At 52.5% G+C, this 70,381-nt stretch overlaps 3 protein-coding genes and 1 pseudogene across 4 annotated transcripts; all 4 read left to right on the top strand.

Moving 5' to 3' along the window:
* The first annotated feature begins 3,814 nt into the window (after nt 1-3,814).
* On the top strand, nt 3,815-5,406 carry LOC140204448 (uncharacterized). Its single transcript, XM_072271175.1, has 2 exons — nt 3,815-4,896; nt 5,242-5,406. The coding sequence occupies exon 1, from the start codon at nt 3,823-3,825 to the stop codon at nt 4,627-4,629; it is 807 nt and encodes a 268-aa protein (XP_072127276.1). The 5' UTR covers nt 3,815-3,822; the 3' UTR covers nt 4,630-4,896; nt 5,242-5,406.
* Nucleotides 5,407-12,257: 6,851 nt separating this feature from the next.
* Nucleotides 12,258-12,681, top strand: clec11a (C-type lectin domain containing 11A). Its single transcript, XM_072269599.1, is given in 3 exon segments — nt 12,258-12,542; nt 12,544-12,609; nt 12,611-12,681. Coding segments are annotated over 3 exon segments (399 nt in total). The 3' UTR covers nt 12,659-12,681.
* Nucleotides 12,682-16,665: 3,984 nt separating this feature from the next.
* On the top strand, nt 16,666-59,729 carry pnkp (polynucleotide kinase 3'-phosphatase). Of its 2 annotated transcripts, none has more exons than XM_072270005.1 (16): nt 16,666-17,022; nt 18,796-18,842; nt 19,398-19,760; nt 26,230-26,309; nt 27,457-27,514; nt 32,655-32,762; nt 32,964-33,035; nt 33,255-33,303; nt 34,510-34,580; nt 35,080-35,172; nt 37,210-37,306; nt 39,720-39,781; nt 39,961-40,070; nt 40,555-40,642; nt 59,011-59,078; nt 59,422-59,729. In XM_072270005.1, the coding sequence occupies exons 1-16, from the start codon at nt 16,896-16,898 to the stop codon at nt 59,540-59,542; spliced, it is 1,614 nt and encodes a 537-aa protein (XP_072126106.1). In that variant the 5' UTR covers nt 16,666-16,895; the 3' UTR covers nt 59,543-59,729. The 2 variants fall into 2 exon arrangements, with proteins under 2 accessions (XP_072126106.1, XP_072126107.1); XM_072270006.1 differs by lacking the exon at nt 59,422-59,729 and adding an exon at nt 43,535-43,654 and having other exon boundaries at nt 59,011-59,066.
* A 373-nt stretch (nt 59,730-60,102) lies between these two features.
* On the top strand, nt 60,103-60,234 carry LOC140204620 (U2 spliceosomal RNA; annotated as a pseudogene).
* Nucleotides 60,235-70,381: the final 10,147 nt, after the last annotated feature.

Genomic DNA, 70,381 nt, shown 5'->3' with positions numbered 1-70,381 from the left:
CCTGACTCTCTCCCCTCCTCCTCAATCTCTCCCTGACTCACCTCCCCTTCAATCTCTCCCTGACTCCCTCCCCTCCTCCTCAATCTCTCCCTGACTCCCTCCCCTCCCCCCTCACTCTCTCCTTGACTCCCTCCCTCCTCCTCAATCTCTCCCTGACTCTCTCCCCTCCTCCTCAATCTCTCCCTGACTCACCTCCCCCTTCAATCTCTCCCTGACTCCCTCCCCGCTCCTCAATCTCTCCCTGACTCCCTCCCCTGCTCCTCAATCTCTCCCTGACTCCCTCCCCTGCTCCTCAATCTCTCCCTGACTCACCTCCCCCTTCAATCTCTCCCTGACTCCTTCCCCCTCCAACCTCTCCCTGACTCCCTCCCCTCCCCCCTCAGTCTCTCCCTGACTTCCTCCCCTCCTCCTCAATCTCTCCCCGACTCCCCTGCCCCCAATCTCTCCCTGACTCCCTCCCCCCTCTCAATCTCTCCCTGACTCCCTCCTCCTCCAACCTCTCCCTGACTCCCTCCCCTCCCTCAATCTCTCCCTGATTCCATCCCCTTCCCCTCAATCTCTCCTCAACTACCTTCCCCTCCCCCCTCAATCTCCCCTGACTCCCCTCCCCTCCCTCCTCAATCTCTCCCCGACTCCCCTCCCCTCCCCCCTCAACCTTCCCCGACTCCCCTCCCCTCCCCCTCAATCTCCCCCGACTCCTCTCCCCTCAATCTCTCCCTGACTCCCCCTCCCCTCCTCACTCTCTCCCTGACTCCCTCCCCTCCCCTCACTCTCTCCCTGACTCCCTCCCCCTCCTCGATCTCTCCCTGACTCCCACCCCTCCCCCTCACTCTCTCCCTGACTCCCTCCCCTCCTCCTCAATCTCTCCCTGACTCCCTCCCCTCCCCCCTCACTCTCTCCTTGACTCCCTCCCTCCTCCTCAATCTCTCCCTGACTCTCTCCCCTCCCCCCTCACTCTCTCCTTGACTCCCTCCCTCCTCCTCAATCTCTCCCTGACTCTCTCCCCTCCTCCTCAATCTCTCCCTGACTCACCTCCCCCTTCAATCTCTCCCTGACTCCTTCCCCCTCCAACCTCTCCCTGACTCCCTCCCCTCCCCCTCAGTCTCTCCCTGACTTCCTCCCCTCCTCCTTACTCTCTCTCTCCCTCCCCTCCTCCTCAATCTCTCCCTGACTCCCTCCCCTCCCCCCTCACTCTCTCCCTGACTCCCTCCCCTCCTCCTCAATCTCTCCCTGACTCCCTCCCCTGCTCCTCAATCTCTCCCTGACTCCCTCCCCTGCTCCTCAATCTCTCCCTGACTCACCTCCCCCTTCAATCTCTCCCTGACTCCTTCCCCCTCCAACCTCTCCCTGACTCCCTCCCCTCCCCCTCAGTCTCTCCCTGACTCCCTCCCCTGCTCCTCAATCTCTCCCTGACTCCCTCCCCTGCTCCTCAATCTCTCCCTGACTCACCTCCCCCTTCAATCTCTCCCTGACTCCTTCCCCCTCCAACCTCTCCCTGACTCCCTCCCCTCCCCCCTCAGTCTCTCCCTGACTTCCTCCCCTCCTCCTCAATCTCTCCCCGACTCCCCTGCCCCCAATCTCTCCGACTCCCTCCCCCCTCTCAATCTCTCCCTGACTCCCTCCCCCTCCAACCTCTCCCTGACTCCCTCCCCTCCCTCAATCTCTCCCTGATTCCATCCCCTTCCCCTCAATCTCTCCCCAACTCCCCTCCCCTCCCCCTCACTCTCTCCCTGACTCCCTCCCCACTAATCTTTCCTCATCTCCCTCTCCTCTCTCCCTCTCCCTGTCAATCTTTCTCTGACTCCCTCCCCTTCCCCTCAATCTTTCCCCATCTCCCTCCCCCTCTCCCACTCCCCCTCAATATCTCTGTGACTCCCTCCACCTCCGCCTCAATTTCTCCCTATCCCCTTCTCCTCCTCCCTCTCCTGCACCCCCTCAACATCACTCCATCTTCCTCTCGCCTCCCCCCAATCTCACCCAGTCTCCCTCTCCCACTCAATCACACCATCTCCCTCTCACTCAATTTCTCTCCCTCTCACTCCATCTCTCCTCCCCTACTCCCTGACCCATCACCCCCTCTCTCCCGTGTCCTCCCCCCCATGTCCCTCCGTCATCAGAGAGGAGGTACAGGAGCCACTCAACACCAGGGACGACTGCTTCCCCTCTGCCAATGGATTTCCCAGCCGTCCATCAACACCCCGCTACTTTGCTCAGTTTCTTTGTTTTTTTAAATATATTTTTACTGTAGCACCGTAATTTTTTTAGTATTGCACTGTACTGCAACACAAAACACATCTTACAACATTGATCAGTGATAATCAACCTGATTCCGATCTCTCTCCCCTCTCTGCCCTCTCCCCACTGTCTCCCATCTGTCTCTGTTTCCCCCTGCCCTCTCCCCACACTCTCTCTGCCCACTCCCCACACTGTCTCCCCCTCTCCCCACGCTCTCTGTCTCTCCTGCCCTCCCCCACACTCTCTCTGCCTGCTCTCCACACTGTTTCCCCCCTCTCTCTCTGTCTCCCCCTGCCCTCCCCCACACTCTCTCTGCCTGCTCTCCACAGTTTCCCCCCCTCTCTCTGTCTCCCCCTGCCTCTTCCCTTGCTTCACCTCCTTCATGCCCTCCTTCCTTTGCTTCCAACCCCTCCATTTCTCTCCTCGTCTCTCTCTCCCCCTCCCTCTTTTCTCTGACCCCATCTATTTCTCTCCCCCTCTTCTCCGTTTCCCCTCTCTTTCTTTCATGGTCTGATTCCTGCTTCCTGCAAATCTGTCCCCATTCCACCCCGGGGACGTGGGTGTCACTGGACCTGTGGGTGGTGGTGTCGTTCCCCGACAATCAGCCTCCCTGTGCCCAGTACCCTCGGTGTGGGAGGGATGAGGGAAAAGAGTGAGGGAGTGAGAGAGTGGGTGTGGGAGAGAGAGAGGGATGGAAAGTGTGTGTGTGTGTGTGTGTAAGTGAGAGAGAGAGAGACAGACAGACAGGCAGAGTTAGTGTGACTGAGAGAGGGACAGACTAACAGGACTGAAAAAGGCAGCAACAGAGAGAGAGAGAGAGGAAGAGAATGGGGAGGAGGTGAAAGCAAACTAGTGTAACAGTAGACAGAGACAGCAGGAAGGAAGCTGAGGGGTGGGGGAAAACAGAGAGGACTGAAAGAGAGGCAGAGATGGGAAGGAGAGCCTGAGACAAGAGGCCAGTACCACCTGGGTGGGCCGAACCATCCACCCCGGTGGTGGTGGGGGGATGTAGATGTCCCAGGACCCAAATATTTTTCCTCCGGATCTGACTCAGGGCTGGGGGTGGGGGGGGGGGGGGGAGGGAAGGAGGAAGGCGATGTTATTGCCTGGAATGTTTGCCCGCCTGTGTGTGCGTGCTTGTGTGTGTTGGCTCTTTCCTCGCTCCCTTCCTCCTTCGCCTGGTTATTTTCTTTGGAAGGGCCAGGGCTGTGGGGCTGGAGTTCCTGCGGGGAAGGGCGGGGACAGCAGGTATATCAGTGCAGCGCAAGGCAGAGCCGGCAGCAGTCACAGGCATGAAGATCTACAAGCAGCTGCTGCTCTTGGCCCTGCTGGTGTCGGCCGCCCTCTCCGGGCCCGTCCGACGCCAGGACTCCGAGGAGGAAGAGGAGTCCGAGGAGTCCGAGGAGGAGGAGGAGGAGGAGGAGGAGGAGGAAGAGGGGGGCGAAGGCGGCGAGCAGGAGGCTGAAGGCGGCAAGCAGGAAGGCGAAGGCGGCGAGCAGGAAGGCGAAGGCGGCGAGCAGGGGGGCGAAGGTGGTGAGCAGGAAGGTGAAGGTGGCGAGCAGGGGGGCGAGGGGGGACAGGAGGAGAATGGCAACGGTACCCATCCTTCCCCCGGCGAAGCTGAGCCTGCGGAGACCCCAGCTGCTCAACCAGAGGAGCCGTCACCACCTGCCGGCCAATCAGAAGCCGCCGCACCTGCTGCCAGCCAACCACGGCCACCCACCCTCTGCCGTTAACCCACCAGGGATCTCAGTAGCTGTCGCCGTCCAACCAGACATCGCCGCGCCTGCCAGCTGTCCAATCAGGAGTCTCTGCGCCCACCGGCGTCCAACCAGAGGTCTCCGAGCCCATTGCCAGACTATCAGAAGTCTCCGCTCCTGCCGCTGTCCAATCAGGGGTCTCCGCTCCCACCGGCGTCCAACCAGAGGTCTCTGTGCCCGTTGCCAAACAATCAGAGGTCTCCGCTCCTGCTGCTGTCCAATCAGGGGTCTCCGCTGTTGCCGCAGTCCAATCAGGGATCCCGAGTCCCGCTGTGCCTGCCATCAGCCAACCAGTGGTCTCTGCACCCACAGTCAGCAAATTAGAGGCTGGCGCACCAGCAGTCAGTTTAGCTGCCCATCAGTCACCCAATGGCCTCCATGCCTGCAGCCAGCAAATCAGAGGATGCTACCCCATCAGCTGTCCAATCAAGGATCACCGCAGCAGCAGCCAGCAAACCAGAGGTTTCGGTGCCTACAGGTGACCAATCAGAGGTTCCTGCACAGGCACTGGCGAATCAAAAGCTGCTGCCCCATTGGCTGGCCAATCGATGGTCTCCGTGCCAGCAACCGGCGAATCAAGAGCTGCGCCACACTCAGCTGGCCAATCAGGGATCTCCGCTCTCACAGACGGTGAATTGAAAGCCCCAGCGGCGATGGCTGGACATCTGTCCAGACTCCCCCCAGCGGCTAGACAGCCAGACGCTGCCGGGCTCCTCGCCAGACAGTCGCTCGCCTCCGTCTCACTGGCCAAACACGAGGATGCCGCACCACCACTGGCCAAGCAGCCAGACGCCCTGGTGAGCCCGGCCAGACTGCCAGCCGTCCCAGTTTGCCCTGACGACACGACCAGACGAGGCGGCCGGGCTGAGGCAGCAGGTGGAGACAGCACTGAATGAGATAGGTATGTGGGAAGGGCGAGGGAAGGAGAGTGGGGGGGGGTGAGGGAGGGAATGCGGAGGGGGAAAGAGAAGGACAGAGAGAAAGCAAGAGGGGAGAGGAGGAGGAAAGAAGGGGCAGAGAGAAGAGAGAGGTGGAGGAGAGGAGGGAGCAGAGAGAAGGGGAGGGGAGGAGAGGTGGCAGAGAGGGGTTTGAGGGGAGCGAGGGGAGGAGGGGGGCAGAGAGAAGGGGAGGAAGAGAGGGGTGAGGGGAGGTAACTTCCCCGGGTCCCTCCTTGTGTCTGTGAACACCCCCCCCCCCCCCCCACTCACACCGGTGCTTAATGCTCCAATTCCTTCTCCCTGCGCAGAGCTGCAGGTGACCCAGGAACTGGCTGCAGTTCAGCGTCTGGCCCTCCGTCTAGACACTGTGGAGGCCACCCTGTCTAGCCACACCAGCCGGTTTCAGCGTCTGGATGCCACGCTGGCTGAGTTTCAAGACGCCATCAGTAATATCTCGGACTCTACGTACACCAACCGCAAGGGCATCGGGAGCTGAAGGGTGAGTGAGCAGGTGGCCGGAGAGATAGTCCAGGGTCATCCGACCCCCTTCTATTTCAGTCACAGACGTTTCTCCCCACCCCGCCATCTCACCCCATCTCCCTCTCTCCATCTGACCCCCATCTCCCTCTGTCTCCATCAGACCCCCATCTCCCTCTATCTCCATCAGACCCCCATCTCCCTCCATCTCCAACTGACCCCCATCTCCCTTTATCTCCATCAGACCCGTCTCTCTCACCCCCCATCTCACCCCTATCTCCCTCCATCAGACCCCCATCTCCCTCTATCTCTATCAGACCCCATCTCCCTCTATCTCCATCTGACCCCATCTCCCTCTATCTCCATCTGACCCCCATCTCCCTCTGTCTCCATCTGACCCCGATCTCTCTCTGTCTCCATTAGACCCCTATCTCCCTCCATCTCCATCAGACCCATCTCCCTCTGTCTCCATTAGACCCCCATCTCCCTCTGTCTCCATCAGACCCCCATCTCCCTCTATCTCCATCAGACCCCCATCTCCCTCTATCTCCATCAGACCCGTCTCTCTCACCCCCCATCTCACCCCTATCTCCCTCCATCAGACCCCATCTCCCTCTATCTCCATCTGACCCCATCTCCCTCTATCTCCATCTGACCCCATCTCCCTCTATCTCCATCTGACCCCCATCTCCCTCTGTCTTCATCAGAACCCCATCTCCCTGTCTCCATTAGACCCCCATCTCCCTCCATCTCCATCAGACCCATCTCTCTCACCCCCATCTCACCCCTATCTCCCTCCATCAGACCCCCATCTCCCTCTGTCTCCATCAGACCCTCATCTCCCTCTATCTCCATCAGACTCCATCTCCCTCTATCTCCATCTGACCCCATCTCCCTCTATCTCCATCTGACCCCCATCTCCCTCTGTCTCCATTAGACCCCCATCTCCCTCTGTCTCCATTAGACCCCCATCTCCCTCCATCTCCATCAGACCCATCTCTCTCACCCCCATCTCACCCCTATCTCCCTCCATCAGACCCCCATCTCCCTCTATCTCCATCAGACCCTATCTCCCTCTATCTCCATCTGACCCCCATCTCCCTCTGTTTCCATCTCACCCCCATCTCCCTCTGTCTCCATTAGACCCCCATCTCCCTCTGTCTCCATTAGACCCCCATCTCCCTCTATCTCCATCAGACCCCCATCTCCCTCCATCTCCATCAGACCCATCTCCCTCTGTCTCCATTAGACCCCCATCTCCCTCTATCTCCATCAGACCCCCATCTCCCTCTATCTCCATCAGACCCGTCTCTCTCACCCCCCATCTCACCCCTATCTCCCTCCATCAGACCCCCATCTCCCTCTATCTCCATCAGACCTCATCTCCCTCTATCTCCATCTGAACCCCATCTCCCTCTATCTCCATCTGACCCTCATCTCCCTCTGTCTCCATCAGAACCCCATCTCCCTCTGTCTCCATCAGAACCCCATCTCCCTCCATCTCCAACTGACCCCCATCTCCCTCTATCTCCATCAGACCCCATCTCCCTCTATCTCCATCAGACCCCATCTCCCTCTATCTCCAACTGACCCCATCTCCCACTATCTCCATCTGACCCCCATCTTCCTCTGTCTCCATTAGACCCCCATCTCCCTCCATCTCCATCAGACCCATCTCCCTCTGTCTCCATTAGACACCCATCTCCCTCTATCTCCATCAGACCCATCTCTCTCACCCCCCTCTCACCCCTATCTCCCTCCATCAGACCCCCATCTCCCTCTATCTCCATCAGACCCCCATCTCCCTCTATCTCCATCAGACCCCATCTCCCTCTATCTCTATCTGACCCCCATCTCCCTCTGTTTCCATCTCACCCTCATCTCCCTCTGTCTCCATTAGACCCCCATCTCCCTTTATCTCCATCAGACCCCCATCTCCCTCCATCTCCATCATACCCATCTCCCTCTATCTCCATTAGACCCCCATCTCCCTCTATCTCCATCTGACCCCCATCTCCCTTTGTCTCCATTAGACCCCCATCTCCCTCTATCTCCATCAGACCCCCATCTCCCTCCATCTCCATCAGATCTGTCTCCCTCTATCTCCATCAGACCCCAATCTCCCTCTGTCTCCATCAGACCCCCATCTCCCTCTATCTCCATCAGACCCATCTCTCTCACCCCCCATCTCACCCCTATCTCCCTCCATCAGAACCCCATCTCCCTCTATCTCCATCAGACCCCATCTCCCTCTATCTCCATCTGACCCCCATCTCCCTGTTTCCATCTCACCCCCATCTCCCTCTGTCTCCATTAGACCCCCATCTCCCTCTGTCTCCATTAGACCCCCATCTCCCTCTATCACCATCAGACCCCCATCTCCCTCCATCTCCATCATACCCATCTCCCTCTGTCTCCATTAGACCCCCATCTCCCTCTATCTCCATCAGACCCCCATCTCCCTCTACCTCCATCAGACTCCATCTCCCTCTATCTCCATCTGACCCCCATCTCCCTCTGTCTCCATTAGACCCCCATCTCTCTCTATCTCCATCAGACCCCCATCTCCCTCCATCTTCATCAGATCTGTCTCCCTCTATCTCCATCAGACCCCAATCTCCCTCTGTCTCCATCAGACCCCCATCTCCCTCTATCTCCATCAGACCCGTCTCTCTCACCCCCATCTCACCTCTATCTCCCTCCATCAGACCCCCATCTCCCTCTATCTCCATCAGACTCCATCTCCCTCTATCTCCATCTGACCCCCATCTCCCTCTGTCTCCATTAGACCCCCATCTCCCTCCATCTCCATCAGACCCATCTCCCTTGTCTCCATTAGACCCCCATCTCCCTCCATCTCCATCAGACCCATCTCCCTCTGTCTCCATCAGACCCCCATCTCCCTCTATCTCATCAGACCCCATCTCCCTCTATCTCCATCTGACCCCCATCTCCCTCTGTTTCCATCTCACCCCCATCTCCCTCTGTCTCCATTAGACCCCCATCTCCCTCTATCTCCATCAGACCCCCATCTCCTTCCATCTCCATCATACCCATCTCCCTCTGTCTCCATTACACCCCCATCTCCCTCTATCTCCATCAGACCCCCATCTCCCTCTATCTCCATCAGACTCCATCTCCCTCTATCTCCATCTGACCCCCATCTCCCTCTATCTCCATCTGACCCCCATCTCCCTCTGTCTCCATTAGACCCCCATCTCCCTCCATCTCCATCAGACCCATCTCCCTTGTCTCCATTAGACCCCCATCTCCCTCCATCTCCATCAGACCCATCTCCCTCTGTCTCCATCAGACCCCCATCTCCCTCTATCTCCATCAGACCCCATCTCCCTCTATCTCCATCTGACCCCCATCTCCCTCTGTTTCCATCTCACCCCCATCTCCCTCTGTCTCCATTAGACCCCCATCTCCCTCTATCTCCATCAGACCCCCATCTCCTTCCATCTCCATCATACCCATCTCCCTCTGTCTCCATTAGACCCCCATCTCCCTCTATCTCCATCAGACCCCCATCTCCCTCTATCTCCATCAGACCCCATCTCCCTCTATCTCCAACAGACCCCCATCTCCCTCCATCTCCATCAGACCCCATCTCCCTCTATCTCCATCAGACCCCCATCTCCCTCCATCTCCATCAGATCAGTCTCCCTCTATCTCCATCAGACCCCAATCTCCCTCTGTCTCCATCAGACCCCCATCTCCCTCTATCTCCATCAGGCCCGTCTCTCTCACCCCTATCTCCCTCCATCAGACCCCCATCTCCCTCTATCTCCATCAGACCCCCATCTCCCTCTATCTCCATCAGACCCCATCTCCCTCTATCTCCATCTGACCCCATCTCCCTCTATCTCCATCTGACCCCCATCTCCCTCTGTCTCCATTAGACCCCCATCTCCCTCCATCTCCATCAGACCCGTCTCTCTCACCCCCATCTCACCTCTATCTCCCTCCATCAGACCCCCATCTCCCTCTATCTCCATCAGACCCCATCTCCCTCAATCTCCATCTGACCCCCATCTCCCTCTGTCTCCATTAGACCCCCATCTCCCTCTATCTCCATCAGACCCCCATCTCCCTCTATCTCCATCAGACCCCATCTCCCTCTATCTCCAACAGACCCCCATCTCCCTCCATCTCCATCAGACCCCATCTCCCTCTATCTCCATCAGACCCCCATCTCCCTCCATCTCCATCAGACCCCATCTCCCTCCATCTCCATCAGACCCCATCTCCCTCTATCTCCATCAGACCCCAATCTCCCTCTGTCTCCATCAGACCCCCATCTCCCTCTATCTCCATCAGGCCCGTCTCTCTCACCCCTATCTCCCTCCATCAGACCCCCATCTCCCTCTATCTCCATCAGACCCCCATCTCCCTCTATCTCCATCAGACCCCATCTCCCTCTATCTCCATCTGACCCCATCTCCCTCTATCTCCATCTGACCCCCATCTCCCTCTGTCTCCATTAGACCCCCATCTCCCTCCATCTCCATCAGACCCGTCTCTCTCACCCCCATCTCACCTCTATCTCCCTCCATCAGACCCCCATCTCCCTCTATCTCCATCAGACCCCATCTCCCTCAATCTCCATCTGACCCCCATCTCCCTCTGTCTCCATCTGACCCCCATCTCCCTCTGTCTCCATTAGACCCCCACCTCCTCTATCTACATCAGACCTGTCTCCCTGTCTCCATCAGACCCATCTCTCTCTCCCCCCATCTGATCCCTATCTCTCTCTCCAACTGACCCCCATCTCCCTCTATCTCCATTAAACCCCCATCTCCCTCTATCTCCATCAGACCCCCATTTCCCTCTGTCTCCATCAGACCCCCATTTCCCTCTGTCTCCATCAGACCCTCATCTCCCTCTGTCTCCATCAGACCCAGCTCCCTCTATCTCCATCAGACCCCCATCTCCCTCTATCTCCATCAGACCTGTCTCCCTCTGTCTCCATCAGACCCCCATCACCCTCTATCTCCATCAGACCTGTCTCCCTGTCTCCATCAGACCCCCATCTCCCTCTATCTCCATCAGACCCCCATCTCCCTCTATCTCCATCTGACCCCCATCTCCCTCTATCTCCATCTGACCCCCATCTCCCTCTCTCTCCTCAGACCCATCTCTCTCTCTCTCTCTCTCTCTCTCTCTCCCCCCATCTGGCCCCAATCTCTCTCTCTCCATCTGATCTCCATCTCCATCTCCATCAGACCCATCTCTCTCTCTCCATCTGGCTCCCATCTCCATCAGACCCATCTCCCTCTATCTCCAACAGACCCATCTCTCTCTCTCTCCATCTGACCTGTATCCCTCTATCTCCATCAGACCCATCTCTCTCTCTCTCCCTCCATCTGACCCATCTCTCTCTCTCCATCTGACCCCATTTCTCTTTCTCTCTCCATCTGACCTGCATCTCCCTCTATCTCTGTTTGCCTGATCCCATCTCCTCTACTCTCCCATCTGACCTTGTCTCTCTCTCTCTCTCTGACCTGCTTCTCCCTCTATCTCTGTCCCTGACCCCCATCTCCTTTTCCCTATCTCCCATCTGAGCTCCCCTCTCTCTCAATCTGAATCTCTCTCTCTCACCCTCTGTCTGACCTTTCTCACTCTCTCCATCTAATCCTATCTCTCTCTCCATCTGACTCCCATCTCCCTCTGTCTCTGACTGTCTCACCCCGTCTCCTTTTCCCTCTAACACTCTGACACTCTCTCTCTCTGCCGAACTCATCTCACTCCCTATCTAATTATCTCCCTCTCTCTCTCTCAGACCCTCATCTCCATCTGCCTGACCCATCTCCTGTTCGTTTCTCCCTCTGATCTCATCTCTCTCTCCATCCAACCCATTTCTCTCTCAGCATCTGATTCTGCCTCTCTCTCCCATCTGACCTCATCTCTCTCTCTTTAGTTCAGTCTCTCTCTGTCTGACTCACCTCACTCCCTCCATCTAATCCTTTCTCTCTCTCTGTTCATATCTCTCTCTCTGACCCATTCCACTCCTCAGTCTAATCTAGTCTTTCTCTCTGTCTGATCCCATCTCCCTGTCTCTTTTTCCACTGACCTTAACATCTCCCCCCCCTCTCCATCTGTCTCCTTCCTTGTCTGATCCAGTCTCTATTTTGTTCTGATCCCACCTCCCCCTCACTCTGTCTGACCTATTTCTCTCTCCCTCTAACTGCTGACCCCATCTCTCTATCTGATCTGTTTCTCTCACTCCATCCAACCCATTTCTTGCTCATTCTCTCTCCATCTGACCTTCTCTCTCTCACTCTATCTATCCGTCCAATTCCACCTCTCTCTCTTCTGACCTATTTCTCTCCATCTGCACCCTCCCCCCTTCAGTCTGACTCGAGCACTGTCACAGAAAAGTAGTTTTCACTCGTGTTCTCTTCCCGCCGCTGCCGTCAAGTAGAAAGGACAGGAGCCTCAGGACTCGCACAACCAGATTCAAGGACAGTTATCACCCCTCAACCACCAGAGGGGACAACTTCACTTGCCCCATCATTGAAATGCTCCCGCAACCTATGGACTCATTTTCAAGGACTCTTCATCCCATGTTCTCAATACCTATAGTCCATACTCAATACTCAATGCGCATTATTACTTTCTTTCTCAACAAAATATTTGCAGAGTTCATTGGCTTTTGCACATCGGTTGTTCGCTCACCACTGGGTGCCGTCTTTCATGGTTCTTGGATTTATTGAGTATGCCCGCAGGAAAATGAGTCTCAGGGTTGTATATGGTGACAAATATGTACTTTGATAATAAATTTACTTTGAAATTTGGACCTTGATGCCTCCGTCTCTCTCTCTCCCTGCCCTGCCCCCACAGGATGCTCCGGGGTGTCCGCCACAACGCCAAGTGCTTCCTGGGCTTCCGATCCTTCCAGACGTTTGAGGAGAGCACGGGCCGGTGCGGTTCCAGCGGGGGGCGCCTGGCCTCGCCGCGCGACCGGGCCGAGAACGAGGCCTTGGCTGCCTACACCCGCCAGTTCTTCGCCCCCGGCAACTGGCCGGCCTGGATCGGGGCCACCGACGAGCGGAGCGAGGGGGCCTTTCAGTACCGGGACGGGCAGCTGGCCGGGCTGTGGGACCCCTGTATCGTGACCACCGGCTGGGTCAGCCAACGGCGGGCGGCGGGAGAACTGTGTGGCTCTCTCCACTGACGACGGCAGGTGGTGGGACAAGGGACTGTCAGAGGAGAATGTACTACATTTGCGAGTACGACTACTGAGGGGCTTTCAAACCCTGCCCCCTCATCCACGGAATGGGGCCGATGTGGGGGGGGGGGGAGCTGGCACGCCCAGGGAAAACTGATGGGTGTGGGGGGGGCTCAGAGGGAACCTACATCGCCATGGGAATGCTGGGCTTCCCATTGGCTCCTTGGCCATCACCAACCCTCCAACTGGGCCCCCGACTCTCCATTGGGTCTTTAACCTTGCAAATGGCTCCTCACCTTCGGGTTGGATTTTAACCATTCAGAGGGTGCTTCATATTCCAAATGAACCCACCAACCCCTCCCCCACCAATTGGATCACAACCCTCCAACTGGACACCCGAACCCTCCAATCAGATGCCCAAACCCTCCAATTTGACCTCCTCACCCTCCAATTGGATGCTTCGAATTTCCAGTTGGACTCCAACCCTCCAACTGGGGTGCCCAAGCCCTCCAATTTGACCCCAACCCTCTAATTGGATGCTTCAAATTTCCAATTGGACCCCAACCCTCCAAATGGAATTTTAACCCCACCAATTGAACCCCCCCAACCATCCAATTGGACATCCAACTCTCCAATTGGTTCTTAATCTGCCAGTTCGGTCCTCAACTCACCAAATGGATTCTTAAACTTTCAGCTGGTGGACTCCAACTTTCTGAGAGGATCCACATCCTCCCAAACGCCCTCCTGAGAGCCCCATAGGGCAAGAACCTAGTCCAGTCCCCGAGAATCCGTTTCCCCAAACCCCCCCCCCAAGGATGGGATGTCCTCTCATTGAGTTGGCACTGCCCCCCCCCACCCCTGCCCAACTTTCCCATGTTTCCCTCAGGGTGGCCAGGATCCAACAGAGGGGTGGGGCTGTGTCAGGGTAAGGGAAGGAGAAGAAGGCCAATCACAAGCCACGATATGGAGAGGCAGGATGCGGGGATGGGGCAGAGGAAATGGGCCAATTGCAAACATGTTACTAAGATGCTTAATGACCAGCCAACTGCCAGACTTTTTGCTATGGTGCATTAGAAGTAGCAATCAGTGACGATCATACTGAGGCACATTAGACACAACCGAGTTTGGTCAACGGCCCCTGTACTACCACGACCTGTTCTGGAGCAGGGTCCAATCAATAAAAGCGATGCTGAATCCCACGCAAGGATTGTCAGCTAATCACTATGCCAGTGTCCCGATGCCGAATACATTTAGGCCAATGGGTGGCCAGGATGCTGAGAGGGCCGGACAGCTGGGCCAATTGGTGGACTGCGCACTGAGATGAACTGGGTGGAAGGATCAATCAGGAATCAGGAAACCGAGGGGCCCCTGGAGGAGGCCAATGCCCATGGACCATCTTCCATTCTATATCAGCCCCTCACTGGGCTCCATTTGCCTGCACTGATCCCAGAACATCCAGAAATCCACCTGCCTTGGGACTCAGGGACAATCCATACAGGCGTTAACCTGCATGGTTGAAGATTGCACAGGGCGAGGCCAGTTCCCCTCGATTCGGGGATGCGGCAAAGTGTCCCACAGCTCGAACTGCGATGGGGGAAGAGCGTCAGGGCAGGAAGGGGTGAGGTCACAGAGACGCAGGGGAGGGGAAAGGCTCCTTGGCTGGACTGGGTGGGGAGGGTGAGTCAGTAACGGGATAAATTTGACTCAGGTCTCTCTCCCTCGGGATCTGCAGCCTCCGGCTGATTCTGTATCTGTGGTTTCAATAAACTCAAAGCCTGCCACCCATTCCTGGTGTGAATCACTTGTCTCTCCGGTTGCGAGGGGTGGGCCGAGTGGAAGTATTCGAACCTCCGCCGCGGAATTCACCCGGGATTCTGCTCTCTGCTCGTGGGCTGGGGTCCAGATTCCTTGGCGAGGTGGAACCACGATGGGAGGACAGAGGGAGGGAGGGAGGGAGGGAGGAAGTGGACGAGCCCAGGATCCAATCGCAAGGATCTTGCGAAGAGCAGCCAGGAGAAGATGCGTCGCGAAGGAGAGCAGGAACTGGATGCACAGCGGCTGGGCTGGGGAGGGCGATGGAGTGCGGGACGCAAGGGGAGATGGAGGGGGATGTGATGAGAGGGTGGGGACGGAGTGGAATGGGGATGGGGGCAATGATCGACCACAAGACATTGGAGAGAAATGAGGCCATTTGGCCCATCGAGTCTGCTCCTCCAAGCAAAGAATTGTAAAAGAGAGAGTGAGAGGGATGGAGGAGGGAAAGAGTGAGAGATGATGGAGGGGAAGTGGGAGGAATGGGTCATGGAAAACGAGGAGGTTGAAATGATTAATAAGTGAGGGGTTTAATATGTTCTGAGAGATTGGATATACAAGTATCTGACAGCCAAGGGCTGATTAAGGATAGTCAGCATGGCTTTGTGCATGGTAGATCGTGTTCAACGAATCTTGTAGAGTTTTTCGAAGGGGTTACCAAAAAAATAGACGAAGGAAAGGCTGTGGAAGTTTGTCTACATGGACTTTAGTAAGGCCTTTGACAAGGTCCCACATGGGAGGTTAGCTCAGAAGGTTCAGACATGGAGAGGTTGTAAACTGGATTCAAAATTGGCTGTGTGGGAGAAGACAGAGAGTGGTAGTGGATGATTGCTTCTCAGACTGAGGCCTGTGACTAGTGGTGTGCCTCAGGGATCTGTGCTGGGACCATTGTTGTTTGTTGTCTACATCAATGATCTAGATAATAATGTGGTAAATTGGATCAGCAAGTTGCTGATGACACTAAGATTGGAGGTGTTGTGGACAGCGAGGAAGGCTTTCAAAGCTTGCAGACGGATATGGACCAACTGGAAAAAATGGGCCAGAAAATGGCAGATGAATTTAATGCAGGTGTGAGGTGTTGCATTTTTGGAAGAACACATCAAGGTAGGACATACACAGTAAATGGTAGGGCACTGAGGAGTGCGCAGGAACAAAGAGATCTTGGAGTTCAGATACATAATTCCCTGAAAGTAGCGTCACAGGTAGACAGGGTTGTAAATAAGGCTTTTGGCATCTTGGTATTCATAAATCAAAGTACTGAGTAAGGAGATGGGATGATATGGGGAGGTTGCATAAGACATTGGTGAGGCCAAATTTGGAGTATTGTGTGCAGTTCTGGTCACCTAAACTATAGGAAGGATATCAGTAGATTGAAGAGTGCAGAGAAGGTTTACTAGGATGTTGCTGGGTCTTCAGGAGTTGAATTACAGGGAAAGATTGAACAGGTTAGGACTTTATTCCTTGGAGCATAGAAGAATGAGTGGTGGATTTGACAGAGGTTTACCAAAATTGTGAGAGTAAATTTGAATAGGCTCTTTCCACTTAGATTAGGAGAGATAAATAAGAGAGGACATGGCTTTAGGGTGAAAGGTTTAGGGGGAACATTAGGGGGAACGGTTTCACTCAGAGAGTGGTGGGAGTGTGGAACAAGCTGCCATCTGACATGCTAAATGCGGGCCTCACTCTGAAGTCTTAAGCACAAATTGGATAGATACATGGATGGGAGGGGACCGGAGGGTTAGGGACTGGATGCAGGTCATGGGACTACCGAAATAATGTTTCGGCACAGACTAGAAGGGCCAAACGCCTGTTTCCTGTGCTGTAGTGTCCTATGGTTCTCTGGAAGGAGCGGGGGAAATGGGACTGAAGGGATGGAGTAGTGGATGAGGAAACGAGGGGAAGAGATGATGGAAGAGGGAGAGAATCAGAGTATGGAGGGTGTGGAGTGGAAGAAATCCTTAAACTTCACAAAGACTCTCTTGAAAAACACCACCAAAGCTCATCACCAAGATGGCGCACCGATCCCTTACAAAGATGGCAGTTGTGCCCTTTAACCGAAGACAAACTGCTCCCTTCTCAACATGGCGTCCCGTGCCCTCTCTAAGATGGCGGATTCCTTGGCTCAGCAAACTCCCAAGGCAAGAGGCAACCTGGTTTCCTCAACAAGAGGGCGGGACTCTTCCTCAGCAAGATGGCGCATGGTTGACTCGATTAACAAAATGGCGTTACCTTACCAAGATGTCTGGCCGAGACCTTAACAAGATGGCGCGACCTTCACCTTACTAAGATGGCGGAGCAACGGACCCGGTGTGTACTCCGGGAGTTCCGGTTGGACATGTGAAGCGGATGCCGAGTGCCCGCCTGAGGGGAGGAGAGAGCGCGCTCCCGTCTCTTCAGCTCATGCACGTGTCCGGCTCTGTGTCGGCGATCCGACCATTCCGTTCGAGTGCGCGCCCCCGGTGACGCTCGGCCTGTCCTCCCGCTCCTACTGCCCCGGACATGGAGTGTCTGCTGGTGAGCGAGGCCGGAGCTCACTCTCCCGTTACCCCTACCACCGGGTACGGCGCGTACCCTGGGGCGCGGCCCGACACCCGCGTCACCGACAGGCGGTGCAGCCGCCGGCAAGGTGGGCGAGAGGGTTCTGCTGGGAAACGGGTGGAGGGCTGAGGGGGTCGATAAGGGTGGGAGGAGGTGAGGGTGAGTGAGGGGTCAGGGGGTGAGTGAGGGGTGAGAAAGGGTCAGGGGGTGACTGAGGGGTGGAGAAGGGGTCAGGGGGGTGAGTGAGGGGTGGAGAAGGGGTCAGGGGTGAGTGAGGGGTGGAGAAAGGGTCAGAGGGTGAGTGAGGGGTGGAGAAAGGGTCAGGGGTGAGTGAGGGTGGAGAAAGGGTCAGGGGGTGAGTGAGGGGTGGAGAAGGGGTCAGGGGTGAGTGAGGGGTGAGAAAGGGTCAGAGGGTGAGTGAGGGGTGGAGAAAGGGTCAGGGGGTGAGTGAGGGGTGGAGAAGGGGTCAGGGGTGAGTGAGGGGTGGAGAAGGGGTCAGGGGGTGAGTGAGGGGTGGAGAAAGGGTCAGGGGGTGACTGAGGGGTGGAGAAGGGGTCAGGGGTGAGTGAGGGGTGGAGAAGGGGTCAGGGGTGAGTGAGGGGTGGAGAAAGGGTCAGAGGGTGAGTGAGGGGTGGAGAAAGGGTCAGGGGGTGAGTGAGGGGTGGAGAAAGGGTCAGGGGGTGAGTGAGGGTGGAGAAGGGGTCAGGGTGAGTGAGGGGTGGAGAAAGGGTCAGAGGGTGAGTGAGGGGTGGAGAAAGGGTCAGGGGGTGAGTGAGGGGTGGAGAAGGGGTCAGGGGGTGAGTGAGGGGTGGAGAAGGGGTCAGGGGGTGAGTGAGGGGTGGAGAAAGGGTCAGAGGGTGAGTAAGGGGTGGAGAAGGGGTCAGAGGGTGGAGAAAGGGTCAGGGGGTGGGTGAAGGATGGAGAAGGGGTCAAGAGGTGGAGAAAGGAACAGGGGGTGAGTGAGGGGTGGAGAAGGAGTCAGGGGGTGAGTGAGGGGTGGAGAAAGGGTCAGAGGGTGAGTGAGGGTGGAGAAGGGGTAAGAGGGTGAGTGAAGGGTGGAGAAGGGGTCAGGGGGTGGAGAAAGGGTCAGGGGGTGAGTGAAGGGTGGGAGAAGGGGGTCAGGGGGGTGGGGAGGGTGGAAAAAGGGTCAGGGGGTGTGAAGGGTGGAGAAGGGGTCAGGGGGTGAGTGAAGGATGGAGAAGGGGTCAGAGGGTGAGTGAGGGGTGGAGAAGGGGTCAGAGGGTGAGTGAAGGGTGGAGAAGGGGTCAGGGGGTGGAGAAAGGGTCAGGGGGTGAGTGAGGGTGGAGAAGGGGTCAGGGGTGGAGAAAGGGTCAGGGGGTGTGAAGGGTGGAGAAGGGGTCTGGGGGTGAGTGAAGGGTGGAAAAGGGGTCAGGGGTGAGTGAGGGGTGGAGAAAGGATCAGGGATGACTGAGGGTGGAGAAGGGGTCGGGGTGAGTGAGGGGTGGAGAAAAGGTCAGGGGGTGAGTGAGGGGGGAGAAAAGGGTAGGGGATGACTGAGGGGTGGAGAAGGGGTCAGGGGGTGAGTGAGGGGTGGAGAAAGGGTCAGGGGTGAGTGAGGGGTGGAGAAAGGGTCAGGGGGTGAGTGAGGGGTGGAGAAGGGGTCGGGGGTGAGTGAGGGGTGGAGAGGCAAGGGGTCAGGGGGTGAGTGAAGGGTGGAGAAGGGGTCAGGGGGTGAGTGAGGGGTGGAGAAGGGGTCAGGATGTGAGGGTGGGAGGGGTGGAGAAGGGGGTGTGGGTGTGAGGGGAGCAGGAGATTGTCTGGCCACAGACAGGAGCGAGGTTTGATTTACTCGTGGAAATTTGGGGTTTCCCTGTGTGATCTTGCTGTGCTTTTCCCACAGTACAACTGGTGGCCGATTACAAATCGAAGAGCGTCCGTGTCAAGCAGGTGGGCTTCAGTCATCTTCCCCCTTCACCCCTCCTGCCATCTCTCACCTACTTGCCACACCTCTTCCCTATCTTCCCCACACCCAAATGACCTCTTTCTCTCTCCCCTTAAACACCCCTCACTCTTCCACACACCACCTCCCTCTCCATACTCCCTACCCTTCTCCCTCCTGTCTTACTCAGTCTCCTCCCTCAGCCCCGCACACTGAACTCATTTCCCTCCCTCACCCTCTCATCTCACTCCACTCCCCTCACTAACTCTTTCCCAACTCCTCCTCCCTTACCCATCTCTCTTTCCCTCTCCCCCTCCCCTCCCTCTCTCCCTCTCTCCCCCCTCCCCCCTCCCCTCCCTCTCTCCCCCCCTCCCCCCCTCCCCTCCCTCTCTCCCCCTCCCTCTCCCCCTCCCTCTCCCTCTCTCCCCCTTTCCCTCTCTCCCCCTCTCCCCCCTCTCCCTCTCTCCCTCTCTCCCCCTCCTCTCTCTCCCCCTCTCCCCTCCCCTCTCTCCCCCTCCCCTCTTCTCCCCTCTCTCTGACTCCTGTCTCTCTCTGTCCCACAGCTGGGTACAAACCCGACTTCGGTGAATGGCCAGGTGCTTTCCCCTGGGTCAGAGGCGGTGTGGGAGGAGGGGGCCACGCTGTACCTGGTGAACGGGCAGTACCCCTACACCTTCTGCTTCCGTCCCGCGGAGCCTGCAGTCCATCAACCTTCCTCCAACGCCAGCCGCAAGCGAGCCCAGGAGGGAGCCCCCGAGGTTCCCAGTAAGCGGGCGAATGTGGAGGAGAGTGGACGGGAGGAGGTGGTGAGGGGAGGGGTAGCCACAAACTCTCAGGGCAAAGCTCCCGCTTGCCCTCAGGACACCTGGATCGAGGACAAGAGCCTGCTTGTGTTTACCAAGGCGGGAGTGTGTGCCAGATCAAAGGTAAGAGGTCACGGGTCCAAAGAGGAAGAAAGATCCTAAGGGGAGTAAGGGGAGGCCATGACTGACAAGGGAAGTCAAGGACAGTATAAAAATAAAAGAGAAGAAGTATAACATAGTAAAGATGAGTGGGAAGCCGGAGGGTTGGGAAACTTTTAAAGAGCAACAGAAGGTAACTAAAAAGGCAATACGCGGAGAAAAAATGAGGTTCGAAGGTAAACGAGCCAAAAATATAAAGGAGGATAGTAAAGGCTTCTTTAGGTATGTGAAAAGGAAAAAAAAATAGTTAAGACCAAAATTGGGCCCTTGAAGACAGAAGCGGGTGAATTTATTATGGGGAACAAGGAAATGGCAGACGAGTTGAACAGCTACTTTGGATCTGCCTTCACTAGGGAAGACACAAACAATCTCCCAGATGTAATAGTGGCCAAAGGACCTAGGGTAATGGATGAACTGAAGGAAATTTATATTAGGCAGGAAATGGTGTTGGATAGGCTATTGAGTCTGAAGGCTGATAAGTCCCCGGGACCTGATGGTCTGCATCCCAGGGTACTTAAGGAGGTGGCTTTAGAAATCGTGGTTGCATTGGTAATCATTTCCCAATGTTCTATAGATTCAGGATCAGTTCCTGTGGATTGGAGGGTGGCTAATGTTGTCCCTCTCTTCAAGAAGGGAGGAAGAGAGAAAACAGGGAATTATGGACCGGTTAGCCTGACGTCGGTGGTGGGAAAGATGCTGGAGTCAATTATAAAAGATGAAATTACGACACATCTGGATAGTAGTAACAGGATTGGTCTGAGTCAGCATGGATTTACGAAGGGGAAATCGTGCTTGACTAATCTTCTGGAATTTTTTGAGGATGTAACTATGAAAATGGACAAGGGAGAGCCAGTGGATGTAGTGTACCTGGACTTTCAGAAAGCCTTTGATAAAGTCCCACATAGGAGATTAGTGGGCAAAATTAGGGCACATGGTATTGAGGGCAGAGTACTGACATGGATTGAAAATTGGCTGGCTGACAGAAAACAAGAGTAGCGTTTAACGGGTCCCTTTCGGAATGGCAGGCGGTGACCAGTGGGGTACCGCAGGGTTCAGTGCTGGGACCGCAGCTGTTTACAATATACATTAATGATTTAGATGAGGGAATTAAAAGTAACATTAGCAAATTTGCTGATGACACAAAGCTGGGTGGCAGTGTGAAATGTGAGGAGGGTGTTATGAGAATGCAGGGTGACCTGGACAGGCTGGGTGAGTGGGCAGATGCGTGGCAGATGCAGTTTAATGAGGATAAATGTGAGGTTATCCACTTTGGAGGTAAGAACGGGAAGGCAGATTATTATCAAAATGGAGTCAAGTTAGGAAAAAGGGAAGCACAACGAGATCTAGGTGTTCTTGTACATCAGTCACTGAAAGGAAGCACGCAAGTACAGCAGGCAGTGAAGAAAGCTAATAGCATGCTGGCCTTCATGGATTCAAGTTTTTGGATCATTGGGACCTCTTTTGGCGCAGGTGTGACCTGCACAAAAAGGACGGGTTACACTTGAATCCTAGGGGAACCAATATCCTGGCAGGGAGATTAGCGAGGGCTACTGAGGTGACTTTAAACTAGAATGGTTGGGGGGTGGGAATCAAATTAAAGAGACTCGGAGAGAGGAGGTTAGTTCACAACAGGGAGATGGGAACAAGTGCAGAGAGACAGAGGGGTGTAAAATGAGGGTAGAAGCAAAAAGTAGTAAGGTGAAAAGTAAAAGTGGCAGGCCGGCAAATCCAGGGCAAAAATCAAAAAGGACTACTTTTCAACATAATTGTATAAGGGCTAAGAGTGTTGTAAAAGCAAGCCTGAAGGCTGTGTGTGTCAATGCAAGGAGCATTCGTAATAAGGTGGATGAATTGAAAGTGCAGATTGTTATTAATGATTATGATATAGTTGGGATCACAGAGACGTGGCTCCAGGGTGACCAGGGATGGGAGCTCAACGTTCAGGGATATTCAATATTCAGGAGGGATAGACATGAAGGAAGGGGAGGTGGGGTGGCGTTGCTGGTTAAAGAAGAGATTAACGCAATAGAAAGGAAGGACATAAGCCGGGAAGATGTGGAATCGATATGGGTAGAGCTGCGTAACACTAAGGGGCAGAAGACGCTGGTGGGAGTTGTGTACAGGCCACCTAACAGTAGTAGTGAGGTCGGAGGTGGTATTAAACAGGAAATTAGAAATGTGTGCAATAAAGGAACAGCAGTTATAATGGGTGACTTCAATCTACATGTAGATTAGGTGAACCAAATTGGTAAAGGTGCTGAGGAAGAGGATTTCTTGGAATGTATGCGGGATGGTTTTTTGAACCAACATGTCGAGGAACCAACTAGAGAGCAGGCTATTCTGGACTGGGTTTTGAGCAATGAGGAAGGGTTAATTAGCAATCTTGTCGTGAGAGGCCCCTTGGGTAAGACTGACCATAATATGGTGGAATTCTTCATTAAGATGGAGAGTGACATAGTTAATTCAGAAACAAAGGTTCTGAACTTAAAGAAGGGTAACTTTGAAGGTATGAGATGTGAATTAGCTAAGATGGACTGGCAAAGGACACTTAAAGGGTTGACGGTGGATATGCAATGGCAAGCATTTAAAGATCACATGGATGACCGACAACAATTGTTCATCCCAGTTTGGCAAAAGAATAAATCAGGGAAGGTAGTGCACCCGTGGCTGACAAGGGAAATTAGGGATAGTATCAATTCTAAAGAAGAAACATACAAATTAGCCAGAAAAAGTGGCTCACCTGAGGACTGGGAGAAATTCAGAGTCCAGCAGAGGAGGACAAAGTGCTTAATTAGGAAAGGGAAAAAAGATTATGAGAGAAAACTGGCAGGGAACATAAAAACTGACTGTAAAAGCTTTTATAGATATGTGAAAAGAAAAAGATTGATTAAGACAAATGTAGGTCCCCTACAGACATTGGTGAATTGATTATGGGGAGCAAGGACATGGCAGACCAATTGAATAACTACTTTGGTTCTGTCTTCACTAAGGAGGACATAAATAATCTTCCAGAAATAGTAGGGGACAGAGGGTCCAGTGAGATGGAGGAACTGAGGGAAATACATGTTAGTAGGAAAGTGGTGTTAGGTAAATTGAAGGGATTAAAGGCAGATAAACCCCCAGGGCCAGATGGTCAGCATCCCAGAGTGCTTAAGGAAGTAGCCCAAGAAATAGTGGATGTATTAGTGATAATTTTTCAAAACTCTTTAGATTCTGGACTAATTCCTGAGGATTGGAGGGTGGCTAATGTAACCCCACTTTTTGAAAAAAGGAGGGAGAGAGAAACCGGGGAATTATAGACTGGTTAGCCTAACATCAGTGGTGGGGAAAATGCTAGAGTCAGTTATCAAAGATGTGATAACAGCACATTTGGAAAGTGGTGAAATCATCGGACAAAGTCAGCATGGATTTGTGAAAGAAAAATCATGTCTGATGAATCTCATAGAATTTTTTGAGGATGTAACTAGTAGAGTGGATAGGGAAGAACCAGTGGATGTGGTATATTTGGATTTTCAAAGGGCTTTTGACAAGGTCCCACACAGGAGATTAGTGTGCAAACTTAAAGCACACGGTATTGGGGGTAAGGTATTGATGTGGATAGAGAATTGGTTGGCAGACAGGAAGCAAAGAGTGGGAATAAACGGGACCTTTTCAGAATGGCAGGCGGTGACTAGTGGGGTACCGCAAGGCTCAGTGCTGGGACCCCAGTTGTTTACAATATATATTAATGACTTAGATGAGGGAATTAAATGCAGCATCTCCAAGTTTGCAGATGACATGAAGCTGGGCGGCAGTGTTAACTGTGAGGAGGATGCTAAGAGGATGCAGGGTGACTTGGATAGGTTAAGTGAGTGGGCAAATTCATGGCAGATGTAATTTAATGTGGATAAATGTGAGGTTATCCACTTGGTGGCAAAAACAGGAAAACAGATTATTATCTGAATGGTGGCCAATTAGGAAAAGGGGAGGTGCAACGAGACCTGGGTGTCATTATACACCAGTCATTGAAAGTGGGCATGCAGGTACAGCAGACGGTGAAAAAGGCGAATGGTATGCTGGCATTCATAGCAAGAGGATTCGAGTACAGGAGCAGGGAGGTACTACTGTAGTTGTACAAGGCCTTGGTGAGACCACACCTGGAGTATTGTGTGCAGTTTTGGTCCCCTAATCTGAGGAAAGACATCCTTGCCATAGAGGGAGTACAAAGAAGGTTCACCAGATTGATTCCTCGGATGGTAGGACTTTCATATGATGAAAGACTGGATCGGCTAGGCTTATACTATCTAGAATTTAGAAGATTGAACGGGGATCTTATTGAAATGTATAAAATCCCAAAGGGATTGGACAGGCCGGATGCAGGAAGATTGTTCCTGATGTTGGGGAAGTCCAGAACGAGGGGTCACAGTTTGAGGATAAAGGGGAAGCCTTTTAGGACCGAGATTAGGAAAAGCTTCTTCACACAGGGAGTGGTGAATCTGTGGAATTCTCTGCCACAGGAAACAGTTGAGGCCAGTTCATTGGCTATATTTAAGAGGGAGTTAGATATGGCCCTTGTGGCTGAAGGGATCAGGGGGTATGGAGGGAAGGCAGGTACAGGGTTCTGAGTTGGATGATCAACCATGATCATACTGAATGGCGGTGCAGGCTCGAAGGGCCGAATGCCCTAATCCTGCACCTATTGTCTATTGGGTCAGAGATGGGTACCCTGGAGAGGGTTATCGGCTGGGATCTGATCCGATCCAAGAGTTTATACATGGAATAACAGATCCCCGGGAGTGGGTTACAGACTGGGATCTAATGAAGGGGTTTATGTGGGGAGGGAGTTTATACGTAGAGTAACTATTAACCGGAGTAGAATACACACTGGAGTTTGATGAAAACGATCACATTCCATTTCTAACAATTGCTGGTGAACGCAGCAGGCCAGGCAGTGTCTCTAGGAAGAGGGAAGATGTTTTGGGCCGAGACCCTTCGTCAGGACTAACTGAAGGAAGAGCTAGTAAGAGATTTGAAAGTGGGAGGGGGAGGGGGAGATCCAAAATGATAGGAGAAGACAGGAGGGGGAGGGATGGAGCCAAGAGCTGGACAGGTGATAGGCAAAAGGGATACGAGAGGATCATGGGACAGGAGGTCTGGGGAGAAAGATGGGGGGGGTGGGAACCCAAAGGATGGGCAAGGGGTATAGTGAGAGGGACAGAGGGAGAAAAAGGAGAGTGAGGAAAAGAATGTGTGTATAAAAATAAATAACGGATGGGGTACGAGGGGGAGGTGGGGCATTAGCGGAAGTTTGAGAAGTAAATGTTCATGTCATCAGGTTGGAGGCTACCCAGACGGAATATAAGGTGTTGTTCCTCCAACCTGAGTGTGGCTTCATCTTTACAGTAGAGGAGGCCGTGGATAGACATGTCAGAATGGGAATGGGATGTGGAATTAAAATGTGTGGCCACTGGGAGATCCTGCTTTCTCTGGCGGACAGAGCATAGGTGTTCAGCAAAGCGGTCTCCCAGTCTGCGTCGGGTCTTGCCAATATATAAGAGGCCACATCGGGAGCACCGGACGCAGTATATCACCCCAGCCGACTCACAGGTGAAGTGTCGCCTCACCTGGAAGGACTGTCTGGGGCCCTGAATGGTGGTAAGGGAGGAAGTGTAAGGGCATGTGTAGCACTTGTTCCACTTACAAGGATAAGTGCGGGGAGGGAGATTGGTGCTCCCGATGTGGCCTTCTATATATTGGCGAGACCCGACGCAGACTGGGAGACTGTTTCGCTGAACATCTACGCTCTGTCCGCCAGAGAAAGCAGGATCTCCCAGTGGCCACACGTTGTAATTCCACATCCCATTCCCATTCTGACATGTCTATCCACGGCCTCCTCTACTGTAAAGATGAAGCCACACTCAGGTTGGAGGAACAACACCTTATATTCCGTCTGGGTAGCCTCCAACCTGATGGCATGAACATCGACTTCTCTAACTTCTGCTAATGCCCCACCTCCCCTTCGTACCCCATCTGTTATTTATTTATTATTAAATTTTTTCTCTCTCTCTCCTTTTTCTCCCTCTGTCCCTCTCACTATATCCCTTGCCCATCCTCTGGGCTTCCCCTCCCCCTTGTCTTTCTTCCCGGACCTCCTGTCCCATGATCCTCTCGTATCCCTTTTGCCAATCACCTGTCCAGCTCTTGGCTCCATCCCTCCCCCTCCTGTCTTCTCCTATCATTTTGGATCTTCCCCTCCCCCTCCCACTTTCAAATCTCTTACTAGCTCTTCTTTCAGTTAGTCCTGACGAAGGGTCTCGGCCCGAAACGTCGACTGTACCTCTTCCTAGAGATGCTGCCTGGCCTGCTGCGTTCACCAGCAACTTTTACGTGTGTGGCTTGAAATTCCAGCACCTGCAGATTTCCTCGTGTTTACATTCCATTTCTGTGTGTTTAGTTTGCAGGGTTTGATATCGATGGGACAATTATAACAACAAAATCAGGAAATGTTTTTCCCATTGGAGTGGATGACTGGAGGTACAGGGCGTTGGGGAGAGGGGTCAGTGAGGGATAGTGGGAGGGAGCTGGATTAATGTCAATGGGGATACAGTCTGAAACGGTGCTGAGGGACGGTGTGAGGGAGCTGGATTAATGTCAGTGGGGATACAGTCAGTGATACAGGGTGCTGGGGGAGAGGTGTCACTGAGGGATGGTGTGAGGGAGCTGGATTAACAACAGTGGGGATACAGTCAGTGATACAGGGTGCTGAGGGAGAGGGTCACTGAGGGATGGTGTGAGGGAGCTGGATTAATGTCAGTGGGGATACAGTCAGTGATACAGGGCCCTGAGGGAGAGGGGTCACTGAGGGATGGTGTGAGGGAGTTGGATTAATGTCAGTGGGGATACAGTCAGTGACACAGGGTGCTGAGGGAGAGGGTCACTGAGGGATGGTGTGAGGGAGCTGGATTAATGTCAGTGGGGATACAGTCAGTGACACAGGGTGCTGAGGGAGAGGGGTCACTGAGGGATGGTGTGAGGGAGCTGGATTAATGTCAGTGCGGATACAGTCAGTGACACAGGGCACTGGGGGAGAGGGGTCACTGAGGGATGGTGTGAGGGAGCTGGATTAACAACAGTGGGGATACAGTCAGTGACAAGGCACATGGGGACAGGGGTCACTGAGGGACTGTCTGAGGGAGCTGGATTAATGTCAGTGGGGATATAGTCAGTGACACGGCGTTGGGGAGAGGGGTCAGTGAGGGATAGTGGGAGGGAGCTGGATTAATGTCAATGGGGATACAGTCAGTGACACGGCGCTGGGGGAGAGGGGTCACTGAGAGAGTGTGAGGGAGCTGGATTAACAACAGTGGGGATACAGTCAGTGACAAGGCACATGGGGACAGGGGTCACTGAAGGATGGTGTGAGGGAGCTGGATTAATGTCAGTGGGGATACAGTCAGTGACACAGGGCACTGGGGGAGAGGGGTCACTGAGGGATGGTGTGAGGGGGCTGGATTAATGTCAGTGGGGATACAGTCAGTGACACAGGGCACTGGGGGAGAGGGGTCACTGAAGGATGGTGTGAGGGAGCTGGATTAACAACAGTGGGGATACAGTCAGAAATGGCATCGGGGAGAAGGGTCACTGAGGGGGTTGGACTAATCTGTTAATTTTATGGTTTCAGAATTCTTTATCCGGAAATTCCCAAGAGACTCAAGCAGTTATTCCAGGATGGATATAAGGTGAGGTGTGTGGGAGAGGGCACAAATCTGGTCACAGTTCACTGAACGCCCCTGGTGCCCAGTTAATCTTCATCCCTTCTGCCTCCACAGGGTCCCGCTGGCACCTCTCTCTGTCTTGTGAAAGCCTCCCGAGCACCACTGTTATAATCTGCCCCCGCCACCATTCCTGGCAGCCCGTTCCGGACACCACCAATCCGTAATATAACTCGCCCCGCACATCTCAACTCAGTTCAGGTTTAATTGTCATTCAACCATACATAAACACCCAGGAATACAACCGAGCGAGACAGCGTTACCATGGGGACAAGACACAGAATCCACGGTCGCACAAGATAGCAAGCATGAATGGTGTCACAGCCACACAATAAGAGTCCAAACCCCAGCCATCAATCTACAGTTGACCACAAAAATACAACCGCACCAAATATATTTTACTGCACAGCCTCCAGTCGATTGCAATCTGCAGTCGGCAGCAGCAGAGCTGGGTGAACACTGGGGGGCAGCACTGATCTAGGCTGTGCCACACTGCCCCCGCTGGCTTCGAAGCCCCTCTCCTGCTGGCTGTGTACAGGCCACACTGTGGCTTGGGGCCTAGTCATTGCCAAGACAGAGACCTCCCAAATCCCCCCCACCGCCAGCCGCCCCTGCTCCCAAAGTTCAAAGTAAAACTTATTATCAGAGTACGTGCACGGCACCACATACTACCCTGAGATTCTTTTTTCTGCAGGCATACTCAGGAAATCTTTTTTTTCGGCGTGTGTGCGTGCGTGTGCGATGTTGGCGGGACGATGTCTTTTTCATGCCTTTACAAGGCGCGGAGCGAGAGAGAGAGATTGTGTGGCGCACCACTCCTCACACAGACGTTTCGCAGTATTTTCCCCTTTTATTTTATGAGGTCGAGTTGCGACCTCAACACTCAACCCGGCACGGATGGAAAGCGTACTCGGGAGTGGACCCGGCTGGGTTCGAACCCGGGAACCTCCGTTCCAGAGTCCAGCGCTGATGTCACTGCGCCGCCAAGCCGGCCCCGTACTCAGCAAATCTATCGAACAGTAACTGTAAACAGGATCTATAAACAAACTGCAAGTGCAGGTATAAGTAATTAGTAATAAATAACGAGCATGAAATAAGATAAAGGAGTCCTTAACTGAGTGTAGTTGTCCTCTTTTGTTCAAGAGCCTGATGGCTGAGGGGTAGTAACTGTTCCTGAACCTGGTGGTGCGAGTCCTGAAGCACTTGTACCTTCTACCCGATGGCAGCAGCGAGAAAAGAGCCTGGCCTGGGTGGCGAGGATCTTTGATAACAGTTGCTGCTGTTCTATGGCAGCGTTTCATGTAGATGTGCTCAGTGATTGGGAGGGTTTTACCCGCGATGTACTGGCCTGAATCCACAACCTTTTGAAGGATCTTCTGCTCAAAGGCGTTGGTGTTCCCATACCAGGCAGTAATGCAGCCAGTCAGCACACTGTCCACCACATATCTATAAAAGTTTGCCAAGGGTTTTGATCTCATTCCAAATCTCTGCAGACTCCTTAGGAAGTAGAGATGCTGTTGTGCCTTTTTTGCATTGATGGGTGCAGGACAGGTCCTTTGAAATGGGGACACCAGGAATTTAAAATTACTGACCCTTTCTATCTCTGATTCTCCGATGATTACTGGCTCAAGGACCTCCAGTTTCCCTCCCCTGAAGTCTACAATCGGTTCCTTGGTCTTACTGACAATGAGTGAGAGGGTCTTGTTAATGACATCACTTCAATCTCCCTCCTGAATGCTGATTCATCACCCCCTTTGATACGGTCCACAACAGCGGTGTCATTAGCAAACTCGGATACGGTATTGTAGTTACACAGTCAGAGCCATAAAGCGAGTAGAGTAGGGGACTAAGTACACGTCCCGTGGTGTTCGTGGCCGCATCGATAGACCGCAGCAAAGCTGCCTCGGATCTTGGTGAGAGGGCGTCTTGGGACCAGGTGGAGGACATCCTGTGGGGCGCCACAGGGGCAAGCTGGGGTTTAGCGGGCGCCCCATCGGTGAAGTGTTTGCGCTGTTCTGGCATGTCAACTTCTGAGTCTATTTGCAGCTGAGGGAAAGCCCGGGAGGAGCGAGGTGGAGTCGTTGATCATATCTGCGCCGGAGGTCGTGTTGGTGTGCCAGTATTGGCACTGTGCAGTGTGTTCATCGTAGGAGTCGAGGTTTCTCAAGCTGCAGAAAGATTTTCGGGATCTGAGTTGGGAAACTGGAGGAGCACTTTTGACAAGTTTGCGAACTGGAATGTTGTTGGGCATATTTTGGATACGCGTGTAGAAGTTTGCAGAAGCTGCTGTCCTACGGATCTCCAGGACTGCTACTGCACTCATTGTTGGGAGCCATTGGCCAGTGTGGATTATCAGGCTCCTGAGATTGTTCTCAGAGCAGTATGGAGCTGTGTGTTGATGTTTGTGAGAGCATTCCTCTCCCAGGTGGGTGCACAATATTCGGTGACCGAGAAACATGGTGCTAGGCTAGATGTTCATAGGACTGACTGTTTAGCACCCCGTTTGGTTCCTGCTATCTGCCCGATCATGGCTGTTCTGGATTTTGGATTCTTTCCTACATTTTGAAGATGGATCCTGTATGAGAGAGTTCGATTTAGTGTGACTGACTCCAAAGTGCTTTGGGTGTGGGTTGTTGGGTACCTGTTTGTCATGTTGTTTGATATTAAGTTTAGGTTGGCTAGTCGAAATGTGGTGAAATATGGAAATTACTGTTTTGGTGACATCCATATTTAGGTACCACTTTGAGAAGTAGTTGGATAGGGAGTTGATATCTTGGGTAAGGTTTTTTCCAATGGATTTGGCATCGTTCGATCGGGAGGCTATGGCCCAGACATCAGTGTATCTAAATTTAGCAGATTTGGTTTCAACACGTTGATGTCGTGTGGAGGTTTGCGTGCTTCGAGGACTCCCTTCAGGCGACGTCGACTCAGGGCCACCCGTTTTGGAACGGTTGTGGACACGATGTCAGATGAAGATCAATCCAACCCCGGCTCCCGATCGGACAGCCTTGGGTCTGCCCCTCCTGGGCCACACTTCACCATCAACACCTTTCCTGTATTGGGGCAACCAGAAGTCCACACGATAGTTCAGACACTGCTGAAGCAGGACTTAATATTAACTTGGAATTCTTCTATTCAACGCCCTGCCTCGTGAGGGCAAGCATGGGGTAGGCTGCCTTTTCCACCCTGTCACCACTGAGCACACCTACACGAAATGCTGTCGCGGGAAAGCAGCAGCCATCATCAGGGATCCCGCTTGGTCATGATCTCTTCTCGCTGCTGCCATCAGGAAGAAGGTACAGGAGCCCCAGAACTTGCACGATCAGGTTCAGGAACAGTTACTACCCCTCAACCATCAGGCTCTTGAACCAAAGGGGATCATTTCAACCTCACTCGCCCCATCATTGAATGTTCCCACAACCTATGGACTCACTTTCCAGGACTCTTTCTCATGTTCTCGATATATATTTATTTATTATAATTTATTTCTCTCTCTGTATTTGCACCATTTGTTGTCTGGTTGAACACCCCAGTTGGGACAGTCTTTCGTTGATCCTGTTGTGGTTATTATTCTATAGATTTATTGAGTATGCCCGTAAGAAAGTGAGTCTCAGGGTTCTATTTGGTGACATACGTTACTTTATTGTCGCCAAACAATTGATACTAGAACATATAATCATCACAGCGATATTTGATTCTGCGCTTCGTGCTCCCTGGAGTACAAATCGATAGTAAATAGTAAAAATTTAAATTATAAATCATAAATAGAAAATAGAAAAGGGAATGTAAGGTAGTGCAAAAAAACCGAGAGGCAGGTCTGGATATTTGGAGGGTACGGCTCAGATCCGGGTCAGGGTCCGTTCAGCAGTCTTTGATGTACTTTGATAATAAATTTACATTGAATTTTGAGCTATCAATGAGTGCAGCCACTTTCTGGGGGCTGTGGACTTGGACTCCCAAGATCTCTCTGTACATCAACACTAAGAGTCCTGTCAGGAACCATGTACCGTCCCTTCACATTTCACTTCCCAAAGAGAAGCACCTCACGTTAAACTCCATCTTCCACTTCTCCCTCCATATCTGCAACTGACCACTGTATTCCTTGGCAATATTCCGCATTATTTAAAGCATCTCCAACTTTTCTGTTGTCTGCTGATCCACCCATGTACTTTTTAATCTTAAGTCTCACAAACAGCAGGTGGGATTTATTCTGGCTGGAGGTCCATGAGCTGTGGGTTGGGTAAGGATCAGTGTTGGTGTCTCTGTTTGTGAGATCTATCAAAGAGGAAAATGTACTGTTGATGGGTGAGCTTGCAGACGACAGAAGGATTGGTGGAATCGTGGGCAGTGTAGAAGACCGCCAAAGGTCACAGTGGGTTATAGGTCAGTTCAGTTATGGGCAGAGAAATGGCAGGTGGAACTTAATTTGGGCACTTTGCGGGATCAGATGTCTTCTGTGGGTGAGCCAATTCTGAATCTAAACTACCAATTCATGGTGGGTGCACCTTAGGTCTTCCAGATCAGCCTACCTCGAGGGACCTTGTCAAGTGACTTGCAAAAGTCTGAGCACGTACCCCATCGTCGCCACCTCCTCCAAAAGCTCATGAGTTAGTAAGTCACAACTCTCCCCCCCTCCCCAAAAGGTGTGCTGACTCTCCTTAATCAGCACTTCCTGCTGTAGATGATCAAAAATCCTTTCCCGAAGGAACCCCTGCAGTAGCTTTCCTGGAGACGTGCAGTCCTGGTCTATAGTCCCCTTTTCTCCTCTGGAACAATGGGAACAGTGTTAGCTGCTGTCCAGTCCTCCAGGATCTTCCCTGCAGCTGGAGAGGGTGCGGAGATCCCAGGAATCTCATCTCTCATTCCCCACCCCCACCCCGTGATAAGCTGGTGTATATCCCATCTGGTCCTGGGGACTTTGCCACCTTAATAGTCATTGTCAAATAAAGATCTTCACCATAGCCGTAGATCTCTGGTGGTTATCGTGGGACCCCATCCCTCTGACTGGGAAGGTTGCTTTCCTTGTGGGACCCCACCTTCCCGCCAGGGTGGGGATGGGAGCCTTATCCATGCCTCGAGCTGACTCTTCCTCCCCTCACCCCTGCAGCTCGTCTTCTTCACCAATCAGAGGGGCATCAGCCGGGGGAAACTCCGTCCTCAGGACTTCCAGAGGAAGGTGGAGGCAGTGATCAGCAAGCTGGGAGTGCCGGTCCAGGTGAGGGAGAGAGGGAGGGCGAGGGAGGGGGGAGGGACAATGGAGTGAGAGGTAAGGGTGAGGGGCAAGGAGGAGGGAGGGATTGCGGGAGGGGGATGGGAACAAACTCATGGAACAGGATTTCTGACCCACAGTGTTGGGTCCTCGTGGTTGTTGCGGAGTGTGACAAATTAGTTATTTCTGGTTCTGACCCCCCGCCAGGTTTACGTGTCGACCGGGCCGGGGTTCTACCGGAAGCCATTACTGGGAATGTTGGATCACCTTCGGAAACAGGTACCCAATCGCCCCCACGCACTCCGCTCGGTGGAGGATGGAGCGGGGGGATCTGCCTGATCTGCCAGCGGGAGCTCCGGGGTGGCGGGAGGGAGGGGGCCGCTGGTGTTCTCATGGTCCCGGGACCCGAGTGCTGTGGGGGGGGGGGGGGGCCGGGATTGCCCCCCTGTCCGTGTCTAATTCCGTCTGTGTTCCTCTTTCCCCATCCCCCACCCCCAGGGGAACGATGGAGTGGAGATCGACCTGGACAAGTGTCTCTACGTTGGAGGTGGGTGTGTCTCGGGGTAGAGGGGATGTCCTGGTACGTAGAGGTCAAAGCATACAGTACTATGCAAAAGATTTAGCCACATTCATATAGCTAGGGAGCCAGATGTTTGCACAGTACTGTAGTAATTCTATGTATTGCTCTGTACTGCTGCCACAAAAAACCTGATTCTGATATGAGTCTCTATTGTGGACTGAGAGTGGGAAGCGGGCAGGGAGAGGGGAATCATGGTTGGGAAAAGGGGAAGGGAGCAGGAAGCACCAGAGAGACATTCTGTAATGATCAATAAACCAATTGTTTGGAATCAAATGACTGAGCCTGGTGTTTCGGGGCTGGGTGTGTCTGTACGTGTGCCAACTCCCCTACCACCCCCCCCCCCCCAGCTCCTGGCATGCCTTCCCTGCCATCTGCCCACACTCGTTCTCCGCTCCACGTCGACAAATGCAGTACTGCACAAGTCTGGGGAACCCAAGCCTAAGACTTGAGCACAGTTCTGTCGAGGTTACGCTTCGAGCAGACACAGAAACACGCCCTTTACTCCACCACGTTCATGATTGATTAAACTACTGCTAAGTAATCACTCGATTCATTTCACATCTGTCGTATCTGCCACCACCAACAGTCTGGCAGCACGTCCCAGCCACCTACCGCGCTCTGTGTAAAAAGAAACCTTGCTCTCGTAGTTCCCTCTCACTTTAAATGCATGCACTCTGATACTAGACATTTTCCTCTGGGGGGAAAGATATCGACTGTCTACTCTATCTGTGCCTCCCATAATGGTATAAAGCTCGATCAGGTCTCCCCTCAGGCTCCGCCGCTGCAGAGGAAACAACCCAGGTTTGTCCAGCCTCTCCTTGTCGCTCCTGCCCTCTAATCCGGGCAGCATCCTGGTGATTCTCTTCCCCACCCTCTCCACACCCTTCCTGTAATAAGGGGACTGGAACTGGTCACAATACTCCAAGTGCGGTCTAGCCGGAGTTTAATACAGCCGCTACGTAACTTCCCCACTCAGTGTCTCGGCTGAAACCCTCCGACGATTTCTGCTTCATAACACAACACTTGCATCAAATCTCGTGTAATGTCTTTGTTCCCCTTCCTCCATCCCTACCTCACCATTCCCCTCCCTCTCTGCCTTCCCTCCTCACCCCCCCCCCTCACTCCTCCTCCCTCAGCAGCTTGGATTGATGCCTCTCTCTCCCTCGCCCACAGATGCTGCAGGGAGACCCCCGGACTGGGCTCCGGGCCGGAAGAAGAAGGATTTCTCCTGCAGTGACCGCCTGGTAACCGATGTTTTGTCCTCAGGACCTTCTCCTGACCCCTGGACCCTCCCCTTCCCCTCTCCCAACCCCAGATCTCGAGGTCTGTCTCCTGGAATCTTCCCCATGACCCTTGACCTCAGGGTCTATCCCTGGGACCCACCCTCCCTCCAACTCGTGACTTCAGGGTCCGTCGCCAAGACCCTTCCTCCACCCTTGTCCACCCCAGGATCCTTGTTCCTGATCCCTCACCTCCAGGTCTGCCCTGGGGCCTTTCGCCTGACTCCTCACCCCAGGGGTTCCACCTCTCTCTGTGACCCTGACGTCGGGTCTGTCTGTCCTTTTGCCCCAGATCAGTGGGGCTGTTCATCACCGAGCCTCCTCCCGTAGTTTGTCACAAAGTCCTCCTCCCCTCGCCCCACGGACGGTACGTCACTGAAACTCTTCCCCTCTCCCCGCTGACCTGCAGCCAGTCTGGCACTCAGAAGCTTCCCCTGCTTACCCTCCTGCTCTATCCCCGCAGTTCGCTCTGAATGCCGGGATCCCATTCAGCACTCCGGAAGAGTTTTTCCTGGGCTGGAAGCCGGCCGCCTTCCGTCTCCCAGAGTTCGACCCGGTGAGTGTGTGTGTGTGTGTTTCTCATTGGGCTCCCTGCCTGTGTGCTGGAGTGCAGATCATACCAAGACGGGCAGAGGGACAGGGAGTCTACACGAAGGACTTGGATAGGTTGGGAGAGTGGGCAAAGGGGTGGCAGATGGAGTGTACGGTCATGCATTTTGGTAGAAGGAATAAAATTAGGAAACGGTTTTCTAAATGGAGAAGGAAATCAGAAATTGGAAGGGCATAGGGACTTGGGAGTCCTAGTGCAGGATTCTCTGAAGGTTAACTTGCAGGTTAAAGTTCAAAGTTGAGTCAGTAAAGTGAAAAGATTATTTGTCACGTGTATGGTACAGCAAAATGTGTTCTGTTAGTACCTGTCACAGTCGAAAGATGTGCAAGTGTCTCCACAACTCACCAATCCTAACTCACTCGTCTTTGGAGTGTGGGAGGAAACCAGGGCACCCGGAGGAAACCCACACGTCCATGGGGAGAACGTACGAACTCCTTACAGACCGTGGCGGGAATTGAACCCCGATCGCTGGTTCTGAAAAGTATTGCACTAACCAGTGGGGAGGAGGAAGGCAAATGCAGTATCTGCATTCGTCTTGTGAGGCCTAGAGTAGGAGAGCAAGGATGTAATGCTATAAGGCAGCGGTCCGAACACATTTGGAGTATTGTGAGCAGCTTTGGGCTCCGTACCTGGCATTGGCGGAGGTTCTCGGGGACTGTGCTGGGAATTAAAGGGTTAACATTGGAGGAGCATTTTGATATCACTTGGCATGCGCGCGATGCAATTCAGACAGATGTGAGGGATCTCACTGAAACCTACTGAACACTGTACGGCCTGGATAGAGTGGCCGTGGAGAGGATGATTCCGGGAGCAGCCGTCAGGGTTTTGATAATAAATGGACGTCCCTTTGGAACAGAGGGTGGTGAATCTGTGGAAATCGTCGCCACAGAGTGCGGTGGAGACCAAGTCATTCGGCACGCTTGATGCAGAGATTGATTGGTGAGGTCGTTAAGGGTTACGGGAAGAAGGTGGGAGGAAGGGGTTGGAAAAAGAAATCAGCATGAATGATGAGTGGGGCAGACTTTATGGGCCGAACAGCCTCACTCAGCTGCCCTGTCATCCGGGACGCTGCAGGATATCGATCAGTTGCAGAGAGGGGCAGGGGAACGGCAGATGAAGTTTAGTCCAGGGACGTGTGAGGGAAATGGAGGGCAAATGTAAGGGGACGGGACACAGCTAACGGCACGACCCTGAGCCCTGTTGATGCACAGGGGGACCTCGGGGTCCAAGCCCACAGCCCCCTGAAGGTGGCCACACAGCGGGGAAGAAGGCCGATAGATTTCCTGTCTTTGTCAGGGTGTGTGCTCGGTATCAGAGTCAGGGAGCCATGTAGCAGCTGTATAAGACTTCGGTGAGGCCGCGCTGGGAGTACTGGGCACAGTTGTGGTCGCCCCATTACAGGGAGGGTGTGGGGGCTGTGGAGAAGGTGCAGACGTTGCTCGCCAGGGCACTGCCTCGATTAGAGGGCAGGAGGTATGAGGAGAGGTGGGATAAACGGGGGTGGTTTTTTCTGCAGCAGTGGCGACTGAGGGAGACCTGATCAATGTTTAATAAGATTGCGAGGCACAGACAGAGCAGGCAGCCGGTGTTGTATTTCCCAGCAGGCGGTGTCTAATTCCGGAGGGAATGCATTTAAGGTGGGGGGGGGGGTGTAAATTCGAGAGATGGGCAGGGTGAGATGTCTTTTCCGGAGAGTGCTGGGGGCCTGGAATGTGCTGCCTGGGTTAGTGCTGAAGGCAGATACTGTGTGATCAAGAGGCTGTTAGACGCATGGATGTGCAGGAAGTGAGCATAAAACCATTCAGGCCTTCCAGTCTGCTCCAGCATCTAATCTCGGCCGCTTGACTGTCCCGGGACATTGTGTAGGCAGAAAGGATTCGTCCGGATAGGATTTAATTACAGTTTAATTAATGTTGTGGCTGAACGGCCTGTTCCTGCTTCCCTCTCTCCCCCACTGACCCTCTCTCTTTGCACCCCCGACAGAGGAAGCTGCAGACGGGTCTTCCGCAGTACGAGCCACCCTCTGCCCCCCTGACCGTTCCCGGATCGGAGCTGATCGTGGCTGTCGGATTCCCCGGCTGTGAGTGTTCTCCACCCACCCTTTCCTCTTCCCTCCCCTCCGCCCCACTCGTTTCCTCCCCCCTCCCCCCTCACTTCCTGAGCACTCCTCCCTCTCCCACCTTCCCATTTCCCCCTCTCTCTCCCTGTTCCCTCCACCTAATCTCCCTCCCTGGCCGCTCAACCCCTCTCATAGCTCAGTCCCTCAAGTCCCCGCAACATCCTTGTTAATCCCCTCTGCACTCCTTGTAGCTTAATGGCATCTTTCCTGTAGCAGGCCGACCAAAACTGAACACAACTACTCCCAAGTGTGGCCGCAACATGTCGTCCCAACTCCAGTACTCAGTGCCCTGACTGTTGAAGGCCAGTGCTGTCACCCCCCTGTCTATCTGTGACTCCACTTTCGGGGAACATTGTACCTGTAGCCCTGGGTGCCTCTGTTCTGCAATGCTCCCCTGGTCCCTGCTGTTCACTGTGGAAGTCCTGCCCCCCCATCTGTCTGCCCAAAGTGCAACGCCTCGTACTTATCTGAATTAAACTTCATTTGCCTTTCCCCGGCCACTGACCCAGCTGATCAACGTCCCTCTGTAAATCCTGATAACCACCTTCACTGTCAACGACAGCACCCATTGTAGTGTCGTCCGCAAACTTACTAACCTTGCCTTGTACCTGTTCATTCAAATCGTCGACACAGATAACAAGCAGTATTTGGTTTGTGATGGTTTTGGGTTCTCTGACTGCAAAGCCCCGCCCAATTATAGATATTCACGGGCACCCTCACTATAGGGAGGTTATACAGTATTGAAAAGGACTAGCTTCTCTGTCTGGTCTCTGCTGCAAAGATTAGCTTCCAATACCCACTGCTTGATGGCCACCCTCCCGACCAAGGAGGTAGTCCAGCTGACAAAGAAGTGTAAACACAATATATTTTTAATCATCTACATTTCAATGTTGACAAATAGTTCTTAAAACACATTTAACACTTCCAGGGGATTTCTAATTTATAAAAGGTTTCCCAATTACAATAGTTTTAACAACTACAAAGTATTTCCAAAAACGGTTATGGTTCTTACAAACTAAAATAATGCACCAGCAAGTTGTAGATGAATGAGTCGTCCGTCACAGAAATCAAAGATTAAGGAATAAATTCTAGTTCTTCCTTCTGTCAGTCTCCTTGTCATTCCTGACAATCCCCAATGCTGCTGATATTTATAGTATTTTCTACTAGATGAGAGACAGCATCTGCCTGTGATGTTTTCCAGATACTTGTCCTAGGACAAAGTAACTCATGCCGATGGGCTTAAAAGCTTCTGGCAACCGAAATCCCAAACGTCCACAATTAATGCTGTGAGGGTTGACCCTCTGAGTATACAAAACAGCCCAACTTGTAACCATATTTGATGTGCTGAGTGACATAACGTGCCTTGTGATTGCCGAATGGAGACCAGTCATCTCCTGGTTACTTCACTTTGCAAAGGTGCGCTTCCAGTTACAAGCTGATTACTGTTTGCGATGTATATCAAGAACTGAAGACTGGTTCCGGTTTGCAACAAAAAGCTGAGCCAGGAGTGTTAGCTAAAAGTTTAACTTTGTCACCAACAACTCTAACCCTTTGGGGAGGTCATGCTGCCGTGTTAGAAAGCTGAGGCTGGCAATAAGCCTCTCGGGCCCAGGGGAGTAAACGTCCATCACAGGTTCAACTCTAAGCCCCGGGGAACACCACTATTCTCAGAAACCACGTTCCGCCCTGTCTGTCTGCTGCCTACTACCGAGCCAGCTGTGCGTACACACAATCAAAGACCCCACCCACCCTAGAAATTCTTTCTTTTGCCCACTCCCGTCAGGCAGAAGACACAAAAGCCTGAAAGCACGGTCAGCTTCTATCTCAGAGACTTGAACGGACCTCCTGTACGATAAGACGCTCCCTTGACACGACAGTCCATCTTGTTATGAACGTGCACACAATTGCTTACCTGCACTGCACCTTTTCCTGTAGGTGTTGCACTTTATTCTGCATTGTTACTGTTTTTCCTTCTTCTACCTGAATGCACGGGGTAAAAATTTGATCGGTATGGACGGCACACAAGGCACTGCAGCTTGGTACATGTTACAACAATGAAATTCCTAGATCCCATGCAATTGAACCTTCCAGAAGCAGCCAACCGCGTGGAACTTCTCAAAGTCATTACCGCTTAGATGACATCTACCACTCTGCCCTCCTCGAGCTTCTTGGCCAATGTATCAAATCTTTCAGACGTCGTCCCCCACGCACACAAAACCACGTTGGCCATCCCCTGTCCTTCCAGATGCACATCATCCCTCAGAACCCCTGAATCCCCTCCACTGCGGGTGTTAGATCCTTTGGCCGATAGTTCCCGGGGTTCTCTTTGCCGCCCTTCGGTAATTTATTTTAACCTGTCTCCTCCCATTCCTAGCGGGAAAATCCACCTTCATCCGGGATTTCCTGGTGACTGAAGGATATGTGTACGCAAACAGGGTGAGTGGGCCTCTTGTGGGTGAGGTCGGAGGGAGCTGGGTGTGGGGGAGGGGGGCAAGGGAGGGGCTGGTGGAGTGACCCCTGACCCCTGACCGGGACCCCAGTGGCAGATTGATGCGGGGGAGGGTACCACCCCCACACTACTCTCTAACCTCCAAGCTGTTCCTCTCCTGCTGCAGGACACGCTGGGCTCCTGGCAGAAGTGTGTGTCTGTGTGTGAGGCAGCGCTGGGCAGTGGCAAGAGGGCCGTTGTGGACAACACCAACTTGGACCTCGAGTCCCGCAGCAGGTAGGAGGAGTGGGCAGAGGATGGGGGGAAAGGGACGCAGGGTTGGAGCAGGCGAATTATAGGTGAGGGAGAGGGGGCAGGGCGGGTGAGGAGGAGGAGGAGGGAGCAGGAAGGAAAGTGAGGGGAGTGGGTGAGACGAAAGCAGGAAGGGAGAAGGGGTAGAAAGGCAAAGGGAGGGGGAGGACAGTGGGGGCCAGCACCAACCTTAAACCTGAGTCTTGCAGCACTCGGGTTTGGGGTGAGAAAGACCGGGGAGGGGGCCGGGAGCAATAAAGGGCAACTCTAGCCTGCATCCCAAGTTGGGACAGTTTAGGGGAATGAGGATGGGACGGGGCAAGGGGAGAGAAAGCTCCATATGAGAGGGAAGGGGGAGGGGTGGGGAGAGGATCTGGGGGGGTGGGGATCTGTTGTCAGGTAATCTCACACCGGCTTGGTTGACCCTAAACCTCTGTCGCTAACTCTTGTCAACCCTCCCGCCTCACAGGTACACTGAATGTGCTCGGAAAGCTGGGGTCCCCTGTCGCTGCTTCCTGTTCACAACCTCTTTTGAGCAGTCAAAGCACAACATTCGGGTGAGTGAGTCGTCCCGGGACACAGGGCGAAGCTACCCCCGTCCCCACTGTCCCATCACGTACTCCATGGGTTAGACACACAGTGAAACTCCCTCCACACCGTCCAATCGCACACTCCCGGGGTCAGACACAGAGTGAAACTCCCTCCCCACCGTCCCATCACACACTCCCGGGGTCAGACACAGAGTGAATCTCCCTCCACACCGTCCCATCACACACTCCCGGGGTCAGACACAGAGTGAAACTCCCTCCACACCGTCCCATCACACACTCCCGGGGTCAGACACAGAGTGAAACTCCCTCCACACCGTCCCATCACACACTCCCGGGGTCAGACACCGAGTGAAACTCCGTCCACACCGTCCCATCACACACTCCCGGGGTCAGACACAGAGTGAAACTCCATCCACACCATCCCATCACACACTCCCGGGGTCAGACACAGAGTGAAACTCCCTCCACACCGTCCCGTCACACACTCCCGGGGTCAGACACCGAGTGAAACTCCGTCCACACCGTCCCATCACACACTCCCGGGGTCGAACACAGAGTGAAACTCCCTCCACACCGTCCCATCACACACTCCCGGGGTCAGACACAGAGTGAAGCTCCCTCCACACCGTCCCATCACACACTCCAGGGGTCAGACACAGAGTGAAACTCCCTCCACACCGTCCCATCACACACTCCCGGGGTCAGACACAGAGTGAAACTCCCTCCACACCGTCCCATCACACACTCCCGGGGTCGGACACAGAGTGAAACTCCCTCCACACCGTCCCATCACACACTCCCGGGGTCGAACACAGAGTGAATCTCCCTCCACACCGTCCCATCACACACTCCAGGGGTCAGACACAGAGTGAAACTCCCTCCACACCGTCCCATCACACACTCCCGGGGTCGGACACAGAGTGAAACTCCCTCCACACCGTCCCATCACACACTCCCGGGGTCGGACACAGAGTGAAACTCCCTCCACACCGTCCCATCACACACTCCCGGGGCCGGACACAGAGTGAAACTCCCTCCACACCGTCCCATCACACACTCCCGGGGCCGGACACAGAGTGAAACTCCCTCCACACCGTCCCATCACACACTCCCGGGGTCAGACACCGAGTGAAACTCCCTCCACACCGTCCCATCACACACTCCCGGGGTCAGACACCGAGTGAAACTCCCTCCACACCGTCCCATCACACACTCCCGGGGTCAGACACAGAGTGAAACTCCCTCCACACCGTCCCATCACACACTCCCAGGGTCGGACACAGAGTGAAACTCCCTCCACACCGTCCCATCACACACTCCCGGGGTCGGACACAGAGTGAAACTCCCTCCACACCATCCCATCACACACTCCCGGGGTCGAACACAGAGTGAAGCTCCCTCCACACCGACCCAGCACACACTCCCAGGGTCGGACACAGAGTGAAGCTCCCTCCACACCGTCCCATCACACACTCCCGGGGTCGGACACAGAGTGAATCTCCCTCCACACCGTCCCAGCACACACTCCCGGGGTCAGACACAGAGTGAATCTCCCTCCACACCGTCCCATCACACACTCCCGGGGTCGGACACAGAGTGAAGCTCAGTATCAGAATCAGGCTTATTGGTCCTGTGCAGTAGCCCCTCCATCCCAGACAGTGATGCAGCCTGTCAGAATGCTCTCCACAGTATATCTATAGAAGTTTTTGAGTGTATTTGTTGATGTGCTAAATTGCTTCAAACTCCTAATGAAGTATAGTCGCTGTCTTGCCTTCTTTATAACTACATCAATGTGTTGGGACCAGGTTAGATCCTCAGAGACCTTGACACCCAGGAACTTGAAACTGCTCACTTTCTCCACTTCTGATCCCTCTATGAGGATTGGTATGTGTCCCTTCATCTTACCCTGCCTGAAGTCCACAATCAGCTCTTTTGTCTTACTGACGTTAAGTGCCAGGTTGTTGCTGTGGCACCATTCCACTAGTTGACATATCTCACTCCTGTACGCCCTCTCGTCACCGCCTGAGATTCTACCAACAATGGTTGTATCGTCAGCAAATTTATAGATGGTATTTGAGCTATGCCTAGTCACACATTCATGTGTGTAGAGAGAGTAGAGCAGTGGGCTAAGCACACAGCCCTGAGGTGTACCAGTGTTGATAGTCAGCGAGGAGGAGATGTTATCACCAATCCACACAGACTCTGGCCTCCTGGTTAGGAAGTCGAGGATCCAATTGCAGAGGGAGGTACAGAGGCCCAGGTTCTGCAACCTCTCAATCAGGATTGTGGGAATGATGGTGTTAAATGCTGAGCTATAGTTGATGAACTGCATCCTGACGTCGGTGTTTGTGTTGTCCAGGTGGTCTAAAGCCGTGTGAGGAGCCATGGAGATTGCGTCTGCTCTTGACCTATTGTGGCGATAGGCAAACTGCAGTGAGTCCAGGTCCTTGCTGAGGCAGGAATTCAGCCTAGTCATGACCAACCTCTCAAAGCATTTCATCACTGTCGATGTGAGTGCTACCAGGCGATAGTCATTAAGGCAGTCCACATTATTCTTCTTTGGCACTGGTATAATTGTTGCCTTTTTGAAGCAAGTGGGAACTTCTGCCCATAGCAGTGAGAGGTTGAAAATGTCCTTGAATACTCCTGCTAGTTGGTTGGCACAGGTTTTCAGAGCCTTACCAGGTACTCCATCGGGACCTTCTGCCTCGCGAGGGTTCACTCTCTTTAGACAGCCTAACATCGGTCTCTGAGACAGAGATCACAGGGTCATCAGGTGCAGCAGGGATCTTCACAGCTGTAGTTGTGTTCTCCCTTTCAAAGCGGGCATAGAAGGCATTGAGTTCATCTGATATTGAAGCATCGCTGCCATTCACACTATTGGGTTTTGCTTTGTAGGAAGTAATGTCTAGCAGACCCTGCCAGAGTTGTCGTACATCCGATGTCGCCTCCAACCTCGTTCGAAATTGTCCCTTTTTACCTTGAAATCACCCTCCACAAATCATACCTGGTTTGCTGGTAAGGGCTGGGTTGCCAGCAATGTTCCCTCTAATTTTTAGTAGTGTGTGCAAAAATCTTACGTTGTGCAAATTTTTTTCCTGTGACAAAAGTATGTGCGCACTGAATGCACACATGGCACAGTTTATGTAGGTTTACAAAATATTTGACATAAAACTGCACAGAATAACAACAAAATAACATACATATTTAAGTCACTCAGTTATTTTTTCTCTCACCTGTCTTTGGCATTTACCCATTCTTTGTAGACTCCATCTAGACTAATAGAAGTTCCATCCAGCTAATAGCTTTTGATTCTTATTAACATATCCAAATAACATTCACCTAAACGGTTTCTCAGCTTGTTTTTGAATTGATTCATTAGGCTAAAACTTCGCTCACAGTCCGCACTAGACACCAGAGAGGTTCCCCCAATGTCCATCAACTGTGCAAGGTCATTATGAGGCTATAAGGCTAGAACTTGTGGGTGTGAATTGGGATGATGCTTTTGCAGGGAAATGTACTATGGACATGTGGTCGATGTTTAGAGATCTCTTGCGGGATGTAAGGGATAAATTTGTCCCGGTGAGGAAGATAAAGAATGGTAGGGTGAGGGAACCATGGGTGACAAGTGAGGTGGAAAATCTAGTCAGGTGGAAGAAGGCAGCATACATGAGGTTTAGGAAGCAAGGATCAGATGGGTCTATAGAGGAATATAGGGAAGCAAGAAAGGAGCTTAAGAAGGGGCTGAGAAGAGCAAGAAGGGGGCATGAGAAGGCCTTGGCGAGTAGGGTAAAGGAAAACCCCAAGGCATTCTTCAATTACGTGAAGAAAAAAAGGATGACAGGAGTGAAGGAAGGACCGATTAGAGATAAAGGTGGGAAGATGTGCCTGGAGGCTGTGGAAGTGAGCGGGGTCCTCAATGAATACTTCTCTTCGGTATTCACCAATGAGAGGGAACTTGATGATGGTGAGGACAATATGAGTGAGGTTGATGTTCTGGAGCATGTAGATATTAAGGGAGAGGAGGTGTTGGAGTTGTTAAAATACATTAGGACGGATAAGTCCCCGGGGCCTGACGGAATATTCCCCAGGCTGCTCCACGAGGCGAGAGAAGAGATTGCTGAGCCTCTGGCTAGGATCTTTATGTCCTCGTTGTCCACGGGAATGGTACTGGAGGATTGGAGGGAGGCGAATGTTGTTCCCTTGTTCAAAAAAGGTAGTAGGGATAGTCCGGATAATTATAGACCAGTGAGCCTTACGTCTGTGGTGGGAAAGCTGTTGGAAAAGATTCTTAGAGATAGGATCTATAGGCATTTAGAGAATCATGGTCTGATCAGGGACAGTCAGCATGGCTTTGTGAAGGGCAGATCATGTCTAACAAGCCTGATAGAGTTCTTTGAGGAGGTGACCAGGTATATAGATGAGGGTAGTGCAGTGGATGTGATCTATATGGATTTTAGTAAGGCATTTGGCAAGGTTCCACACGGTAGGCTTATTCAGAAAGTTAGAAGGCATGGGATCCAGGGAAGTTTGGCCAGGTGGATTCAGAATTGGCTTGCCTGCAGAAGGCAGAGGGTGGTGGTGGAGGGAGTACATTCAGATTGGAGGATTGTGACTAGTGGTGTCCCACAAGGATCTGTTCTGGGACCTCTACTTTTCGTGATTTTTATTAACGACCTGGATGTGGGGGTAGAAGGGTGGGTTGGCAGGTTTGCAGACGACACAAAGGTTGGTGGTGTTGTAGATAGTGTAGAGGATTGTCAAAGATTGCAGAGAGACATTGATAGGATGCAGAAGTGGGCTGAGAAGTGGCAGATGGAGTTCAACCCGGAGAAGTGTGAGGTGCTACACTGTGGAAGGACAAACTCCAAGGCAGAGTACAAAGTAAATGGCAGGATACTTGGTAGTGTGGAGGAGCAGAGGGATCTGGGGGTACATGTCCACAGATCCCTGAAAGTTGCCTCACAGGTGGATAGGGTAGTTAAGAAAGCTTATGGGGTGTTAGCTTTCATAAGTCGAGGGATAGAGTTTAAGAGCCGCGATGTATTGATGCAGCTCTATAAAACTCTGGTTAGGCCACACTTGGAGTACTGTGTCCAGTTCTGGTCACCTCACTATAGGAAGGATGTGGAAGCATTGGAAAGGGTACAGAGGAGATTTACCAGGATGCTGCCTGGTTTAGAAAGTATGCATTATGATCAGAGATTAAGAGAGCTAGGGCTTTACTCTTTGGAGAGAAGGAGGATGAGAGGAGACATGATAAGAGGTGTACAAGATAATAAGAGGAATAGATAGAGTGGATAGCCAGCACCTCTTCCCCAGGGCACCACTGCTCAATACAAGAGGACATGGCTTTAAGGTAAGGGGTGGGAAGTTCAAGGGGGATATTAGAGGAAGGTTTTTTACTCAGAGAGTGGTTGGTGTGTGGAATGCACTGCCTGAGTCAGTGGTGGAGGCAGATACACTAGTGAATTTTAAGAGACTACTAGACAGGTATATGGAGGAATCTAAGGTGGGGGCTTATATGGGATGCAGGGTTTGAGGGTCGGCACAACATTGTGGGCCGAAGGGCCTGTACTGTGCTGTACTGTTCTATGCTCTATCTATGTTCTATGCTGCAAAATGGTTCATTTTGAAGTACAAATGCCATCACTTGAGCAAAGTTTGAAATCAGTTTGGATTTAATTGTTTCTTGCACGGAAAATTTGAAATCATTAAGCTATATAACTATTACAGTATTTTCAGCAAGAAAATCATGATATTTTAGACATAAGCTATTAACTTGTTCATCGCCAAATATGAAGTCACAATCTACAATTGCGGAGAAATCAAAAGCTGACCATTCTTGTACCTCATCTTCAGCAAACCTTTCTTCTAAATGAACACAAAGACTATTTATAAAAGTCAACAGTGAACTTGTATCTACCGTGATGTTTTCTCCACATTGTTGGCTTAGCAAAACTTTAACTTTGTCACTCCACGAAACATTGTCTCCCAGATACTGCTTTCTTATCTTGTTAATTTTACCTCGCGCAAAATGAAGTGATTCAATCGGTGTCAGGCCACTCTTTTGCAGAATCTTGCACAGTGCAGCCAGCTCATCAAAGACATCACTTAAAACCTGTAAAGCTACTCTGTATGTGATGTTTATCAATTTCTTATGACAGTATTTAGCCACAGGGTCATTTGACAGATCTTTTTCAATAAAAACTTAGTAAGCTATCTACAGGATTTGAAACAGATCTTTGTAAACTTTACGATATGAACACTGTCTGTCAAAGATGGCTGCTGCCGTGATGCAGCTGGACAAACCGGAACAGAAGGATGAGGTGACGTAAATTAGTGACATGCATTGTGGTATTTGAAAAACCGACCAACTAGTTAACAGAAACATTTAGCTAAAAGATTATTTTCAGTAAGTATAATTATTAATTACTACATTATTTTAGGTATCTAACCTTTTGTGTACATATTAATTTCCTTTGTGCGCTGGTTGGAAAATGTGTGCGCGCACACGCACACACAGCTTATAGGGAACATAGGTTGTCAGACTTGAATGCCACAGATCTAGCCTTCAGCAGACGACGTATCTCCTGGTTCATCCGCGGCTTTTGGTTTTGGGAATGTCTTTGCAGGCACACACTCATCCAGACAGGTTTTAATGAAGTCGGTAACAACTGCAGCATACTCATCCAGATTCAAAGATGAATTCCTGAATGCAGTCCAGTCCACCGATTCAAAGCAGTCCTGTCGGCACTTCTGTGCTTTCCTTGTCCATACCTTCTTGGTGCTGCAGTCTTCAGTCTCTGCCTCTACTCAAGGAGTAGAAGTACAGCCAGGTGATCGGACTTCCCGAAGTGAGGGCATGGAATAGCATGGCAGGCATTCTTGATGGTGGTGTAACAATGGTCCAGTGTGGTGTTTCCTCTGGCATTGCAAGTTGACGGTAATTCCTTTGTGAGCTTCCAGACTGGCCTTGTTAAAATCTCCCAAAACAATGGTGAAGGCGTTAGGGTGCACTGTTTTGTGCATTACTCAGATTATCTGAAGCCTGCTTGACATTGGCCTGAGGTGGAATGTAAACTGCTTCCAGAATGACCTCATAGTAGGAAAAAAGGACGGCACTTTACTGCTCGATATTCCAGGTCTGGTGAGCAGAATTGGGACAGCACTGACATATTTGTGCACCAAGAAGAGTTGATCATGAGGCCTACTCCTCCACCTCTGCTTTTGAGAGCCTCTATCAATCTATCCTGACAGTGTATAGTAAACCCGTTGATCTGGATCGCTGCATCCAGTACGGAAGGGGTTAACCAGGATTCCGCGAAACAAAGGACACACGTGGTCCTAATGTCCCTCTGATTCAGCGCCCTGGCTCTGAGATCATCGATTTTATTCACCGGAAACTGCAAGTTCGGCAGCAAGTTCATTGGTATGGGCAGTTTAAAACACCGTTTCCTTAAAAGTATTTGTAATCTTGGTCTCCACCCACGCTTTCTCGGAGGTTTTCTCCGTGGGCCCTTCCAACCACAGACTCAGTTGTTTCTGTTGGTTTTAAGCAGCAATGGTTCATTTAAACGCATTAAGACATCTTTGATGACTGTACTGACCTTGCAAACAGTTGTGCTTTTTAGCTGTAACAGGCTGAAATGGAAATATTTAATCATATCCATTGAGAGTACTGCTGCTACTCGAGCCGCATGTAGGCACCCCGGAAGCAGGCGGAACCTCCCTCCACACCGTCCCATCACACACTCCCAGGGTCAGACACAGAGTGAATCTCCCTCCACACCGTCCCATCACACACTCCCAGGGTCAGACACAGAGTGAATCTCCCTCCACACCGTCCCATCACACACTCCCAGGGTCAGACACAGAGTGAATCTCCCTCCACACCGTCCCATCACACACTCCCGGGGTCAGACACAGAGTGAATCTCCCTCCACACCGTCCCATCACACACTCCCGGGGTCAGACACAGAGTGAATCTCCCTCCACGCCGTCCCATCCCACACTCCCGGGGTCAGACACAGAGTGAAACTCCCTCCACACCGTCCCATCACACACTCCCGGGGTCAGACACAGAGTGAATCTCCCTCCACACCGTCCCATCACACACTCCCGGGGTCAGACACAGAGTGAAACTCCCTCCACACCGTGCCATCACACACTCCCGGGGTCAGACACAGAGTGAAACTCCCTCCACACCGTCCCATCACACACTCCTGGGGTCAGACACAGAGTGAAACTCCCTCCACACCGTCCCATCACACACTCCCAGGGTCAGACACAGAGTGAAGCTCCCATCACACACTCCCAGGGTCAGACACCGAGTGAAACTCCCTCCACACCGTCCCATCACACACTCCCAGGGTCAGACACAGAGTGAAACTCCCTCCACACCGTCCCATCACACACTCCCGGGGTCAGACACAGAGTGAAACTCCCTCCACACCGTACCATCACCCACTCCCGGGGTCAGACACAGAGTGAATCTCCCTCCACACCGTCCCATCACACACTCCTGTGGTCAAACATAGAGTGAAGTTCCCTCCACACCGTCCCATCACACACTCCCGGGGTCAGACACAGAGTGAATCTCCCTCCACACCGTCCCATCACACACTCCTGTGGTCAAACACAGAGTGAATCTCCCTCCACACCGTCCCATCACACACTCCCGGGATAAGACACAGAGTGAAACTCCCTCCACACCATCCCATCACACACTCCCGAGGTCAGACACAGAGTGAAACTCCCTCCACACCGTCCCATCACACACTCCCGGGGTCAGACACAGAGTGAAACTCCCTCCACACCGTCCCATCACACACTCCCAGGGTCAGACACAGAGTAAAGCTCCCTCCACATGGTCCTAGGGATCTCCCAGCTGCCTGTAACTTCTGTGGGCCGGAAGAGATGGTGGACCATGTCTGCATGGTTTGTGTGAGACTGCAGTTCCTACTCATACCTGCTGGAGCTGCTCCTCACACTGGTTGCTTTCTAGACCCATCTGCTTTATATTTGGTCATCCAGTACGGAGGAGGGCAAGGCGGGAGGAGGATGTCTGAGGAAACCTGCTCCTAAAGCTGGCCAACTAGCTGTCCGAAAGTCCTGGATACAGGCGTCAGAGGGATCTGCCCAGGGAGACCTTATGGCAATTTTCCAGAGGTATATCTGTGCCTGGGTAACCATGGGAAAAGAACAGAGAGTGTCTCTGGGCACCATGGAGGTGCTCTGGGACCACTGGGAAATGCAGGGGGTAAATGTTATCATAGAAAGGCAATTCCCCTCAGTAACAAGTATACCACTCTGGATATCTGCTGTCGCTGAGGAGAGGATGTGTGGGGAATTTAATAGTCAGGGGAGTAAACAAGGGATTCTGTGGTCACGAAAGGAGCTCCTGGAGTGTATGTTGCCCCCCAGGTTGCAGGGACAGGGACTTCTCGGACTGGCCTCATAGCATTTTGCAGAGGGAGGATGAGCAGCCAGATGGTAGATATTGTGGGAGGGAGCTGAGGTCCTGAAGATAGAATATAGGTAGGCAGCTGAAAAGATCCTCGAGGGTAGTAATCTCTGGATTGGTGTCTGTGCCATGTGCCAGAAAGGGCAAGAATGGGATGCTTTGGCAGGTGAATGTGTGGCTGACAAATTGGTGCGGAGGGAAGTGTTTCAAATTTTCGGGTCTTTGGGATCTCTTCTGGGGAAGGAATGACCTGTACGAAAGGGACGGGTTACACCTGAACTCGAGGGGACCTCATGTCGTTGTGGGCAGGTTTGCTGGAGCTGTGAGGAAGGATTTAAAACAAGGTTGGCAAGGACTTAGGAGCCGGAGTGACGGGTCAGAGGATGGCGTAGATTCCACATGCAGACACCGTGAGGAAGGATAGGCAGTCGACAGGGTATAACTGCAGTGAGCTGGATGGGTGGAGATGTAAATATTTCAATGCAAGAGGTATCCGGAACAGGAGTGAGAGGCTTTGAGCATGGATCGGTACGTGGAGCAATGACATGGTCATTGTGGAGACTTGGCTCTCACGGGGGCAGGAACGGCTGCTGAATTGTTTGGGGTTTAGATGTTTCAAAAGGGATAGGGTGGGAGGGGATAAGAGAGGCCAGGGTGAGGCATTGCTAATCGGTCAGTATCACAGCTGCAGAAAGGAGTGACGTCATGGAAGAATACACATAAAAGTTGCTGGTGAACGCAGCAGGCCAGGCAGCATCTCTAGGAAGAGGTACAGTCGACGTTTCAGGCCGAGACCCTTCGTCAGGACTAACTGAAAGAAAAGCTAGTAAGAGATTCGAAAGTGGGAGGGGGAGGGATGGAGCCAAGAGCTGGACAGGTGATAGGCAAAGGGGATATGAGAGGATCATGGGACAGGAGGCCAAGGGAGAAAGAAAAGGGGGGGGGGGAGAACCCAGAGGATGAGCAAGGGATATAGTCAGACGGAGAAAAAGGAGAGTGAGAGAAAGAATATATATATGTATAAAAATAACGGATGGGGTACGAGGGGGAGGTGGGGCATTAGCGGAAGTTTGAGAAGTCAATGTTCATGCCATCAGGTTGGAGGCTACCCAGATGGAATATAAGGTGTTGTTCCTCCAACCTGAGTGTGGCTTCATCTTTACTGTAGAGGAGGCCATGGATAGACATGTCAGAATGGGAATGGGACGTGGAATTAAAATGTGTGGCCACTGGGAGATCCTTCTTTCTCTAGCGGACAGAGCGTAGGTGTTCAGCAAAGCGGTCTCCCAGTCTGCGTCGGGTCTCGCCAATATATAGAAGGCCGCATCGGGAGCACCGGACGCAGTATATCACCCCAGCCGACTCACAGGTGAAGTGTTGCCTCACCTGGAAGGACTGTCTGGGGCCCTGAATGGTGGTAAGGGAGGAAGTGTAAGGGCATGTGTAGCACTTGTTCCGCTTACAAGGATAAGTGCGGGGAGGGAGATTGGTGCTCCCGATGTGGCCTTCTATATATTGGCGAGACCAGATGCAGACTGGGAGATCGTTTTGCTGAACACCTATGCTCTGTCTGCCAGAGAAAGCAGGATCTCCCAGTGGCCACACATTTTAATTCCATGTCCCATTAGCATTCTGATATGTCTATCCACGGCCTCCGCTACTGTAAAGATGAAGCCACACTCAGGTTGGAGGAACAACACCTTATATTCCGTCTGAGTAGCCTCCAACCTGATGGCATGAACATTGACTTCTCAAACTTCTGCTAATGCCCCACCTCCCCCTCATACCCTATCTGTTATTTATATATATATATATATTCTTTTTCTCCCTCTGTCCGTTTCACTATACCTCTTGCCCATCCTCTAGGCTTCCCCCCTCCTCCTTTTCTTTCTCCCTGGGCCTCCTGTCCCATGATCTCCTCGTATCCCCTTTGCCAATCACCTGTCCAGCTCTTGGCTCCATCCCTCCCCCTCCTGTCTTCTCCTATCATTTCGGATCTCCCCCTCCCCCTCCCACTTTCAAATCTCTTACTATCTCTTCTTTCAGTTAGTCCTGACGAAGGGTCCCAGCCCAAAACGTCGACTGTACCTCTTCCTAGAGATGCTGCCTGGCCTGCTGCGTTCACCAGCAACTTTGATGTGTGTTGCTTGAAATTCCAGCATCTGCAGATTTCCTCCTGTTGACGTCATGGAGGGATTGTCTTGGAGTTGCTGTGGCTGTGCCTGACTCATTATCCACAAAACCACCTATCTTAGTATCACCTGCATACTTACTAATCCAATTTACCCCCCCTCCTCATCTAGACTGGATAGAGGTGTTTAAAATTATGAGGGGGATTGATAGAGTTGACGTGGTTAGACTTTTTCCATTGAGAGTGGGGAAGATCCAAACAAGAGGACATGGGTTGAGAATTAGAGGACAAAAGTTTAGGGGTAACATGAGGGGGAACTTCTTTACTCAGAGAGTGGTAGCTGTGTGGAACAAGCTTCCAGCAGAAGTGGTTGAGACAGGTTCTATGTTGTCGTTTAAAGTTAAATTGGACAGCTATATGGACAGGAAAGGAATGGAGGGTTATGGGCTGAGTGCAGGTCAGTGGGACTAGGTGAGAGTAAGAGTTCGGCACAGACTAGAAGGGCCGAGATGGCCTGTTTCCGTGCTGTAATTGTTATATGGTTATATGATCTTCCGAGTCAGTGTGGGGGAAGTCAGAAACGGGAAGGGACCAATCACTCTGTTTAGAAATACTCTCCAGATATCCTAATAGCAATAGAGACTCCGAGGAACAGATATTGGGAAAAATAACGGGGTTGATGTCATGTGTGACTTTGACTTCCCTAATGCAGATTAGCACTTCCTTAGTGCAGAAGTTGTGGATGGGGCAGAACTCGTTACATGGGTGTCCAGGAGGATTCCTGGCACAGTACATAGACTGGCCGACTCGAGGAGAAGGCAGACTGGGTCTGGAATGAGGCAATGGATCTGGTCAGGTGACAGCTGTCTTGGCAGGCGAGCATTTCGCAGACCGTGCCCATGACTCCCCGACATTCTCCACAGCCTTGGAGGTGGAGTGGAGCAAACTGTATGGAGGTGGTGGGGGGGAAGCGAATTGTGATGCCATTGGCGTAAATTGGGAACAGATTTACTCGGGGCAAAGCACAGCAGAAATGTGGAGTTATTTATGGACCAGTTGTGTGAGGTCATGGGTAGCTTTGTCCTACTGACGCAGGAAAAGAATGGGAGGGTGAGTTTAACATGCAATGTGGAACATCTAGTCAAGAGGAAGAACAAAGCTTACTCAAAGTTCTGACTCAGATGGGGAAGTGGAAAGCTGGGTTCGTAAGTTTGCCAATTACAACATTTGATGGTGGTAGGCTGCAGCAGGATGTTGGTATGAGGCAGAACAGAACTGAGGAGTGACGGACGGAAACGCGCGACGTGATGCATCCTGGAACATCAAACTCCACGGCAGATTACAGGGTTAATGCCAGGAGAATCGGGGGTCATGGCAGTGCACATCATTAGACCCCACAAAGTTGTGCTTAAATTGATGGGGTGATTGGCCTTCGTTAGTCAGGGGGGGGTGGGTTTGAGTTGACGAACCACAAGGTAATGTTGCAGTTCTATAAGCCTCCAGTTAGACTGGCCTTGGAGTATCGTGCCCAGTTCTGGTCGCCTCATTGTAGGAAGGATGTGGAAGCTTTAGAGAGATTTACCAGGATGCTGCCTGGATTAGAGAGCGTGCTTTATGAGGAAAGATTGAGCGAGGTAGGGCCTTTTCTCTGGAGTGAAGGAGGGTGAAAGATAACTTGATAGGGGTGTATAGCATTGGTAGAGTGGATAGCCAGCATCTTTCCCCCAGGCCGGAAATAGTTAATACCAGGGGGGTGTAATTTTAAGGAGATTGGAGGAAAGTATCGGGGTGATGTCAGAGGTAGTAATAGACACAGAATGCTGGAGGAACTCAGCAGGCCAGGCAGCCCGAAACATTGACTGGCTACTCTTTGCTATAGATGCTGCCTGGCCTGCTGAGTTCCTCCAGCATTTTTGTGTGTATTACCTTGACTTCCAGCAAGTGCATATTTTCTCTTGTTTACACAGAACAGTGGGTGAGTAGATTAAAAAAAAAGCCAGCACAATGGCCTCTACTGCTCTGTGTAATTACTGGTGGATGCTATAGCAATGCAGACAAGATGCTGGAGGGAACTCTGCAGGTCAGACAGCATCTCTGGAAGTGAATACAGTCGACGTTCCGGGCCAAGGTTCTCCTTCGGAGAGAATGCCAGTGGGTGGAGGGGAGGGAGGACAGCTAGCGGCGATAGGTGAAGCTAGGTGGGAGGGAAGGGTAAAGGGCTGGAGAAGAAAGGATCTCATGGGAGAAGGTGAAGGAGAGGACCCAGAGGGAGGTGAAAAGGGGTAAGAGGCCAGTGGGGAATAGAAGAAGAGGGGAACGGGGGAGGGAGATTTTTTTTTACTAGAAGTTTGAGAAAACTATATTCATTGCATCAGGTTGGAGGTTAGCCAGGGAGAATAGAAGGTGTTGCTCCTCCACCCTGAGGGTGGCCTCACCTTGGCACGAGAGGAGGCCTGTGTTCCATACACTGGATAGTGCTGGGAACCCTTGAGTTCAGTTTGCGGTAGTCACTGTTACCGTCTCTTTGTTTCCGAGTTGCAATAAACGCATTTTTTGTGAAAAGGGTCAGACACAGCAAAGCCCTTTTACGACTAGCTTTATTTGTCACGTGGACATCGAGACACTGTGAATTGCGTCGTTTGCTTCAAATGAAATCAGCTAGGATTGTGCTGGGGGCGGCCCGGCGGCGTGGCCACACTTCCTACGCCAACGAGTCACTAACCCTGACTGTCACGCAGTCACGGGGAAAACTAACTCCTTACACGCAGTGGCGGGAAAGAAACCGCGAATTGCTGCCGGCGCTGCGCTCTGCCACCTCAACACTACACACTGTCCGATAGGTAATCGCTCTGCTCTTTCCATCTCTGTTGGAGAGGGAGTTTATCCCTCTGGTGGTCTGGGCCGTCTGCGCCCATCCCACACACTGTATTCAAAACCGACATTGAAGCTTAACAGAGAAGCGGGGAGGGTGGGGATGGGGGGAAAAAGGGCAGGAGCTGAGATCAAAATCGGATCGCTGCAGATGTGTCAAATCTGAAACAAAAGCAGAGAAGGAACTGGTCAGTGTTTCGGCGAGGATTCGGCTCCAGTCCTGGGAGGAGAGAGAGATATTCAGTTGATGTGGCAGGGGGCTGGGAACCGGAGTGAGAGGGCTGAGCATGAGGTAGTTGGTTTACAAACAGAGGTAATGTGTGGTGAGACTCCCAGCAAGGGGAGGCTGACGATGGGGCAAAATTGCAGTCAACAGGATGAGTTGCAATGCAAAAGGTGAACAAAATCAAAAGGGGTGAATACAGGACTGAAGGTTTGTATCTGAATGCGAGCAGTGTAGGGCATAAGGTAGATGAACTTGTAGCACAGTTACAGATTGGTAGGTGTGATGTCGTAGGCATCATGGAATTGTGGCTGAAAGATGATTTGTCCGAGGATACACATTGCATCGAAAGGAGAGGCACAAAAACAGAGGGGGCGGCGTTCTCTGTTGGTGAAAAATGAAAGCAAATTATTAGGAAGAGGTGACATAGGGTCGGAAGGTGTTGAATTGCGGATAGAGCTGAGGAACTGCAAGGGTAAAAAGACCCTGACGGGAGTTGTATACAGAGCCCCAAACAGTAGTAAGGATGTGGCCCACAGATTACAATAGGAGATAGTAAATACATGCCAAAAGGATAACTTCAAAGTGTGGGTAGATTGGGAAAATCAGGATGGTGCTGGATCCCAGGAGGGGGAATTTATAGAGTACCTATGAAATGGCTTTCGAGTCGGCTGTGGTTGAGCCCACTAAAGGATCAGCTATTCTGGATTGGGTGTTGTGCAATGAAACAGAATTGATTAGAGATTAAGGTAAAAGAACCCTTTGGGGACAAGTGGTCATAATATGATAGAATTCACCCTGAACTTTGAGAAGCTAAAGTCAGATGTATCAGTATTACAGCAGGGTAAAGGGAATTACAGAGGCATGAGAGAGGAGTTGGTCAGAATTGATTGGAAAAGAACACTGGCAGGGATGATGGCAGAGTGGCAATGTCTGGAGTTTCTGGGAGTAATTCAGAAGGCAAAGGATATATACATCGCAAAGAGGAAGAAGTATTCTAAAGGCAAGATGACACAACTGTGGCTAACGAGAAATCAAAGCCAAAGAGAGGGCATATAATTGAGCAAAAATTAGTGGGAAGTTAGAGGATTGGGAAGCTTTTAAAAACCAACAGAAGGCAACTAAATAAAGTCATTAAGAAGGAAAAGATGAAATAGGAAAGTAAGCTGCCCAATAATATTAAAGAGGAAAAAGTTTCTTCAGATACATGAAGTGTAAAAGAGGGGAGAGTGGATATCGGACTGCTGGAAAACGATGCTGTAGGTGACAAGGAAATAGCAGATGAACTGAGGAAGTGTTTTACATCAGTCTTCACTGTGGAAGACACTAGCAGTATAATGGAAGTTCCAGGTGTCAAGGGTCACGAAGTGTGCGAAGTTACAACTGGAGAGAAGGTTCCTGGGAAACTGAAAGGTCTAAATATAGATAAGTCACTTGAATCAGATGGTCTACACAACAGGGTTCTAAAAGGTGGTTGAAGCGATTGTGGAGGCATTAGTAATGATCTTTTCAAGAATCACTAGATTCTGGAATGGTTCCAGAAGACTGGAAAATTGTAAATGTCACTCCACTCTCCAAGAAGGGAGAGAGGCAGAAGAAAGGAAACTACAGGCCAGTTAGTCTGACCTCAGTGGTTGAGAAGCTGTTGCAAAGACGTGGTTTCAGGTTACTTGGAGGCACATGATAAAATGGGCGGAAGTCAGCATGGTTTCATCAAAGGAAAATCTTTCCTGACAAATCTGTTGGAATTCTTTGAAGAAATAACAAGCAGGATAGATAAAGGAGAATCGGTTGATGTTGTGTACTTGGGTCTTTGACAAGGTGCTGCACATGAGGCTGCTTAAGATGAGAGCCCATGGTATTTGAGGAAAGATTCTAGCATGGATGAAGTGGCTGATTGGGAGAGGGCAAAGAGTGGGAAGAAAGGGAGCCTTTTCGGGTTGGCTGCTGGTGATTTGTGGTGTTCCACAGGGTTCAGTGTTGGGACCGCTTCTTTTAACGTGAAATATCAGTGACTCGGATGATGGAATTAATGCCTTTGCTGCAAAGTTTGCGGACAATACAAAGGTAGTTGGAGAGACAGGAGGTTTTGAGGAAGCAGAAAACTACTGAAGGACTTAGATTAGATGAGGGGAATGGACAATGAAGTAGATGGAATACAGCGTTGGGAAGTGTCTGGTCATGCACTTTGGTAGAGGAAATAAAAGGATAGAACATATGAGGAACGTTTGTCCGCTCTTGGACTGTATTCCTTGGAATATAGAAGAATGAGGGGAGACCTTATAGAAACATTTCGAATGTTGAAAGGCATGGACAGAGTGGATGTGGCAAAGTTGTTTCCCATGATGGGGGAGTCTAGTACGAGAGGGCATGACTTAGGGATTGAAGGGTGCCCATTCAGAACAGAAATGCGAAGAAATTTTTTTAGTCAGAGGGTGGTGAATCTATGAAATTTGTTGCCACAGGCAGCAGTGGAGGCCAAGTCATTGGGTGTATTTAAGGCAGAGATTGATAGGTATCTGAGTAGCCAGGGCATCAAAGGTTATGGTGAGAAGGCGGAGGAGTGGGACTAAATGGGAGACTGGGTCAGCTCATGATAAAATGGCGGAGCAGACTTGATGGGCCGAATGGCCGGACTTCTGCTCCTTTGTCTTATGGTCTAATATTTTCTAAATGGAGAGAAAATAAAAAAATCTGAGGCACAAAGGGACTTGGGAGTCTTTGTACAGGATTCCGTAAATGTTGATTTGCTGGTTGAGTCAGTGGTGAGGAAGGCAAATGAGATGTTAGCATTCATTTCCAGAGGACTAAAATACAAAAGCAAGGATGTAATGTTGAGCGTTTCTGGAGCACTGTTGAGGCCTCACTTGGAGTGTTGCGAACAGTTCTGGGCCCCTTCGAAAGGACGTGCTGACACTGGAGAGGGTTCAAAGATGGTTCATGAAAATGATTCCAGGATTGAACAGCTTGTCATAGGAACAATGAGGGGTGATCCAATTGAAACCTATCGAATGTTGAGAGGCCTTGATATAGTGGATGTTTCCTCTGGTGGGAAAGTGTAAGACTAGAGGACACAGCCTAGAATAGAAGGGGTCCTTTTAAAACAAAGATGAACTTATTTAGCCAAAGAGTGGTGAATCTGTGGAATTCTTTGCCACAGGCAGCTGTGGAGGCCAAGTCTTTGTGTATATTTAAGGCAGAGGTTGGTAGATTTATGACTGGACAAAGAATGAAAGGATACGGGGAGAAGGCAAGGGATTGGGGCTGAGAGGGAAAATGGTGAAATGGAAGAGGAGACTATGGGCCAGATGCCCTAATTCTGCTCCCAGATCTCATGTTCTTGTATGAGTCAGTTCTAAGTAGCAGTACATGCAGGGAGGGTGGGGGAGAGGCATGGCTGAGGCAGGGAGCAAGTCATTGAGGTTCGGGAGGAGGGGGGAGAGAGAGGTACGAACAGACACCAGGAAGGAGTTGTCCGTGTGTAGAGGGAGGGAGGGGTGCGTCTGTTGGCTGCCGAATCTGTCCAGATAATTGGGCTGGGGTGGGGGGAGTGAGATGGTGGCAGTTGATGGGAAAGAACAGAGGGAGTCACGGAAGATGTGATGGGTGAACTTACATGGCGTTTTCTCCCCCTCCACACCCCAACCCTACCCCCCCCCCGTCCTCCCCTCACCCCACCACAGTTCCGAGAGATGACATACACCGGAGATGGTCACGCTCCAGTCAACGAAGTGGTGATGAACAGCAGCCGGTGAGTCCCTAGTTCTCCTCTCGCCCTCTGTCCAGCCACACCGCTACCCTACCCCTCATCCCTCTGTTTGCCTCCCAACCTCCTGCCCCTCACCCCAACCCACGCTCCCTCTCTAACACCCATTATCTCCCCCCTCCAAGAGCGTTACCTCTGTCTGTCCCACCCCTCCTCACTGAGCATCGTTTCATTCCCCACCCACCCACCCCCCCCCGCACAAACTAAGGCGTTATCCGCTCTGTCAATGAGCTCTGAGTTGGACCTGGTAGGGTGGGAGCTCAATTGCAGCCCCCCCCCCTTAAACATCAGCTGTCAACATCTCTACCCCTCCCTCCATCTCCAACAGGAAGCGGTACGTGGAACCTACCCTGAGCGAGGGTTTCTCCACCATCCTGCGCATCAACTTCCTGCCCCAGTTCCAGGATCCCAAGCTGCAGGAACACTATCGCCTCTTCTCCGAGGGCTGAGATCTGCCGCCTCCTTCCCGACCATCCCCCGCCCCCTGGCCGCGGATCCCGGAGAGGACGACGCCCGGATCGGGGGCTGTGGGGTCGCCCTGCACTGCCGGCACTTGGGCCATGGTCTCACTGGCTCAGGGAAAGTCTCGAACCCTGTATCTGTCTGTACCCTGCAATAAAATGTAGCCACAATCCAGCTGATGTGAGTGTCCCTCTGGGCAGAGAGGCAGAGGCTGTGACCACATCCTCTGAGTCGAATGTTTGCACAGGTAGATAGTTTATTCAGGTACAGCAACTCTCTGATTTGCATACAGTCCTTATAGATCAACCCATCTACGTGATACTCGCCACATACATTGACAAGCTTTAGGAAACTACAGAGGTGTGTTGGCACTACAGAAAACAGCATCCAACAGTTATACAGAATAAAATATTGTGTAAAAATAAAGTTAGAAGTGTGAATATGAAATAAAATATCGAAATACCACATTATTAAAGGTGGTTTTAAGTGTGTACAGTCCAGTGTAGTGGCTGAATGGTTGGGAGTCTAATTGGAATGGTTGATCAGATTAACTGCTCGGCCTTTTGGCTAAGATCAAGTGTGGTATCTGTTCTTATCAGACCAGAAGGCGGAGGAGAAGAGTTCGCGCTGACGCAGGGGTGGATCCTAATGCTGATTGGCCTCCAATCTAACACCCCATACCAGCGACGACAGCAGTGAGGAAGAAGATGGCAGCAGCGAGCAGTGCATCGGCTCGAGGCCCGGGTATCAAGAACACTGTCAGGCTGACAGTGCGAGACCGGAACGGGGGCACCGGCTTCACCCGAGAGACCTTCATCCGGAAGGTCTTGCTGGATTGCTGCGGATTTACGCCCGACGACATCTACTGCGTCCAGGACTTCGCAGGTTTCTTCGATGTCACTTTCCGGCAGGCTGCAGGGTGGCAGAAGCTGTACCAGCAGCTTCAGCTGAAGGGGACAGAGGCGCCGCTGTCGCTACTGAAAGCACAGGCCCTCTTTGCAACGGCTACGCAACAGGTACGGACAATCACGGTGCACATGTTCAACCCGCACATGCCAGTGGTGGACGTCCTTACGTTCCTCGCTCGGTATGTGGAGAGCGTAGGAACACCAGCGGATGTGAAGGACGGGCTGGGAATCTGGACCAGCAAACGGCAGGTGAAGGTGAAGCTCAGGTTGGATTCCAACGGCGGCGTCATCCACCACCCCTCCGTCTTCGCCATCGGAGGGAACCGAGGGTACATGGTGTACGCGGGGCAACCCAGGGTGTGCCGAAACTGCGCCCAGTGCAGGGTGGTGATGTGCAAGAACTGTAAAATCAAAGGCCACCTGACCAAAGACTGCACGCAGGCCAAGGCCTGCAACCTCTGCGGACAGGCTGGCCACCTGTACAGAGCCTGCCCGAAGCGTGGGGGCACCTACGCACAGACGACTAGGGGAGGTGCTGGCCCTGAAAGGGCCCAGGCAGATGCGGACGTACCCGCCAGCGCTGCAGATGAGGCACCCGACAGGACGGATGACGAGACCAGGGAGGAAGGTGCAAGCACCCCAAGACCTGCCACCCCACTGCAGACCCTCCAGGACCAGGCAAACGACGAGCAGGAGTCCATGGAGGAGGGGAGAGCTGAGGTGGAAACGGAATGGAAGGTCGTGAAACGCAAAAAGACCCAAAAGGCGGCGGCCAAGCGACAGAAGGCGGAGCAACACAAGAAAAGGGCAGGGAACCACACAGCCTCTGGTACCCTGTCCTCTTCAGAGGAGGAAGGAGTTGGGGGAGGCCAGCAGCCCCGGCGGAAGAAGCGGCTGGCAGAACAGGTGGAGAGGAGGAGAGAGGAGGGAGAAAGTCTGCTGGCCACCCCCCAAGTACAGGAGGCGGAGAGCAGCAGACACACAGAGCTCCGGGAATCCAGGAGCAGAGCCACGGCTGGCGCCCAGCAGCCGGAAGGGGAAGCAGCCCAGGAAGTCAACAACCCCCCCGGGCCCAGAACCAGAACGGCCACACACGGAGGAGTACTACCAGCAGTACCTGAGCCCACAGGAGGTGGAAAACTTCACAAAGGCGGTGGGAATGAAGGCTCAGGATGGCAAGGGTGAGGACGGAGAGCAGCCAAAATAAAAGACTTACAATGATGGCAGACCTTAAATTGGCGTGCTTGAATGTGCGAAGTTTGAAGAGTACTGGGCGATGCGTCAGCACGCTCCAGTACCTGGACACTGTAAAGACCGACGTGACCTTCCTCCAGGAGTGCGGACTACCACATCTCCGTAACTACCGGTGGTGGAAAAAAGGTTTGTCTGTGTGGTCGGGGGGCAACGATTGCCGCGCTTCCGGCCTGGGGATTCTGCTGCGGGGAGGCAACTTCTCAATCACTCAAGTTAAAGAGGTGGTTGCGGGGCGCCTCCTGGTAGCAGACGTCAAATACCGGGGCACTCCGCTCCGGCTGATCAACGTGCACGCCTCCCCCGTGCGGAGCGAGCGGCTGGCCGTCTTCGAGCAGCTCCCACAGCTGCTGGTGACGTCCCAGCCGGTCGTTCTGGCCGGAGACTTCAATTGCACCATTGATGCGGCTGGAGGATCCGGCAGCGCCGACGGCAGGCTGGACAGTACCCCTGGACTCCTGAGGGAAACGGTGAAGACAGCCAAGCTGCGCGACGCCTTTGGCACCCCCACAGGTGGAGCACAGCCGCAAGCCACCTGGACACGATCGGACGGCTCAGCCCGCTCCCGGATCGACTTCCTCTTCCTGTCTGAGTCCCTCATGGTCAGGTCCACCGACGTCACGCCGATGTTCTTCTCTGACCACCGCCTTCTGAGAGCCACCTGTCTCTTATGGGAGGACCAGAAGGCAGGCAGGGGGACGTGGAAGCTGAACGTAAAGCTGCTGACCCCAGAGAACATCGAGGAACTAGAGAGGGAGTACACAGGTTGGAGAACCTTGAAAGCCTTCTTTGATTCCCCGGTTCACTGGTGGGAAGCCACCAAGGAGAACATTAAGAGGTTCTTCATCCGCAAGGGTATTCAGAAGGCAAGGCAGGAGCAGAGGGAACTGCGTAAACTCCAGACAGAGTTGCAGCAACTTCTCCTTCTGCAGTCGAAGGGGGTGGATGTCAGGGAGGAATTGCGAGAGGTGAAGGGCCGGCAAGCCCAGCACCTCGCCGCTGAATCCTCCAAGATCATCTTCCGATCAAGGGTCCAAACCGTGGAGCAGGACGAGACGTGCTCACGCTTCTTCTTCCAAAAGGTGCACAGGGGGAGCTCTGTGATCCACAACCTTAAGGAAGAGGACGGCTCAGTCGCGTCCTCGCAGACCGACATACTGAGGATCTGCAAGTCCTTCTATGCCGGTCTGTACGACGAAAAGGCCACAGAATCCACAGCCTCCCGCAACTTCCTGTCGTCTATCACGCAGGTCTTAGACGACGGCAAGCGGGAGAGTCTGGATCAGCCACTGACCCTGGACGAGCTGACAGGCTCCATCCGTTCCTTTGGGTCGGGTAAGACTCCCGGAAGCGACGGCTTACCGGCTGAGTTGTACTCGGCTCTGTGGAACTGGATGGGCCCAGACCTGCTGGAAGTGTACAACGCTATGCTTCTGGCCGGCAGTATGTCTGAGTCCATGAGGAAGGGCATCATCACCCTCAACTACAAGCAGAAGGGGGAAAGGGAGGACATTAGAAATTGGAGACCCATCTCTCTCCTGAATGTGGACTACAAGATCCTGTCCAAGGCTATCGCCAACAGGGTCAAGTCTGCTCTGGGACAGGTGATCCACCCGGACCAAACCTGTGCTGTACCGGGCAGGAAGATCTCAGACAGCCTCGCGCTGCTGAGGGACACCATCGCCTACGTGCAGGACAGGGGGGTGGACGCCTGCCTGGTCAGCTTGGACCAGGAGAAAGCCTTCGACAGGATATCGCACACGTATATGGCGGACGTGCTCTCCAAAATGGGATTTGGGGAGGGAATCCGGAATTGGATCAGACTGCTCTACACAGGCATCCGTAGTACAGTGCAGGTCAACGGGTGGGAAACAGACAGCTTCCCCATCAGGTCTGGAGTCAGGCAGGGCTGTCCCCTCTCCCCTGTCTTGTTTGTCTACTGCATAGAACCCTTTGCGGAAGCCATCAGGAGGGATGAGGGCATAAGAGGGGTGACGCTGCCAGGCAGTGGAGGGACCCAAGTGAAAACCTCCCTGTACATGGACGACGTCACCGTCTTTCTGCTCTGATCCGAGGTCAGTTCGCAGGTTGATTGGCACCTGCGAACAGTTCGAGCTAGCGTCGGGGGCCAGGGTCAACCGCACGAAGAGCGAAGCCATGCTCTTCGGCAACTGGCCCGACCGATCCAGCGTCCCCTTCACCATCAGGTCTGACCACGTGAAGGTGTTGGGGTTCTGGTTTGGAGGAGCAGACCTGGGCAACAAGAACTGGCAGGAGCGGACTGCCAAGGTGAAACAGAAACTGGGACTGTGGGGAGGGCGCTCCCTGTCGATAACGGGCAAGAACCTAGTCATCAGGTGTGAGGTGCTCTCAGGGCTGCTGTACTTGGCGCAGGTCTGGCCCGTCCCCCGCTCCTACAGCTCGGAAATCACCCGGGCTGCCTTCAGATTCGTCTGGGGATCCAAGATGGAGCGGGTGAGACGGACCGTCATGCACAAGTCCCTGGACAACGGGGGCAAGAACGTCCCCATGTCGCCCTCACCCTGATGGCCAGCTTCGTATGTGGCTGCATCAGGTTGTGTGTAGAGCCCAGGTATGTGGGCACCAAGTACCACTATGTGCCCAGGTTCTACCTGTCGCCCTGGCTACGAAGGATGGGTCTGGCCCCACTCCCGCGCAACGCCCCAGTCAGCTGGTCGTTGCCGGCATACCTGTCCTACGTAGCAAAGTTCTTCCAGGAGAACGCCTTTGACCACAGGGCCATCAGGCAGTGGTCGGCATGTAGTGTCCTGCAGGCACTGCAGGAGAAGGACGTGATGGACACAGTGGGGTGGTTCCCTGAGCAGACTGTCCAGTTCATCTGGCAAAATGCCTCATCGCCAGATCTCACCAACAGGCACCAAGACCTCGCCTGGCTGGCGGTGAGAGGGGCCCTCCCAGTCAGATCCCTCCTGTACGCCCGGAACGTCGTCTCCGCACCCCGCTGCCCATGGGAGGACTGCAGTGAGGAGGAGTCTGTGACCCACCTCTTTGCACACTGTCAGTTGGCAAAGAGGGTGTGGAGGAGGATGGACGGGCTAGTGTCACGATTCATCCCCAGCAGCTGCGTAACAGAGGACTCTCTGATCTACGGGCTGTTCCCGGGGACGCACACGGAGACCAACATCCGGTGCTGCTGGCAGATCATCAACTCGGTGAAAGACGCTCTTTGGTCAGCCCGAAACTTGATGATCTACCAGCACATGGAGATGTCCGTGGGAGAATGCTGCCGACTGGCACATTCTCGGCTGCAGGAGTACGTGCTGAGGGACGCACTGAAACTCGGTGCAGCCATCGCAAGGGCCCGGTGGGGAAGGACCACAGTATAGGTTTCTCCACCCGTGGGAGTGGGAGGGGTAGGGGGGGCGGGGAGTATACCCCTCAACAATGATATGCTAAGCTGAACTACTGGAGTGCCACGTGGGTGGCCATTAATACGGATATTTTACTGAGTATAATGGAAACGTATGTAAAGGAAGAAAAGTTATTGAATGGTTTATTGTATATATTTATTTTTGAATAAAGTATATTTTGAAATAAAATAAATAAATAAATAAACTTTCAGGATGGCATAAAGTTTTTGTCTTGATAGCACAAACACACGGGATTCTGGCACCCAGGACGGGCTGGAGGAACTCAGCAGGTCAGGCAGCATCTACGGAGGGGAATAAAGTCGATGTTTTGGGCTGAGACCCTTCAGCGGGCCCAAATGTTCAACTGTTTATTTGCCTTCCGTAGACTTTGCCCGCGGTTTCTTGCGGTCACGAGCAGGGCAGTCGCCGTGCCAACCTGTGGTGCATTCTGACTGGATGCTTTCTATGCTGCATGGATTAAAAATGGGTGAGGGTTGGAGGGGGCTTGCCAAATTCCTTCAGCTTTCTGAGGAAGTGGAGACACTGGGAGTTTTCTTTGACGTGGGAGGCGCCCCACGTCCCCAGCGAGGCCAGAATTTGGCATGTTAATTTAGTGGCTGGAGGGCTGCGTTGCACTGTGACCATTTACATAGGAAAATTGGCTGACGAGGGTGGGGAATATCAAGTTTATTGTCAACGCGGGAATGTGTGGCCTGGGGATAAATACCAGAGAAATGAGCAGCAGATTACGTCAGCTAGAGAGCACTGCATCACAGACACAGGCCACGTGCACTATCTAGTCTATGCAACCTGATCTTCTGTCTGGTCCCATCTACTTACACCCGGACCATAAGCCATCAACCACCACCTATATTTTGCATCTGAACACACAGCCACCACTTTTACTGGCAGCTCATTCCAAAACCTCGTTTTCTCTGAGTGAAGAAGTTCCCCCTTACATATTTCACCTTTTGCCCTAAACCTATGACCTCTAGTTATGCTCCCACCCAACTTCGGTGAGGAGGGAAAAGAAAGCCTATGTCAATTTGTCTATCCCTCTCATGACCTCTAGAAGATCTCCAGTTTCCTGCCCTCCGGGGAGTAATGTATCTTGTAACTCAGGCCCTTGAATCCTGATGGTGTGGGCACGTGGCCAAGTGCTTAAGGCATTGGACTGGCGATCTGAAGGTCGCTAGTTCGAGCCCCAGCCAAGGCAGCGTGTTGTGTCCTTGAGCAAGGCACTTAACCACGCATTGCTCTGCGACGACACCGGCGCCAAGCTGTATGGGTCCTAATGCCCTTCCCTTGGACAACATCGGTGGTGTGGAGAGGGGAGACTTGCAGCATGGGCAACTGCCAGTCTTCCATACAACCTTGCCCAGGCCTGCGCCCTGGAGAGTGAAGACTTTCCAGGCGCAGATCCACGATGCTTTTATTATTGAATCCTGATGACATCCTCGTAAATTTTCCCTGCACTCTCTCAATCTTATTGGTATCTTTCCTGTAAGTAGGTGACCAGAACTGCCCACGATACTCCAAATTCACCTCAGCAGCGTCTTGTACAACTTCAACATAACGTCCCAACTCCTCAGCACGACACAGTGGGCTGAAGGCCCTGTGCTGCTCTGTTCTCTGCACAACCTTCCCTCGTTCATCAGGCTCCACAACCTCTTTCCAAGCGCTGTCTCCAGTATAATAACATCTCCTACAGGAGGGCGATCAAAACCGACCACAGTACTCCCCACCTACGTCGTCTTCAACTGCAACGTAACGTCCCAACTCCTGTACGCAGTGCCCTGACTGATAAAGCATCTTCTTCACCACCCTCTCTGTCTGCAAGAACCACATACCTGCATCCCTGGGTGCCTCTGTTCGATGACATTTGCCCAGGGAACTGCCGTTCGCTGCCAGAGTCCCTGGCCCCATTTCTCTTCCCTAAAGTGCGACTACTTGAGTGTGGGTTCGGGCGTAGGGACGGGCACGTTCTTCGGATCAACAGGTAGAGAGCGCCGCAGGAGGGGCAGGGAGGAAGGAGGGGGTACCATACGAGGGACAGAGAGGAGAGAGCGAGCCGTGCTGTGGGAGGGGCAGGGAGCAGACCACGGTGAAGAAGAGGGAGTGCCACACATCGGGAAGGATGGCAAGGAGGGAGCGCTTTAGAGGGGAGGTGGGGGAGGGCGCATGGCGCTGTGGACGGGCTGGTGGTGAGGGAGCGCTGCCTGGCTGCTTAGAGAGGTGGCAAGCAGGAAGCATGGCTCTGCGAGAGGGAGATGTGCCCTTGTGGGTGTCCCCTCCTCCCCAACTGGGCGAGGGTGTCGAATGACACCGTACACTCACGGAAACATTTCTCCCACACCTCGGGCCACATGCAAATCGCATTGCTGTCAGCGAAGGAATTAACAGCTGGCAAGCAAATGATGAGGTGAGGCACAATTCCAGCTCCTCTCTGTGGCTACTCACCAATACCAGGCACTGTAAACAACCGCTACCCCAGCAGTAAACAGTCACGGCTGTAAACAACACAAGAGTTGTCCTCACTGGCTAGCTGCCTGCACTGGTCATTGTCCGCACTGGCTAGCTGTCCTCACTGGTCATTGTCCGCACTGGCTAGCTGTCCTCACTGGTCATTGTCCGCACTGCCTAGTTGTCCTCACTGGTTAGCTGCCTGCACTGGTCATTGTCTGCACTGGCTAGCTGTCCTCACTGGTTAGCTGCCTGCACTGGTCATTGTCTGCACTGGCTAGCTGTCCTCACTGGTCATTGTCCGCACTGGCTAGCTGTTCTCACTGGCCATTGTCCGCACTGGCTAGTTGTCCTCACTGGTCATTGTCTGCACTGGCTAGTTGTCCTCACTGGTCATTGTCTGCACTGGCTAGCTGTCCTCACTGGTCATTGTCCGCACTGGCTAGTTGCTTTTGCGGCAGTCGTACGGTGCAAAGACATACAGCTGGCGATAAACTACAAAGTAAATAGTTTGAAACAAAAGGAATATCAGGTTAGTGTTCATGGAGGTGGGGAAGAAGCTGTTCTGGAATCGTTGAGTGTGAATCTCCAAGACTCCAGTACCTCCTCCCTGGTGGTACCAATGAGAAGACATCATGTTCCAGACAGTGAGAGTCGTTCAGGGGCTGGTGCTGCCTTCTTGGTTCATTCCCTCTTGAAAATGTCCACATTATGTTTAATATCAAAGTACGTAACCCATATACAACCCAGGAGATTGGTTTTCTTGCAGGCAGCCACAGAAGAAAGAAACCCATTAAAACACCCCACGCAACAAACACCCCAAAACACCCAATGGGCAGAGAAAAAAAGAACAATTTATGCAGACAATACAAAATTGGACAAGAGTTCCGGAACGTGAGCCCTGCCGCCACGGAGCCACTGGTGGGGACATCGTTCCCATCCCAGCCCCTGAGGCTCCAGGAAGGAGGGAGATGCCCCGAAATGCCGGCCGGCATCGGGCGTGAAACAGACAGCCCTGCCCGGGGTCCTTAATGATGGGCACCGCCTTCCCGAGACACCACTTCTTGAAGATGAGCTCGACGGTGGGGAGGGCCGTACACTCGATGGAGCTGGCTGATCCCACAGCTTTTCCAGATCCTGTCCAGTGGAGCCCCCCAGACCGGATGGTGATGCTCTCCACTGTGAGGCCTCCCTCAGTCAGGATCAACCATAGATGTTGCACCCAGCTGTCTAGCCTGGGCAGAGAGCAAGCTGTTGTCCGTGTAGCAAGCTCCCGCATGAACCCAGAGGAACGGCAGAGACCGATACGGTTTGGCACCAGCGACGGCGCAGGAGTTGCCAGTCGGCGTTGAGCTCAACGTGGGACTGCCTCGGGGACTCCAGCTCAGGAGTTTTCCCTCGGGGTTCACCCCTGAGGCCTTCTCCATGAGTGGGTACAGCGGAGGTTTCCTTCTCCTAGATGAGCTGCCAACCATGGCTGACGAGCCCCGTCTGCCCAAAGCGACTGGTTTTAAGGTGCCAGCAACCCACCTTTGCCCCTTCTCCTGTCAGTGGAAACAGCTCCGCCGGGCTCGGTAGCTCAGGCACACGTGAAGGCCGGGAGCTGGACTTGGTTGTCAGAGGCTGCTCGACACGCAAGCCATTGGGAGCATTTAACAGGCAGTGGGAGCTCGTCCCCATTAGCACGCCCTCACCCCAGTTATAACAACCTCTGCCATACAGTAGGAAAGATTTGCAAGAGTCTTAGTTATCAAACCAAATCACCTTAACCTGCTAATGAAGTAGATCAGGCGGCATGCCTTCTTTGGGACTATGTCGACGTGTTTGACCCAGGACGGCTGACCACACACAGGCACGCCATCTGGTTCCCTGCATCCACCGGGCAGCCTTGCATGCTCAGCCCACCTCCCAGCACTCGGCTCCTGCTGTGGACCATTCGAGTCCTTGTCTCCCATTGCATCTGCTCCTGAGGGCCAGGCCCTCTCTGCCCTCTGAGCGATGAGGTTTCACCTCAGGTCCTCTCCTAACCTCTACTCCCTTTCTCTAGTTCCACCTTACCTGGAAGACCTCTGAGCCAGAGACTCCACCAGGGACTGGACCCCTCGTCTAGAATAAGATGGACTGGCACTGGAGAAGGTTCACGAGACTGGTGCAAGAAGTGCTGGGTTAATGTCTGAGTAGCAGCTAGCCCTAAGGTTGAAGTATTGAGAAGTTTCAAATATTGAGAGACCTAGATAGAGTGGACATGGAGAGGATGGGAGGGTCTAAGACCAGAGGGTAGAGACTCGGAATAGAGGGACATTCTTTAGAACGACAATGAGGAGGAAATTCTTCAGCCAGAGTGGTGAACCTCTGGAATCCATTGCCACAGGCCCTACGAAGGTCAAGTCATTGGGGATACATTTAAAGTGCGGGCTGATGGCTTTTTGATTCATCAAGGTATCGAAGGTTACACGGAGGAGGCAGGAGAAAATAAAGCAGTCATGATTAATTGGAGGGGCCGAATGGTGTATTTCTACACCCACCGTGCAGAAGTCTCAGGCACAAATACTGTATATACCTACGGTGCCCAGAACCTTTGCACAGTACTGCATTTGTCAACGCGGGATGGAGAGCGAGTTTGCACATCTGGCGGGAGCAAAGGATGCTGGCAATGGCGAGGGTGGAGCGCTGCGGGAGGGATGTGGCACGGGGGCAGAGAATGTGTGTCGGGGAGAGGGGCTGCACACACACCCAGCCCTGAGACACCAGGCAGGTCATTTGATTCCAAACAGTTGGTTTATTGATCATTACAGAATGTCTCTCTGGTGCT

The sequence above is a fragment of the Mobula birostris genome, chromosome 10, assembly GCF_030028105.1.
Source record: "Mobula birostris isolate sMobBir1 chromosome 10, sMobBir1.hap1, whole genome shotgun sequence".
NCBI lineage: Eukaryota > Metazoa > Chordata > Chondrichthyes > Myliobatiformes > Myliobatidae > Mobula > Mobula birostris.
This window is presented reverse-complemented; position numbering and strand designations above follow the sequence as displayed.

What these genes read in the sequence shown, in the direction of transcription:
- LOC140204448 (XM_072271175.1), top strand. Translation starts at nt 3,823, where the DNA reads ATGGCAACGGTACCCATCCTTCCCCCGGCGAAGCTGAGCCTGCGGAGA.
- pnkp (XM_072270005.1), top strand. Translation starts at nt 16,896, where the DNA reads ATGGAGTGTCTGCTGGTGAGCGAGGCCGGAGCTCACTCTCCCGTTACC. An exon ending in GCGGTGCAGCCGCCGGCAAG is followed by an intron (nt 17,023 to 18,795) that starts GTGGGCGAGAGG and finishes CTTTTCCCACAG; the next exon opens with TACAACTGGTGGCCGATTAC. An exon ending in GATATGTGTACGCAAACAGG is followed by an intron (nt 39,782 to 39,960) that starts GTGAGTGGGCCT and finishes CTCCTGCTGCAG; the next exon opens with GACACGCTGGGCTCCTGGCA.